The sequence below is a fragment of the Panthera onca genome, chromosome A2 (genome assembly GCF_046562875.1).
Source record: "Panthera onca isolate mPanOnc1 chromosome A2, mPanOnc1 haplotype 2, whole genome shotgun sequence".
Classification (NCBI taxonomy): domain Eukaryota; kingdom Metazoa; phylum Chordata; class Mammalia; order Carnivora; family Felidae; genus Panthera; species Panthera onca.
Genome location: NC_138340.1, coordinates 167,526,829 through 167,582,196, shown reverse-complemented (window position 1 = coordinate 167,582,196; position 55,368 = coordinate 167,526,829). Strand labels below are relative to the sequence as shown.

Sequence of the window (55,368 nt, the reverse complement as noted above, 5' to 3'; positions counted from 1 at the left end):
GGACTCCGGTGGGCCCCGGGGCGGGCTGGGGGCGCGCAGGCCGGGGAGCGCACGGTGGGAGGCGCCCGCACGCACAGCAGCCCCCGCAGTCTTCCTGGGGAGAATTAGTTGATTGGTCAATGAATTAAAGAAAGGTGGGTCCCTCCCGGGTTGAACCTGAGCTCCGTGACAGCCGTGGGGGGGCTGTGGGGGGGGGGCAAACGCCGTGAGGGAAGGTTCCCCCGCACCGCCGCCCGCAGCGAGGGCGCGCGGCTCCCTGGCAGAGGTCGAGGGGGCCCTGGGGAGAAGCCTGCGCGAAGGCCATCCTTTTGAAAAGTGATTTAAAGTCTTGTGAGGCAGCAAGTGTGGGGGTGCGGACAGGAGTGGAAAAGAAGGTGCCGGAGGGCCTGGCCTGGCGGCCTCGGCTCCGCCAGCGCGGCGCTGGGCCCAGGGGGCGTCCAGGGGCACCTGCGGGGACGCGCCCTCGCGCGACCAGCGAACCCCACGGTGGCAGACCCCACGGTGGCGCCGGGCTCCCCTGCGCGGTGTCCTCACCGTCCTGCTGGGACTAGATGTAAAACAGAGAGAATCACAAATAAACGCTCCGGGTGGCGGAAGGCGCCCACCTACCCGGGAGGGCCGGCCAGGGGACCAGGGGGCGCATTCGGGCCAGATATTAAAGACGGATGAGGAGAGAGTAGTTAAAACCCACATTATATAGTTCTGTCGGGTATAAAATTGCATTGCTGACCCATATATTCTAACTGGAAACGGACTCGAGTCACTTAAAATATTGCAACGTCGATAGGACTAATTAATTGGAAATAAGAAACGAAAGAATACAATTAAACGAGAAGAGAATCATTTTCTAATTTAATAGAGGGACATTTATAAAGATCACAAGCTAAAAGGCATCGAATGATTCTATCGACATTCTATTAAATCAGCCCCCGCGGCCCCTGGCAGCAGGCGAGGGAGCCGGGCGGGCGCGGCGGCTCGGCGGGGTTCGGTGCCCCCGCCGCCCGAGCCCCAAACCCGGCTCGGCTTCCCACCCGACGCCGGCGCTGCCCGCACCCCTGACTCCCTTCTCCCGCCGCGGCCCGGCCCAGCCACTCGCTGCTGCCCCGGCCCGGAGCATCCCGCCCGCTGGCGAGTCCTGGAATCGCCCAGATATTACAACACGATTACTAATTGGAAAATGAAATTGTCAATAAAGCATCCCCCCACTCGCGTACACAATATCCTTAAATATTAAGATATTTTATTAGACCCATTTCCTAACAATAATTTATTGCAATAAAACAGACACCACAGGTCCCCTTAAATTGTCTTTTCATAATGAATAAATTTAAGCGGGCTAATTAATATATAAACTAGCCCAATTTGTCAAGTTGATTTGTATTTTAGTTAATTGTGAAAGTAATTACCACACGGTCAAATTAACAGCTTTCTGGAAATGACCAAGCCTGAGGTTTTATTTCCTTCCTGGGTGAAGAAAATTCATTTTTCCAGGCTCTTGATGTGATGAATAAAAGTCATAAATCTGGGTGATTGGTGCAGGCAGAGACTAAATGGCTTCATATTTCATTTTAGGTTTAATAGAAATATTCATGCTCTGTTTTAATGAAATTAAATTGAGGGGGGATGGGGTCGGGAGGCGACAGTGGCCCAGGGCTTAAAGGGACAGCACACGTTTTCCGCCCCCCCTTCCCCGCCCGCCCAGGCCAGGGCACGGAGGTCACCTCCATCAGACAGGCCGATCTGCTGCTCCCGCCTGCAGGGCAAGGCCAGGCTCACCCGGCCAGCTCACCTGGGGCACAGGTGGGGGCGGAGACACAGATCCCCTACCCAGGTGGACCCCCAGGCAGCCCAGCTCCCTAGCCCACGTGCTTGTGGAGGTAGCCAGGCAAGGTCAGGGTCAGCCTTGGTTGTAGGTGTAAACCCGGCCCACAAATAGTACCCTTGCCCTGTCAGCACTTGGACACCCCCCCCCCCCCAGTCTGACATGCGCACTCTTGTCCCTTCTGTCATCTTGGGGGAATGCGTATGTGGGACATGCAGGCACTCTGAGGCCCCTCCAGGCCCCCCACTTACACTCTCTGCTTCCTCCCCCCTGCAACATCCTGCTGGGCTCAGGACTTGCTGCCTCACCTGGCCTAGAAGGTGACAGGGTCCTCACGGGGACTGTCAGGGCCCAAGACATCCGACCCAAAGCACTGGGCTGCAGGGGCCTCCCTTAACAGAAAGAGGAAATCTTCAGACCCAGCAATTTTGCCATATTCATTTGTGTTGGTGCTTGGAGGTTAGGAGGCCATGCTGTCCGCCGCCCTGGGGGGGGCGTGTGGGGTCAGTGGGGCGTCCCTAGGCCCCCCCTGACGTCCTGGCCCGGCAGCCCCTTAATGGAGCTGGTCTGTGACTTGTTGATTTCCCCTGAGCAAATAAGGCTTTGATGCAGTTCCAGCAAGAGTGGTTAGCTGATGGGTTGACAAAAACTAATCAGCTTTATTGGGAAACAGGTTAAGGGCACGGGCGTGTCAATAATTCTCAGCCTGACCCCCTCATGCATTAACCGAGGCAGGCTGATTAGAGTGAGACCGGCTCGCATTCTGCGCTGAAATTGCTTTCATAAACTCACCATTATTAGCAGTCGATGCGAGCAGCTAATTTAGAGAAGACATCCCAGGCACGTCACATCTATCATCCGGGTTTATGTATCATTATCTCATTTACAGAATGTCGCAGTGTAATATGTGTTTTTGGCAATAGGCTTGGCCCCGCGCCTGGATCGAGCGGCTCTTTTTAGCGGCACCGCGGGCCTCCTTCCCCACGGCCCGGCCTGGAACCCCGCGCGCTCGGGGCCGGGAGCCCGAGGACGCGTCCCGCGCGGGCAGGGAGGCCTGGGGGCCACGCTGCGCCCCCCTCCACCACCACACCCACGTGCGCACACTCAAAACGCGCGTGTACAGGCCCCGCACACACGCGGTCGCACGCGTCACTCGTGCGCACGCGGCCGGCGCGGCCCTGGAGCGCTGCCCGGGATAAGCGTGTGCTCCGGCCTCGGCAGGTGCGAGCTCGCCGCTCTGCCCCGCCGCCCCCTCCCCGGAACTGGCCCGGAAGGCCCCTCTCAGCTGCCGCCACCCCCCCCCCCCAGGCTCCGGGGGCGGCGGGCCTGACCTCCCCTGCCCTCCCGTGGGCGGGCCGCTCCCCTCCCCTGGCGGCGGCGGCTCCCCGACCCAGATGCGCCCCGGCGGCCCGGAGTGGGCCACCTGTTCCGCCGGGTAATTATTTTAATGTAAGGGCCCAGCGTCGTCACCGGGTTCGCGCCTCCCGCGGCGACAGACGGCGGAGGCCGGGGAGGCTCTCAGCCTTTCAGTGGAATTTCCCAGATGGGCCGGGGGGAGGCCGGGGCGGGTCACCAGGGGCCCTTTAACGAGTTCATTAGCCAAATTATCCTGCCGGCCGCGCGGAGCCCGGGGGACTGGGGGAGGGGGCGGGGGCAGGGCAACGGGCTTTCTCCGCCCCCCGCCCTCGGTCGGTCTGGCGGAGCCCGCGGAGAGGGGCCTGGGCGCCCGAGAGGGGACAGCCTCACGGGTGTCAGGGAGGAGGGACCCCAGACCCAGGGCGGCCGCGGCCAACGTTCCGCCTCTGCCACCCTGATGTTCCACAGGCAGGAGCCCAGTCGGTCAAAGGCCAAGTGGGAAAAGCTTATTGGAACCCCTCAGTGAGGAGATTATAACATAATAAGCAGTGTGGCTGACCAGGTTATGGCGCAAGGCCCCCCACGGGACTGGGAGTCAGAGCGGCCTTTTTGCTGTGGGGCTTGGAGCAAAGCGCCTTGGCTTCTCAGAGACTCAGTTTGCCCATCTGTAAGACGGGGACACCGGTACGTTTGCAGGTACCATCCCCGTCGGACGGGACGGTGCCAGAAGGTACACTGAGGCACAGTACATGCTGCCAGTGCTCGGGGCGACCCGGCAGGACAGCGGGCACTGAGGGCCAGGCCCCCGCAGAGGCCACTTCAAATCTGGCCTGGGGGGACACTCACTGAGGGGCCGTTAGCTTCAGATTCCTCTTGGGTAAAACGTCCCACGGGTTCACGGGGAGGGCAGGCGGTGGGTTCTTCCACCTGAGCCGTCGGGCCGTGTGGACGGGGTGTGATGTGAGGCAGAGGCTGCTTGAAGGAAGGCGCCCTGGGAACGATGTCCTGGGCAAGTCGCCACATCCCACTGGCACACCGAACCCCCCTCCCCCGCAAGTCCACCCAAGCCTGAGATCTGCCCTCGGGTCCTGCGTGTGCACCTGGGGGAAGACGCACGTGCAGTGTGGGACGAGGAGAACTTGACCCCAACACCTGGGAACACCCCCTCCGCAGCTCTGGGAAATGAGAAGGAATTCATTCTCCTCCCTCCCTCTCTCTCTCTCTCTCTCTCTCTCTCTCTCTCTGTCTGTCTCAGCAGCTTCTGCTACCTCAGCACTCCTAAAGAGACCAATTAGTGACGACTTCCTGCCATTATCCACCGTGGACGTGGACGCTACCGTGCTGCTATTCGGCCAGAATTGGAGTCCGAACGCACCCAACAGTTCGTGTACCAAGCAGTATCTGTTGTTATCTGTGCACCTCCCTGTACCCCCTCCCCCAGGTCAGTAGTGACAGGCCAGGCTGGGGCGGACACCGGCCCGTGTGGCTGTGATCTTCTCGGTGGCAGATTTGCTGGTGTGAACTCAACCACCCTCTCCTTCAGCGGGGTGGGGGAGGACCTCAGGCAGCACGGTCCCCGACCTGCAGCGGGGGCTCTTTAGAAAGCGAGCCTTCGGTGACTAGACACATGCTGTAAGGGAGCCAGGAAGGCTGGGCTCCTCCAAAGCAGGCGTGCGTTGTGTCCAACCCTAAAATAAGAAGGCCCCTGGGCCCAGACTCACTGCGAAGCGCAGGCCAGCCGGCAGCTTGTCTGGAGAGGGGTCGTGAAGGCGGCAGCGCTCTGGAAAAGCTGACTTCGCGGGGACGCGCGTTCTCTCCCTGGTTCCTGACACAGTGTGAGTGAACCTGCGACACAATGAAATTGAAATCCTCGAGCAAAAATACAGGCTACTTCCCTGGGGAAGACTGTTGTCCCCCCAACCTGATTAGAGGGACTGCGGGAGCTCCCCCTGCTCCCCCACTTCTTGGGGGGGATTGGTTTCTCTTTGTAACGCAGAGCCCCCAACTTGTGCAATAGAGAGGCTGGAGACGCCTCCAGTGTTCCGGTCAGAAGGAAGCCTGCAGGTGGATAAGGCCTGCCTCGGCCCCCCACCCAGGGCCCAGCGCTTAGCCCTGCCCCCCACCCCACCCCTACCCCCAGCACCCCGACAGCCAAGCCCGTGCCTTCTCTTTGGTGTCCATGGATGCTGGGAGACTGCCCAAAGCCTGAGCATAAAGCAGATATTTTTGTATCTGGAGGAAATTTCCAAAAATAGAGGGCCCTTGGGTTGCTGAACTTTCAGGCATTTAAATCCTGCGGCATCCTCCTGACCTCTTAGCGAAACCCCAGCAGTGAGCCCCGCCCTGTTTGGGCCGGGTGTTTGCATCTAGGGCTGGGCCCCGTGGACAGGGTCAGACCTGTAAGGGGCGACTTGAAATCCAGGTGTAGACGGCGAGGCCGACCAGGAGGGGCCTCCAGAAAAGGCACCAAGCGCCTCTGGCAGGCCCCACCTGTGGTTGGAGAGGCCGGTCGGCGGGGTCCCACCCTTTCCAGGCTCCTTTAAAGGCGGAGCGCCCCCGGGTCAGGAAGGCGGTCGGCAGATCAAAGGGCAGCGCTACAACGCGATACCTTTGGCCCTCGGGGCTCTGCTTGGGGGGGGGGGAGGGGCACCTGTGCGGATCCGCCCCCCCCAACCCAGCTCGCCTTCCGGTGACCCCAGCCACACACAACCCCACGCTCGGCCAACCCCGGTGCGGGCCCCCCCTCCCCCACCCCGGACCCCAGGCCTGGCGCACATCCCCGCGGAGGCTCTGCGCACAGGGACTACCGGGGAACTTCGGGCTGCACCCTGTGCTCCAGAGCCCAGTGCCTCCGAAGGCGAGGCGGTCTTCGGGTGGATTATTCTGGACTGGGCCCACTTCACAGGGAAGAAAGCAATATGTAAATGATAATGATGCCTGCCTCCCACCCTCTGAATATGCGGGTATACGGGTTTTATTCCCAACCTCGCATGTGTTTAATTCGGAAAGTGAACAGATGTGCATTAGGAACGCTTTTTTCGTTTGCAATTGTTGATATAAACCACCAATTCTCCTTTCTAAGTAGTGGGAGGAGGGCGGCCCGCAGGCAGGATTCAACGTCTTAGAGGGAGGCTGTGTGGAGGCAGGGACGTCGTGCGGGCAGGGCAGGGGCTGAGAAGGGACACGGCAGAGGACGGTGCACCGGGTAGGCCTTGGCCGATCGGAAAATCGAGGGTCCCCCCAGGTGTCGAGGGCGGCCTGCCACCCCCCGGCCGCTGGAGAGGGGAGTCACCGGGAGACTGGGCTTGGGAGTATGGCCAGACCTTTGATCTCTCGCTAGGGCCCTTCACCAGACGCAAGCCCTGCTCCTGTCTGCCCCAAACCGTCTTCAAAGCCAGCTGGGCTGGGTCCATACAGATGCTGGAGACAGGAAGAACCCCAGCGGGCTCAGCCTCACACCTCATAAACCACACAAAGCCCCCACACTTCCAAGACCTCTCCCCTCTCTCTGTCCCTCTTTCCATACAACTGCACAGGAAACCTCCAATATGTATTAACTTTTCAACATTCACAGAGTATATCATTTTAAAGCCCTTTAGCCCCAGAGAGACCTAACCCTGACTTTTCTAAACAAAGAAACAGAATCTATAAAAATAACAGAGCAGTGACATCCAGAGTCACACTGCAGTGGAGGGGTGGCCCGGACCAGGACCCAGAGCAGGCAGAGCACCACTTGGATGCCTCCCGGGCGGGCGCCCCTGTAGGGGTGTGGGCTCCAGGGTAAACCCTGGTGAACTTTTCCTGAAGGGGGGCGGGTGCCCACCCCCGCATTCCCCGACCAGTCTGCTTTCAGGAAGTGCTCTCAGCTGGTCTCGGGGAGGACGGGCACCAGCCTGGGATTTTGAGGGGCTTAGGAGCGTGGTTACTGTAGAACAAAGAGGGGTGAAATGAATTCCTCTGGGAGTTCTAAACACCAGAATGATTTTGTTGAGGGAAATGGGGAGATTTATTGCGTATAGCCCACACACCTCTCCTCAACTAAAACAGCCCTGGTGGTGGGTGTTTCAGGGAGAAGAGGGGCAGCAGGCTCTCCAAGATCAATCTTGGGGGAGTTTCATTAGTTTCATTCGCTCCCCTCCCCCAGCCTCCTACATCACTGCCCTCCAAGCCCAGGAGTCCTGCCCCAGCACATGGAGGAGGGGAGAGATAGAGAAAGGCGAGTCAGACTTAGAGAGGGCCACAGTCAGAGGTGGGGGCCAAGACTGCTCTCTCCTGGGGAGGCACATCGACAGCCAAGATATTGTTACTGTCCCTCCAAGGGGGAAGGGTTTCCTGCCCAGGACAGATGAGAATCTCGAGTCTCTTTCGCAAACCCTTCTCCCCCGAGGGGAACGGATAGGCACGGAGAAACAGGGCTAGGGACACCGGGAGTGTTGAGGGCGGCCGGTGAGAGCTGTGTGGCCCCTCTGGCAGACTCAGTCCCAAACAAATAACAGCTTGCAGGGGACAGGATTCTCAACTTCTTTGAACCTGTACTGAGTGTTCCCCTCTCTCCCTGTAGAGGCAGGACTGCATTCTCATCACCCAAAGAGATACCATCCAAAGACAAGACAAACACCACGTAAATGCTGTCATTTCTATTTACAAGTTATTATTGGTTTTTGCCGAGCCATGTAACAGTCCCACTGCTGTCCTCCTAATTCCCAGCTAGTCTGTGTGTCTGGGAACTACCCTGTTTTAATGAAGAAGAAACTCGGCTCTTGCCAAGAGAATCACCGCAGTCCACTCTTGCCAAGGCGAGAAGCTTTTTGAAGGGAAACTAAGCGATCCCTATACTTACCTTAAAAAAAAAAAAAAGGCAAAAAAAAAAAAAAAAACCAAAAAAACCCCAACCCTCTTGTAGCAATCTGATCTGCTAATTTTAAAGTTTACTTGCCCTGGTTTTTCCTTCCTCCTCTGCCCTTCCCACAGCCCCCACCCTGTCCCTCACTCCCCTCTCACCTGCTCAGGAAGCTGCCTTCCAGAATGGAACCCCCCTCCTGCGTCCTCTCGCCAGCTGGGGCAAGATAACTAGGTCTAATGGAGCTATTGACCAAGCCTCGTGCTGGTGACCGCTCGACTCCCCGACCTGCATGTTGATTCCTTCGGCTGCAGAAAAGCCCTTGGAAGTGCTTTGACTGTAAATATTTGAAGTGTGTGTATGGGGGACGGAGGGGGTGGGTGGCTGTGAAGTCTGGATTCTCCCTCCGCTACCTTGCTCAGCCAGGGGGGGCGAGGTTTCCGCGCGATTTCCCAGGCTGCAGGTAGCAAGAGGACAGAGGCTGCGTTTTTCGGCCTGGGGACGAAGTGGGGGGTCGGGGGCACTGGCCTCCGGAGGACTCTGCGCGCCCGCGGGCTTTCCAGAGCCGGGGTAGGTGCTGCGTCTCGCACGCCCGAGGGTCGCCTTCCCAGAGAAGAGGAGCGCTGTCGCTGAGGATCCTGTCAAGGGCAAGTGGGCAAGGTCTCCCAGCGGATCCAAGTCCTGGAGGCCGCGGGCTCGCGGATTCCGCCTACTGCGCCTCGACGGGGCAGGCACTCAAGGCGAGGACTTGTGGAAGGCACACTCACGCGCGCACACACAGCACCTGAGACGCACAGAGTAGAGAAAGTTCCACCTGCAGAGGGCTGGCGGCAGGGACACGAACCGCTCCTGTGCACCCTGGAGACCCGGAGCGGGGCTTGGGGACCCGTACGGCCTTCGCTGTGCTGCGGCCATTGTGCAAAGCAGCTAGATCTGCGAGCAACGTGGGCTCCCCGACGCAGGAGTGCACAAACTCAAGTGCGGGCGAGGAGGCGCGAGAAGACGCGCGCCACTGCTCTAGGTGACGCCGAGCCCAGAACGGGACAGCGTGTCTCAGAAGCTGGACTCGGGCAGCGGGGCCCACACCCGGACCCGGGGGTGCCACGCCCGCAGCCCCGCTCAGCGTTCGCGGGAGGGCGAGCGGGGTCCCTAGGCTGAGGCTCCGGGTCTGGCAAGCCCGGTCGCAGTCTCCGCCCCGCCATCGCCGCTCGGCGCCCCGGTTGTTTAGGACCCCGCGGCGCAGGGGCGGGGCGGCAGGCGGCCGGGACGGTGACAGGTGCGCCCCTCGGCCAATGGCGGGGCCCGCGCCCCTCCCCGAGCCCCCGCCGAGCGCGCCAATCGGCGGCCGCGCTGCGCTTCAAGTGCGCGGAGGGGCGCGGGTCCCCACTACGGCGCCAGCGGCCTCGGCGCGGTCGCCCGAGGGTCCAGCGCACAGAGCCGGGCTCCCCGGCCCGGCGCGTCCGGGCACTCGCCTGCGAGTTTGTGCAAAGCGCGTGCGAGCGCGGCCCGGGGCGGGGCCCGCACGGAGGAGGCGCCCGGACCATGGTCACCCTCGGCTGAGTTTCCGGCGGCGACTTTGATTATTGGCAAATAATCACCATAACAATACCGCACCCTGGGGCTCGCCACCACCACGCACGGAGTCCGCGAGCCCGCACGCGGCCGCGCCACCCGCCGCCCGGCCCTGCTCGCCAGCCCCACACAGGCCGATGGAAAAATCAAAAAATTTCCGCATCGATGCGCTGCTGGCCGTGGACCCCCCGCGAGCGGCCTCCGCGCAGACCGCGCCGCTGGCCCTGGTCACGTCGCTCGCGGCCGCCGCGTCTGGCCCCGGGGGCGGCGGCGGCGGCGGCGGCGGCGGCGGGGCGAGCGGCGGCGGGGCGAGCGGCGGGGCCAGCGGCGGCTGCAGCCCCGCGTCCTCGGAGCCGCCCGCGGCGCCCGCCGACCGCCTGCACTCCGAGAGCCCCTCGCCGCCGCGCCTGCTGGCCGCGCACTGCGCGCTGTTGCCCAAGCCCGGCTTCCTGGGCGCGGGCGGCGCGGGCGGCGGCGCGGGCGGCGCGGGCGGCGGCCCCGGGGGGCCCCACCACCACGCGCACCCGGGCGCCGCCGCCGCCGCCGCCGCCGCCGCTGCAGCCGCCGCCGCCGCCGCCGCGGGGGGCCTGGCGCTGGGGCTGCACCCCGGGGGCGCGCAGGGCGGCGCGGGCCTCCCCGCGCAGGCCGCGCTCTACGGCCACCCGGTCTACGGCTACTCGGCGGCGGCGGCGGCGGCCGCGCTGGCTGGCCAGCACCCGGCGCTCTCCTACTCGTACCCGCAGGTGCAGGGCGCGCACCCCGCGCACCCCGCCGACCCCATCAAGCTGGGCGCCGGCACCTTCCAGCTGGACCAGTGGCTGCGCGCGTCCACCGCGGGCATGATCCTGCCCAAGATGCCCGACTTTAACTGTGAGTACCGCGCAGCCCCCGGGCCCGGAAAGGAAGCCAGGGGAAAACGGGGGGAGGGGGAGTCCTGGCACACGGTTTTCCCGCGCAGCCTCGGCCGCCGGCCGCCGCCTGCCTCTCGCTCTCCGCTGGGAGAGCGCGGTGGAAGCGCCGCGAGGCCGCCTCGGCTCCGCCCGGGGCCCGCGAAGACTCGTGCGGACTGCGCGCGGTGGGATCGGCGGCGAGTTACTGAAATGGCCACGCGCGGGCCCTGCTTTCTTTCTCTTCCTCTCCTAACGGGAAGGGGCAGCTGGAGGTGTGAGACTCGAATCTAATGATTAACCGGCAGGCTAGAGAAGGAAGTGGTGAGGGAAGGCGAGCCGAGGAGCACCCGAGTTAGGCTGGCCTGGGGATTGAGGCCCCCCGGAGCCAGGGGCTTCTCTCCAGGGAAACGGACTTGACTTAGGTACCGCGTTCTGGGTTCTGGAGGGACCCCCGGTCCCTCCCAAGAGGAGAGATTCAGGAGCACAGAACAAGAAATGGGCTTCAAGAGGCCAGGGCCGCAAGGCCAGGTCCCTGGCGACGCTCCGGCCGTCTGCGGGGTTGAGCCTGCCTCTGTGAGGGCGCCTGGGCCGCCGTGTGATGCCCAGGAAGCAGATGGCCTGACCCCAACCGAGCGTCGACGGTGCGCTCCTGCGGAAGGGGAGATACGTCTCTTTCAGCACCCCTATCTCGGGAACTCTGGGTAGCAGGTGCCCGCCCAGAATTGGAGGTCCCCAATACAGAGCGAACCCCTCCCCAAGGTAGGAGCAAGGGAGGGCTGGCCACCCCCACCCGGAGGAGAGCGGCGAGACTGTGGGCAGGTGGTACACCTCCAGGAGGCCTGGGCCCCCTCGTCTTTCCTGGCCCGAGGGCAGGCACACTGGGCTGGCGCTCCGGGGAGTCTGCGTCTCCTGTCGGCTCGCCCCACCGGGGCAGCATGCGCAGGCTGATGCATAAGACTTTACGCTTTCAGCTGCAGAAGACCCAAACAAAGAGACCCCATTGTTTCCTTCTGGGTGGATGTGTTTAGACTGGGGAGATGCAGGCATAGGAGGGGAAAAAAGCAAAAAAGAAAACAAAAATAAGCACTTGGCAGAATTGAGATCCCTCTGCTAGAAGCCGTGGTTGTGACTAAACAGAGAAAAGCCAGGACCCTGAGGCTGGAGAAGTCACAGCCAGGTGAGAAAATCCCTGCGTGTGCACTGTTGGCCCACAGCCCACCCCAGGCGTTTCCCAGCTCAGCTCCCACAAGACCCTCATGGCCACCGAACGGCCGGCCGGCGGGAAGTCAGCCCATCCTGATCCCTACAGGGAAACCTCCAGCTCAACTCTTGTCTCATCTCATGTCTGAACCTGCTGATCCCGGGTCAGCCAAACCCAGGGCACTCTTCCCGGGCCTGGTCGCCAAAGCCTCCAAACCCCTGCTCACGGAAAGCCACCCCATGGATTTCCCCTTATGATCTGCATCTCCCTCGGAGGGGGCTGCTGGCCTGCACACAGGCCTCCCCTGGGCACTGGGTCCCCTGACCACGGCCGGGGGTGGGGGGCAGGGGTTGTTCTCCTGGGCCTGCGTGGAACTCAAGGTCGCTCAGAAAACCGGTGAAAGCCACATCCCTTTGCCAACACACTTCACCCATCCCTGATTCCTAATCTTGACCCAGAGGTAGCAGAGTGAAAACCCAGGCAGCTTTAAGTTTAGAACAGAAATCTGAACGCCGAGTCCTAAAGGGCAATAATAAGCCAGCCAGGATGCCGGCGTCTGTCCTGAGGGTTCCTCTTCTGGTCGCTGGAAAACCTGTTTGGTTTCCTTAATAGGTTGTCTCTGCTGTTGGATGGCATGTCCCAAATGGTCCCTTTGGAGCCAGTGTTTTAATTAAAGTTGTAATGTATTGTCAAGTTGGGAATTGGGGCCTCATTTAACTAAAGCTGGGGGCGTGGGCCTTCCCGTAAAGCAAATTGCCCACCCCGGGGGCCTGAGCTCAGCCGCTGGACTGGCCTCTTTTCTTCCCTTCCCTTTATTGTCTAACACTTGTCAGGCTCCTGGGACATCAAGGCAGGTCGCATTTTGAGGTCACAAAATTCTCTGTGATGTAACCGTGTGAAATTATGTAAATACAGCCAAGGGACCTCCTTGAACACTGGAAAGCCGGATCCCCCCCGCCCCTTTGCCTAGGCCTTCCATTTGCAAAATGAGACTTGTTCTGAAAAGGCTTCCAGTCTCCCTGGGCTCTGCCCCTCTGCGACCTGGGTACGGGGCTGTCGGGAAGAATTTTCAGTGGGGGAGTCTGGTGAATTCACATGTTCGGGCTCAGGATTTGGTCCTTCTCCGGCCTTCCTCCTTTTTCCTTTCCCCCTTCTCCTACGTACTTAAGGAGGTGGCAGTGGGAATCCCACACCAGTCCTTTGCTGGCTGGGAAGAAACGGGACTGGTGATTCCTGGGACCTGTCTCTTTGAGCCTGGGCTGGGGGAGGACTCGGTGAGGAGTGGGAGGAGGAGTGCCCCTCTGGCCTCTGCTTCTGGCCTGTCCACCTTCTTCTACGCCGCCCGCCGGGTGCACAGGGCTGCTGTGTGTGAGGAACTCTCTTTAATCAGAACGCCCAGGCCCTGGGTTAAAAAAATTTGGTCCCGTTAAACCCGAACTTGCGTGGCTCCACCTGGCATCCAGAGCCTGGGCTCCAGGGCCCCCTCCAGGCACCCCCGCGTCCCTGGGGAGAGGGCGTCCACACTGAAGGCAGAGCGGTGAGGCCCTGGGCTGGTGGGCCAGGCGGCAGCCTCGCACGAGTGGCACAGGGCGCATTGGGTGGCAGTGGGGGCGGGAGGCCTGAGCCAGACTTCCAGTGTCATGCCCCTCTCTGTCCCCAGCCCAGGCGCAGTCCAACCTCCTGGGAAAGTGCCGTCGGCCCCGCACAGCCTTCACCAGCCAGCAGCTACTGGAGCTGGAACACCAGTTCAAGCTCAACAAGTACCTGTCACGGCCCAAGCGCTTCGAGGTGGCCACCTCGCTAATGCTCACGGAGACCCAGGTACACAGCCCCCCCCCCCCCCCCGACAGCTCACCCCCTGCCTTGTCACCTGTGCACCCCTGGCCCTCTGCTGGCCTGAGCACCTGGAGGCCGGTGGGGGGGGGGGCGGCTTTTGGACCCTTAGGGGGCGGGTTCCTGTCCCGGGAGAGTTAGCATCCGCCCTGCCAGGGCTCACTTACCAAGCCCAGAGGTCCGATTCGGTAGGTTGGGCTGAGACCCAGAAATCTGCATTTGAAGGACACTTCACCCCCTCTTCCATTCCGAAGCAGTGGTCCCCAGGCCACATTTGAGAAATTTTATTCCAAAAAGAGAGCAGGGGATGTGTACAGGTTTACAGATATGTCCTCTAGGTGCTCCGGCCCTATCTGGACAGTGCCAGAGCACCCCCAGAAAAAGTCTTCTTGGAGCCCCCCAGCCCCACTCTGGGGGGCGCTGGTGCCTGGGGGGGGCACCCCTTCCCCTGAAGCCCACTCCTGGGCCTTGTGAGGACCGGCGAGGTGCAGGTGCAGACAGGACTCCAGAGAGAGGACCCGTAGGGATGGAGCGGCCAGTTTCTCACGCCGTCTTGTGCCCTCAGGTGAAGATCTGGTTCCAGAACAGGCGGATGAAGTGGAAACGCAGCAAAAAGGCCAAGGAGCAGGCGGCGCAGGAGGCTGAGAAGCAGAAGGGGGGTGGGGGCGCCAGCAAAGGTGGCCTCGCGGAGGACAAGGGGGACGACGAGCTGCTGGGGCCGACGGCTGCCGGGGACAAAAGCGGCGGACGCCGCCTGCGGGACTTGAGGGACAGTGACCCTGAGGATGACGAGGACGACGACGACGAGGACCCCTTTCCCTACAGCAACGGCACGGGAGCGCACGCCGTCTCCTCCGACTGCTCGTCTGAGGCCGATTCCCCACCCCCGCGGCCCAACGCACCCGGGCACCAGCCCCCGCCCCAGTAGGGGCCCCATGCCCCAGGGCAGCCCCGCGGCCCCCAGGCACCAGCCTCCGCCCCAGGAGGGGCCCTGCGCCCCAGGGCAGCCCCGCGGGCCCCCGCCTCGAGGCCGCGCGTCCTGGGGCAGGTTCGGGCGCCGTGCCTGTCTGCTCTCCCAGGGACCGAGAGAGAGGGAGGTCCGACGGGTGCACCCTTGAACTCCTGTCCTTTTTAATTTAATTTTGGTTAGTGTTGGGGGTGCTGTTTGTCAGATGACCTGAGCGCCACCAGGGGAAGGCCCCCACTCCTCCCCACTCCTCCCCACTTCCTGAATGGAGAAGGCCGGGACCTACAGTGTTGGACGACCTGGAAAACTTGAGTATTGAAAAAGGGAAACTGTTTTGTGCTTACCTATCTGGGGGGAACTTTATGTCACGAGCTTTCAAACTGCTGGAAATCTCAAAACTGTACTGTCTTTATTTTTGTACATTGTATTTATATATATATATATATAAAGAAACGACTACTTATGCATGCTAAATTATTATTTAGCTTCTCCCATCGCCCACGATGGAATGTAAAATAAATTGGTTTTTTACTGGATGAGAGCGCAGATCTTTGGGGGGGTGAGTTAGGAAAGCGGACTTTACTATTTTTGTTTTTGAAATGAGGGGTTGGGTGTTATTCCACCGACCGAAGGTGCAAGTCAGACTTGCCAGCCGGTGGGAGGATCACCTCCCTCTGCAGGCGGGGCGGGGCACGGCCCCGGGGCTGGGGAGTCGCAGGTGCGACAGGTTGGTGAAAATACCTGCGACCGGGCGTCCGCCTGTCCGGATGCGGGGATCCCAGGAGGGTAACGGGACTCGGTGGGTTTACTTTCCTATCTGCTCGCGGATCTCGCGGCACCGTGGAGACGCACCATTCGATCGTTTCGGCAAATAAGCCTTACCACGACTGGACGATTTCACCGGCAGGCCTTTGGGGTCCGTGTGGCCTCGCGTAACCCCGGGCTCGTTCCGGGGCCTGCCTCCCGCAGAACCTTCTGGGTCCGGCCGGAAACGTTTTTCTGGGATCCGCGCAGACGTCCGCGGCGACAGCGGCGGCGACAGGATCGCTTGGCGCCGGGTCTGCGACGGCTCCGGGTCAGTAAACCTTGCGGCGTGCGCCCTCGGTCACCGGCCGGGCCCGCCGCCATGTGCCGCACACATGCCCCCTGCACCTGCGCCCGCCGCGCCGGCACGGTGGCCCCTCCTGGGCCCGGAGGAAACAGGCGACACGGCCCGCCCCGCGTGCCCTCCCCCGTCCTCCTGTGGCTCGCGCGGCCTCACTCGCCGCCGGGCGCGCGGGGAGCGCCCCTCCCCCTCCCGCTGATAAATGAGTTCAGGAGGGCCTGGCGTTTCATTTGGGTGATTACCGCGGGCCAGCGGGGCCACTCCTCTGCCTCAGGGCCGGGTGAGATTAATATCCTCTCTGGCAGCTCATTATCACCCCGGGCTCGTTCCATAAAATGCAACGTCAGCCGAGGCCGGGCGCGGCGCTGCCAGAGCCGGGAGGGAGCAGCTGCGGGCAGGGCGCGGGCCTCGGCCGCCTCGGGGTCCAAAGGTGCTTCTGGGGACCGGGGACTGGGTTTGCAAGCGGTGGGGAAGCCAGAGGGCCCCGAGGAAAGGGGGTGGGGAAATTGGACAGGGGTGGAGGAGGGAGAGGAGAGAAAGAAATGCCTTTGGGGGTTAAAAAAGCCCCCACAAAACCTCCGCAATCTGTGGATCTGGCGTCTCCATTCCTAACACGCTGGTGAGGTTCAGCCCGCAGCGATCTCTTCCCGGGCTGGCGGGCTTCGGCCTGGGGGTCGGGGGGGGGGGGGGGGGCATCCGCGCGCGGGGCTGAGCCCCCCGCGCCCGGGGTCGGGTCCGCTCCCCCCATCCGACCCGGGCAGGAGGGGCGCTGGAGGCGGGCGCGCCCCGTGACCCCGCCCTTGCCCCCCGGCGGAGCGGCCCGGCCCGGGCGCGGGGACTCGGCGGCGGGGAGGCCCGGCCGCGGCCCCGGCGTCTCCAGCCAGCTGCCTAATCGCGGCGGAATTTATCTCGCTAATAAATTTAATGATCAATTCGTTCTTGTCAGCTCTTCCCCAAATCAATTATAGCAAATTTAAATATAATCACTGGCTCATCCTCACCCACTCGGGGCACCGCGAACAATTCGTTCCGCCTGATCAACGGCCGGCGGGCCCTGCTCCGCCCGCCTCGCGGGGCGCGCCCCCCACCCCGCTGACCCCGCGAGGCGGAGAGACTCGGCAGCCCCCCCCCCCCCCAGGACCCCGTTTCCAGGACCCGCAGCCCAGGGGGAGACGAAAGCATTGGCTTCAGACAAGCCGGGCTTATGGCGCCGGCCTCCCGGCTTTCCACGGGGGCGAGGGCGCGCCGCGCAGGTCCTGGAACCCCGGGGCCAGGCCCCCCGCGAGGCCCCCACCCAAAGCGGATCCCGCTCCTCCGGGAACCCCAGCCCGACCCCCTGCGGGCCGAGGGCCCATCGTGCGCGCGCTTCTCTCCACCCTGGTGGAGAAAAGGGGCATCTGCCCTGGCCAGCGTCTCCAGCCTGCACGACGGGATGTGGATAACCTCCTTTTTTGTGACAAAGAAACCGACGTACGCGTATCCTCCCGGGATGGCCCACGGGTCTTTTGTCCACAGCAGAGCTCTGGCCCAGGGTCCCAGGCCCCTACAGAAGCTTTCACAGCAGGAGCCTGAGAAGTGCAGAACGTACTAGAACTACCTAGACGAACTAGGCCTGCTCCTTCGGAGGGGCGCCTTCCGCAGCCCATCCCTGGACGGGGGTCAGCTCGGCAGGAGCAGCTTCAAAGACTTTGTAGGACACCAAAAGCACCCACAACAAAAGCAAAAATAGACAAATGGGAGTACGTCAAACTTTAAAACTTTTGCACAGCAGAGGAAACGGCCCACAGAATGAAAAGACAACCTAGGGACGGGAGAAGATGCTTGTAAATCACGTGTCTGATAGGGGTTAATATTCCAAGATGTAAAAGAACTCACACAACTCCACGACAACACAAATATGAACCCACTTAAAAACAGGCAAAGGACTCTAATAGAGATTTCTCTGACATAGACGGACAAGTGGTCCGCAGCACACGGAAAGGTGCTCAACGCCACTCGTCACTGGGGAAGCACACATCAAGACCACGGTGAGCTACTCCCTCACACCCACTGGGATGACAGGTATAAAAACAAACCCAGAAAATAACAAGTGTTGGCGATGGTGTGGAGAAATCGGAACCTGAGCACACTGTTAAATAGCACAGCCACCCTGGAAAACAGCTTCCTCAAAGACAAACAAAACGAAAACAACAGAACACAACGACCCTGGAATTACCATCCGACCCAGCAGCAACCTTATTCCTGGTTGTGTGGCCAAGAGACTGAGAACTGCGTGTGGAAGAGAGAATTTGCACACTCGTGATCATTGCAGAGCTACTCACGATAACCAAGACGTGGAAGACGGACAGAGGAAGGAAACGGAACACACGCACACACACACTAGAATATCATTCAGCCTCTAAAAAGAAGCAAAGCCTGTCACCTGCCACATGGCTGAACCTTGACGACGTTCTGTGCATGCGATAAGCCACTCACAAATTCTCCCTGTATGTGGAATCTAAATCAAACTCTTAGAGTGGTGGGGCGTGGGGGTGCTAGGAGGAAGGGGGAAGTGAGTTTTTCAGTGGGTACAGGCTTTCAGTTTTGCAAGATGGAGAGATTCTAGGGATCTTTCGCCCAACCACAGGTAACAGTAGGGAGCTGACGCCGGCGATGGTTAAAACGAAGACAGGCCCGCCTTCCCCCCTTGCCCTCCGTCCCCTCTAAAGACAGGGCTCACTTGCTGTGGAAAATCCAAGGCACAGAGAGGGCGAGCCCCTGGGCCAAAGCAAGAGGGTGTCGGGATGCCCGCCCCCCACCCCACCCCCGCGCTGTGCGCCCCAGGCCCGGGAGCTCCAAGCGGCTTCCACGGAGCACCTCCGGGTTTGCGGGTTAACTCAGCCCTGCCGCCGCCCCTGCGCCCCCTGCCCCCAGGCCGGGGCGGAGACTGCACCCCCGGGGGGGGGGGGCCCGCAGGGAGGGGGCAGTGCGGGCAGCCGGCGAGGTGGGGGCGTGCTCCCCGCAAAGGCGCGCGCCCCCCCACCCCGTATCAAAGTCCCGCGGTGCATTGTGTCTCCCTCAATAAAACTAATCCCTCGGGAGGTGTGACCTGCAGCGGGGACCTGCACCGGTCCAGACTACAAGGGCAAATATGTTTTTCAGATTTGGTTTTTATGGTCGGATTAAAGTTTATTTTCCGTAATAGGGCACCTAATAAAACCCATAAAGCCGGGTCGGGCCTCCAGCTGGTGGCCTCGTTTAACACTTTCACTTCGTAAATCACCTTACTACGCGCCAGGTGTGTCCCAAACTGGACGCCGACGAGAAACGCCCCCTCCCCCCACAAATGCCAGCGACAGGGCAGGGGGGCCGGGCGGGGGCGGGGGGCGTCGAGGGGCGGGGCGGGGGCGGGCGGGGGCAGGGACCGGGCGTCGTGGGGAGGGGGTCGAGGAGTAGGGGGGCCGGAGGGGCGGGGCCGGTGGAGCGAAGCCGGTCTCCCCCCCCCCCCCCTCCCGCCGCCCCCGCGCCGACCCCGCGCACCTGCCGCCCCCCAGGTGTGCACACGGTGCCGGACAATGTGCGGCTGCTCCGGGCCATTGTCCGGCCACGCTCGGGCGGGACAAAGGGTGCCCCCTCCCCGGGCGGCCTCGGCCGTGGGGCGGGGCGGCGGGCGCGGTTTACCCAGCTGGGGGGAGGAACAAAGGCCCGCCGCCTTATCTCGGCGGGGCGCGGGGTCAGGCCTGGGGCGCGGGGGGCGGGCGGCCCAGGTGGGGTCGCTGCCGCCCGGGGCTGGGAGAGGGGCGCCGGGGGTGGGGGCGGGGGTGGGGGGCCGGAGGCGGCGGGCGCTGGGAACCGGGACGCTCCCAGCGCACGAAGCGCCTGCGCTTAGGGCGCCAAGTCGGGCGGTTTTCACTGCGAGGCCTCTGGTCTTCCCGTGGTTCCTGTGCTATTCCCGGTCGCCCTAACCCTCCCTCTCCTTCCGTCCGGCCCTGAAGTCTCCTGTTCTGCTGAGAAGTTAGACCCAGAAAAAGGGAAAACTAGAATAAGGGTCGTCTGGGGGAGGGGGCCAGAGAGGGCAGAGGGGCGGCCCCTGTCCTCCGAAGCCGGTCCTGCGCCCCCGGCAGGTGGCGGGGCTCTCGGGCGGGGCGTCCTCGGCAGCCCGGGGCGGGGGACGGGGGGGGGGGGGGGGGGCTCAGCTGCCTCCTGCAAACCCGCGTCCGGCCAGAGGCCCCCACCAGCTGGTGGCTCTGCTCGGTGCAGCAGAGGCCAGCGCCGCGACAGGAAACTTGAGGTTTACTTTTTAAAATAGACAAATCTGTGAAGGAAACGCGGATTGGTTTTCTTCCCGGGTCTGCAACACGTTCTTCGCACCTTTCATCGCCCCGGTGGATTTACCTGCTGATGACTTTTTTCCAAGGGGTGTCACCAGAGCCCCCGGATTAGATGCCTGTGTGACACTGCGGCCTTTCTGCCCACAAACTCGGTAACAATAGCCACCTCGGTGCTTCATGCAACCAGACTTTCCAGAAACCTCCGAGCCGCCAGACGCTGCTCCAGGCACGGAGGTGCCCTGGCGCATAAGCCAGCCCCGAACCTCCATCCGCCTGGAGTGACGCTGTAGCGGGAAGAGAAGGACCAGTAGGAAACGTGGGAACACACACCGCGCAGCCGAAAGGGGCGTGAAGACATGAGGTCATACCCGAGCTGGTACATCATTGTAAAGTAAGGCCAAGGCAGGTCTAGAGCAAGCATGGAGCACAGTCCTCGGAGGGTGGCCGTCCCTTGGGACGTCATCCCAGATGGGGACTGTGCCGGCGCTGATGGGGCCGTGAGGGAGCGGGCTGTCTCCCTTTCAGAGGCTAGGAAGGAAGGACCAGAGGCCTCCAGGAATCGTGCAGGACACCGACCCATCACATGCTCACCTTCTGACGCACAGTCTTCTTAGCCCTTCTGCTCGAGTAAAGACCGCAGAACACAGAACAGAGAGGCGTGTGGGTGGTGCAGACAGGACTTTGGGGAGAGAAATAGATAACGTGGGGTTTCTTTCTGTTCTTCTATGGAGATATGATTGACAGAATACTGTATGAGCTTCAGGTACATAATGTCTTAATTTTAATAATTCGCATATTTAATTTTTTTAACACTTATTTATTTTTGAGAGACAGGGAGAGACAGAATCCGAAGCAGGCTCCAGGCTCCGAGCTGTCAGCACAGAGTCCGATGCAGGGCTCGAACCCACGAACCAAGAGATCATGGCCCGAGCCGAAGTCAGACGCTTCACCGACGGAGCCCCCCGGGCGCCCCTAATTCACACATTTAATACCACTCCAGAAAATAGAAGAGAAAAACAAAATTTCCACATGAAAGATTCGTGGTCAGTTTTAGAGGTGCGGGGAGATCTCCGGAGGAGGGAGCTCTGGAGCAGCGACCCTATGCCAGGCCTGGGCTCATGTGCCACTGAGAGTGGGGCCCTGGGACGCCACCCTCACCACACAGTCAGTGACCACGGGCCCCCTCTGCACCTGCCAGGCACCGCGCAGCATCCCCTTCCCGCGGTGTGTCTGCGTCCACGCGTCTGTACACGCTGTCGTCCCAGCTAGACTCACGTCACCGGCACTTTCCTTACCACCCATTCTCCTGGATGGGAGGCAAGCCCATCCCCCCACGGGGAGTCGCTGAGCCCAGAGCAGCGGGGCCACGGAGAAGGGTGGGGATCCCAGAGCCCCGCCACCGGGGCCTGTGTCCCGCCTCACCTAGAGTATGGCTGGGGCGAGTTCCTCCCGGCCTGGGCCGAAGCGTCCCCCGCTGTAAAGTAAGGGCCCTCTCAGTTCCCGTCTCACAGGGCACTTGCGGTTGGACGACAACATTTATAGCATGCCAGGCACCACATGCCGGCTCTGGGATCATTAAACCAAGAAGAATACCCCCTGCCCCCCATGCGCACCTCTCTGCCCCGAGGTCTCCAGCGCCCTGTGGCACACAGGACACACTCACAGGGCCTGCTGGAGCAGCTGTAGGTCAGGCGAGTCTGGGGAGGGGTGTTGTGGAGGAGGGGGGGGAGGAGGGGGAGGAGGAGGGGGAGGAGGGGGAGGAGGGAGGGAGTTGGGGGGAGGGGGCGCACGTGGCAGAGAGGGGGCTCTCTGCAGACAGGGCTGGCGTTGGAGGTGTGGGTGAAATCCTGGTCCCGGCACACAGGCACACACCGACTGGGTGGCCCCGGGCAAGTGACGTAACCTCTCTGAGCCCCCAGGTCCTCCTTTGGCAAGCGGGATAGCGGTGGCCGCGTCACACAGTGGCCATGAGGAACGGCACCACGGCAGCGCAGATGAGTGGCTGGTCACCAAGGAAGCAGCCCCCCCACACCAGCCTGCCCGCGTCTCCCGCGGGGGTCTTGCGGTCTCCCTGCGCCACTCGCTGCCCTCCCGGGCTTGCCCGTCGGGGGACATATGTGCCTGGCGTCACCCCGCCCCGACTCCGGCCTCCGCTGGGGGCCCCCCCGCCATCACCGCCGACCTGGGCCTGTTACCCCGCGGCTCATCCTAATCCGGTGGCCTTTCCTCCAACGTTTGAGATGGCACTTGGGCTCCACAACCCAGCGAACGGGGCCAAGGGCACAGGGCAAATGAGCGTGTATCCTTCCGAGGAGGTCAGAACACGGCACTTTCACTTCTGCTCACCTGGCAAGCGCTCCGCACACGGCCACGGCGAGCCTCACTGACAACGGGGAAATCCGCATTTCCAGGTGGCTTTGGGCCTAGCTGAAGATCCGGCTTCTACCCCGGAGGACAAGGCGGGCGAGCGAGCACTGGGAAACGACTCGGCCGCAGGTGTGTGTTTGGGTTATTTGTATTGTGGCAAAACGTTCATAGCCAGATGCGTCATTGTAGGCATTCGCAGTGAGCGCTTCAGGACATGAAATCCACTCACCCGTCAGCACTGTCCGCCCCAGACTCTTCCATCAACCCCCAAGCTCTGTCCCCACCAAACAATAACCCTCCATCAGCCCTTGGGTGCCTCTACTCTACCTCTATGAATTTGGGTTCTCTTTAGAATTTTTTTTAACGTTTATTTATTTTTGAGAGACAGATACAGAGCATGAGCATGAGCAGGGGAGGGGCAGAGAGAGGCAGGCACAGAATCCAAAGCGGGCTCCAGGCTCCGAGCTGTCTGCACAGAGCCGGACGCGGGGCTCGAAGCCACAAACCCTGAGATCGTGACCTGAGCCGAAGTCGGACGCTCAGCCGACTGAGCCACCCAGGCGCCCCGTAATTTGGGTTCTTTTCAAACCCCTACAGTACCCAGCGGAGATGTGAACACATGAAAAGGGCCCGTAAGTTGAGTTGGTTTTTCCCCCCATTCAGCAAAATTAACACCACCCACCAACCCTCCGTCCCACGTGCGATGCGGCACCCACGTCCAGGGTCCACGTTTCCCTTAGAGGCGTTAGCATGTCTGCGTGGAGCTCAAGTAAGTGATTCCCGACTAGGATGTCCCCCAAGAGCCCAAGGGTTGGGGGGCATGGTTCACAGAGTCAGGAGCGACTGGAAAATCATCATCCCTGGCCAAACATTTCACCTGAAAACAGGGCCAGTGCACCAAAAAACACAAGTCTTCTGCTAAATTTGAAACCAGAGATATAGGCTGATTTTGTAGCTCTCAGAAATCCTTTCCTCGATTTCACAGGTAAAGAAAACCCCGGAAATGCCCCATGGTTCACTCTTGGCAGCTTTCAAAACTGCTGGAAAAATCCAGAGAGTTTCCAAGAAGCCGCCAGGGGAGCTCACAACCTGCCCGGATCTCTGGCGGCCGCCTGTGAGCTTTTCTCTCCGACCCCCCCTTTGCAGGTGGACTGGAGGGTCCCTGTGTGTCCGTCCAGGCGCCCATGGAAAGGCCCCACCTGCGAGGCCCTGGAGGCCTTCTATCTTCAAAAAACAAAGTAATTCACTTTTAATGACCGCCAGTGTTTTCCTTCCCAGTTCTCTTTGAGCAGATAATGCGTCTGAGGCCTTCCCGACAGGGTTAAACCACCGTGACCTTCATAATCAGAGAACAGAAATAAATTATATTTACTCATAAATGTTACTCACTCTGCAGTGCCAGCTGCCCCCTAATCACAGGCGGTGTGACACGATTTTGCTTGTACCAGGCCCCACACTCACAGGTGACAAAGTGCTGTATTTTCCCGCCCAGCAGGCTGGGAGCCCTCGGGCTGGCCAGGCGTTTCCCGAGGACAGTCCCCGGCCTGGCGGGCACACGTGGTGCCCCTGAGACCCCGGAGCCTTCCGACTGGCCGAAGGGAGGGTGAGCGGGGGCCAGAGGCCCCGCAGGGCCCCCTAGGATCCAGGCACCACGTGGGGACCGGAGACCCTCTGACCACCATCAGATCTGTCAATGGCCTCGCTCCCGACACGGTCCCTCCAGGCCCCCGTCCTCTGGTGGGGCAGTGGGGGGATGACCCACCACGGACTCTCACCCGAGATCGCCGCCAAACACACACGTCTCCTCACGACGAGTGGCCGCTGCTATTCGGCTAGAGGGTTCCCAGGCGCGCGGTCGGGCGGCCCTGGCACCGCGGTGACTCGGCCGGGCAGGGGCAGGGGCAGGGACCGGGCTCACTCAGGGGGGGTGTCGTGAATCGCACCCCAGCGGAGCAGCTCTGGGGCTCCCCCTCCCGCGGCGGGGCTCACAGACTCCCCCGCGGGAACACAGAGCTGGGGCCACAGGACCGAAGCGCACGGATCCACTCGCACACGCGGGAGAGGAAACGGCAAGCCCGCCTCCCAACGCCCAGGCTGTCTTCTGGGATTTTCTCTGGCACGGTTCTGGGCGGATTTACAGGGTGTGTGAGGCAGGGCCGCCTCTGGGGACAGTGGGGCCGGGGCAGGCCCGGTGTCCCCAGCCCTCCCCAGGCCTGGCCTCCGCCGCAGGGGGAGGGCTCCGCAGCCTGGTCTCTCAGCGGCGGCCCCACAGGTGCCCAAGTAGAAAAGCAGACTCTGTCGGCCCTATTAGACCTGATCTAGAAAACAGGGCGCTTTAGCAAGCTCATTGTCTACGTGAGTCAAAAGTGCGAGGGTGCTAATGAGCATTCGATGGATTCCACCTGCTGGTCCGGGGCCGGATTGAAAGGCACTTCCTCCACTAATCCCAAGGTTGAGGGTGAGGCTAAAATAAATCTCAAATAATCACGTCGTATTTTTGAGGCGTTAAATAAGCGGGCTCTATGCCCTGAACACAGGAACCTGCTTTCCCGCACGCGGTAAGCACAGGGCGCGCTCCGCAGGAAGTCCGCGCTGCTCGCGCACTGCTGCTGCAGCTCGTCTGACAGTGACGCCCTCGGGCACATCTGCTCAGGGCCGGGTGTCTCTAGGCAATCAGGGGTTTGGCCGAGCCTGGGCGAATCCAGTAATGACGAGAAGAGAAATAACCTCAGCCCTCGGGGTTGAGGCGTGTGGTGGCCGGGCGGGGCGGGGGAGGGGTGCCGGGATGGCTTTCAGCACCTGCCGTCATCTTGTACTTTTCTGCGAGCCTTACTTTGCTTTCATTAAGGATGATTTTCCCAGAGACAGCAAAAACGTCCCGAGCTGTCCATCGGCTTTTAAGAAGCATGATAGTGATACAGACCTTCGGGGTAGCGTTCATGGGACACTGGGGACTGAGAAAGAAGAATGACTCTAGAGCCCATCCTCTTTGTACTGAGAAGCAGTACCGCTCAGTCAACAGGCCCCTCCTGGGTCTAGATAAGAGCCTTCCTGGAGACGAACAGTGCTGGGTGCTCCGAAGGACACAAAACTCGTGACAGGTTGTAAAATCGGACTCCAGGAGTCAGAAGTGCCCTTACTCCTGCCCGTGTCAGGCTGTCAGCAAAACTGACACGCACACTTTCTATCTCAGGAGTCACTGCCAGAAAGAAACCCTCCAGGGCTCAGGTATGGCTGTGGGTACCACAGGTGAAGCCACCAGAGAGCTAGGGAGTCCCGCTCACTCAGCTGCACTCCCGGACCTGACCCCCGTCTTGCCCTGGAGATTTTACCCGAGGTCTTGTCTGCTGCTGCACTTAGGGTGACTGTCCCCATCACGGTTTTCTGGGACTTTCCCGGTCTTAGCACCAAAAATGTTCCATCCTAGAAGTCACAATAATATAAAAACAGGGAGGGGGACAAAACATAAGAGGCTCTTAAATATGGAGAACAGGGGCGCCTGGGTGGCGCAGTCGGTTAAGCGTCCGACTTCAGCCAGGTCACGATCTCGCGGTCCGTGAGTTCGAGCCCCGCGTCAGGCTCTGGGCTGATGGCTCGGAGCCTGGAGCCTGTTTCCGATTCTGTGTCTCCCTCTCTCTCTGCCCCTCCCCCGTTCATGCTCTGTCTCTCTCTCTGTCCCAAAAATAAATAAAAAAAAAAAAAAAAAAAAAAAAACGTTAAATATGGAGAACAAACAGAGGGTCACTGGAGGGGCTGTGGGAGGGGGGGATGGGCTAAACGGGGAAGGAGCACTAAGGAATCGACTCCGGAAATCATTGTCGCACTATATGCTAACTAATTTGGATGTAAATTTAAAAAATAAATTGGGGCGCCTGGGTGGCTCAGTCGGTTGGGCGGCCGACTTCGGCTCAGGTCACGATCTCGCGGTCCGTGAGTTCGAGCCCCGCGTCGGACTCTGTGCTGACAGCTCAGAGCCTGGAGCCTGTTTCAGATTCTGTGTCTCCCTCTCTCTGACCCTCCCCCGCTCATGCTCGGTCTCTCTCTGTCTCAAAAATAAATAAAAACGTTAAAAAAAAAAAGTTTCCATCCTGAGAACCCCCCGGATTCCTGGACAAACTGGGATAGCCGGTCACCTTGCCTGCTCTACTCAGCGGACAGCGTGAGGCAGACGTGAGAAGAGTGTGACTTAAGGAGCTGCCGGTGAATCCATCCCGAGTCCCAGAGACCTCGCCGATGTCATCACAGGTGTTCACAAACCCACCTGAACATCAGAGAAACACAAATAGCAAACTGAGTTCATAAGCAAAGCAGTTCCAAGACGGTCAGTGGAGGAGGCTGGCATTGAGTCGGGCTGGTGGCCGTGCTGGCCGGGCCTGACGCACCTGGTCCCTTCTACACCTTAGGACCGACCAGGCGGCATGTCCACAGAGGGTCATCATTGCCTCGTTAGAAGGGGATTGCATACTGTGATGCCCAATGTTTTCTTTTTTAGTTTTTTAAAAAGTTTACTTATTTTTGAGAGAGACAGAGACAGAGCATGAGCAGGGGCAGGGAGAAGGAGACACGGAATCTGAGCAGACTCCAGGCTCTGAGCTGTCAGCACAGAGCCCGACGCGGGGCTCGAACTCATGAGCGGTGAGATCGTGACCCGAGCTGAAGTTGACCACCCAACCGACTGAGCCACCCAGGCCGCCCGATGTTTGTTTCCAATAGCACACAATGTGACAAAACTGTGCTCCAGGCCTAGACCCTGGACCGCGAACGGTAATCATACTGGAGACTCAAGGCCACGCAGCTGGGAGTTCTGGAAGCTTGGCAGTGCACCCAGGGCTTCCCTCCACCTGGTGGGACTTCACTCACGACAGGTCTCTGCCACCAAGCTGGGGAGGCTGCAGGACCATGCTCCTCGGACCCCACTCCCCAGCCTGATGACCTTGGCGGGTCTTGCACCGGCCACGGCCAGTAATGATGTGTTCAGATGCACAAGTCAGGGAATCGCTTGTTACTACGTCAGCAGACTAAAAACGGGTAGAGTTTCATCCTTGCAGGGAAAGGGGAGAGGACTGTACGAAGACTCGTGTTTTGTGCCTTTAAGTTTATTTTTATTTATTTAAGTAATCTCTACATTCAACGTGGGGCTTGAACTCCCAACCCCGAGATCAAGAGTCGCGTGCTCTACTGGCTGAGCCGGCCAGGGGCCCCACTGGGAAGACTCATTTCAAAATAAGAAAGCCAGCTGATAACGTAGGAGGAACGGCAGAATTAGAAGCTTACCATTTTGCAAGCCCGGTGGCCTTGACCTTAATGGAGCGATGGAACTTAGCACTGGCGGTCACAAGCAGCGGGCTGCCCCCAAAGGGTTTACCCCCGGCTCGCAGGCACATCCAGGATTCCGCGGAACACTTGGCCGGGCCTGTTCAAAAGCCCAGCGTCGGGGACTTTTTTAAGAAACAGAGAGGAGGGGAGAACCCCTCCTACCTTAAACGAGAAGTGACAAGGAGGAGTGTTCGGGCCTTGGCTGTGCTCCTGGGGTAGGAAACAACAGCTCTGGAAGATTCGCTTCAGCACCGGAGGCTCGAACACTGGCTGGAGTGTTGGGGAGTCTGGAGCTGCGGTAGCGTCCCTGCGCTCGGGGCGCTCACGGCACCGCGGCCGCTGGTGGAGGTACAGGCTGATGCTTTAGGTGTTGGGTGCCCTGATGTGTGTGTTTTCAAATGACGCCAGCACAACACGGGGTGAGTATAAACGCACGTGGACGTATATATAAAGAAGAGAAAGGGCAAAGACGGCAAACGTTAACTGGCAAACCCAACACACAAGTGGAAGAATTTGCCCTCTTTTTTGGAAACACTTGTGACAAAGCAGAACGAGGGGAGTGGTCCGCTACAAATGACTTTCTAGAGAGAAGAAAATGCCAAGCCCTGGCCTGGTTTTGTACCTCCTGCTGCCCACGAGGGGCGCTCTCGAGCGCAGGTGCAGGTGGCTACCTGGCTGGGCTGCAGGCTGGGGAGGGCCCTGCGGGAGCAGAGGGCGCGTGGGAGAAAGAGAGCACGTGGGGCGGGGGGGGGGGGCAAGCTTCGGGGGAAGGGGTGGGAAAGCGTTGCCTTGATAAGCCTCGAAGGTCAGTGGCCCATACATCCTTGTTTGGACACACTCAAGGTCAAAACCGCTCGGCCCCGGTGGCCCATGGGCACACACACGGCATTGTTTCCCGAGCCCGCTCAGCCCTCCCTGCTCCTGACTCCACCTCTGCACCCTTGGAGCACTGGACACTGGGCCCGATTTCCCTTTCATCATCTTATCGCGCAAACATAACTTTTCATCATTTATCCTGCTGTGCTCAAGATAAATGTCACCTTCTTGTGACCTCGACCTCACAGTGGCCAGCCCCCTCCCGCCAGCGTCCTCAGTGTGGCACAGGATACAAAACCTCACCGGTGGGAAAAAGGAAAGCAAAGATCTCTGCGCCTGGATGACTTTTCTGGGAAAACCCAAGTCCCCCCGACCTCTGGTGTCCCTGTCTGTCACGATGCACACGAGCACTACACATGCACCTGTTCGCGCGTCCTCAACCCTTCATGCTCGGGGATGTGTCAGGAGGGTCTCAGGGGGCTCTTGGCTGCCTGTGGTCTCTGCTCAGAGCGCCAGAATTCCGTGCTCGGGTCACCAGACTCCCTGCCACGGCTCCCGCCTCCAGGTGGCGTGTCTGAGCCCCTGACCCTGACCTCTGTGGGATCCAGGGCCCCAAAGGTCAAACCCCCCTCTCTCGCAAGTGTCTGTAGAAGGGCCCCCGCTGCTGCTGCCCTGACCCTGGTGCGGCACGCCCGGCTGGGCAGGTCACAGGAACCGGCCCCCTGGGCTGTGACCAGTACACCCCCCTGCCCGTCCAGAGCCCTGATTCGTCAAGGCCTTTGAAACCAGCTTCAGCGACTCAATCTTGCCAATAATCCTTCCATAGTTTGCTATCAGTGACCGAACCCCCACCTCCTCAGTGTGGACACAGGGACTCAGGATCAGGCCCCAAGCACACCTGTGGCACTGCTGCCGTGTCCTTGGCCAGGCCACAGCAGGGATCTGGGCTCAGGGACCCGTGCCTGGCGGCCCCGAGTGTCCCCAGAGTGCCCTTCTCAGCTGCTCCCTGTAGAAAGCGCTGGATCCCTGTCCCTCTGGGCATCGCTGGCTGCCCCCCCCCCCCCCCACAGGTCCAGAGCACTTCCGCTATCGGGCCATTGGGTCACACTTCAAGGTCCGGCACTCAGACTACAGCCCGAAGGGGGGCCCCGGGCAGGCCCCCCCGGAAGTGCTTCACGGAATCGACAATTCCGGTGTCCCTCAGGACCTCCTCAGAAGGGGCTTTGAGCAGACGCAGGTCAGAGACAGCACAGCCACACGAACAAACACATCCACGCACACAACACCGAGCGGGAGGCGGGCCACGGAGGGGGTGAGATCCGAGAGGAACCCCCCCTGCTGCTGGGTCCCACACCAGGTCGCGCCTGAAGCACACCACAGCCATCCCGTCGCTAGGACCCTGCGATAGGGATGCTATTTGTGCTCACGGGACTCGATGACAAGAGGCGTGCTCTGGGTCCAGGGACGGGGCAGCCGGACGAGGGACAAGGCCAAGGAAAGGACTGCAGAGGCCCCGCGGAGAGCTTGAGGGTCAGGCAGGTATCCTGTGACGCCCAGCATCTCAGCCTTCGGTGCAGGAAAGAGAAGCCACTCTTGCTATTTCCAGCGAGAGGTGTGCCGCGAGCGGACCGGACGCCGGCGGGAGCCCCGGAGGGCCGGCAGGGCACGTGGCGGGAAGCTCCTCTCGCTTGACCCGGAACCGGCCCAGCTGCTCGTGAACGTGACCCAGAGAACCCCAGACACCACGTGACTGCTGCCTCACCCAGGCGGTGGGGTGACTGTGGATGCAACGCTAGGTTAGCACGGTTCCCCCGCCCTGCTCACAGACCGGTCAGCTGGCCGGTGTGGACCCCAGCCGACATGGCCTCCATCAGCCCCAGCTGTCATCGGTAGGACAGACTGATGTCACGTTCTCCTGACGGGACGCGCGGAGAAGGGAACGAGAGTGTAGCTTGGGTCATCGGGGAACAGCAGAAAGGCCCACGCAGACGGCCGTCCTAGCCTCCCGTCGATGTTCACTCCGACTCTGGCAACTGGAAGGCGCTCACAGGAAATACAGAGTCGCTTAGCGAAACAGGACGTGACGATGCAGCTTTCTCTCAAGCGGTTCGGGAAAGGACCCTGGGCCTCGCTACCCGGCCAGCCACGCAGAGGAAGCACGAACCGCCCGCTCCCGTGTGGCAGGGTGGGAAGGGTGCTCAACTCTCTGGACTGTGCCCACTGCCACCCGGCCCACGTGCAGGCTCCGAGCACGGCTCACCGTGATCAGCGAGTGAACCGGGCCTCCCCGCCAGCCCCCCCGGGCTCCTCCTAACCCAGGCGCCAAGACCGAGGGAACCCACACACACGCCATCACTGTTTTACCCAGTAAGGCCTAATCAGTTTACAAAGGAGGCAAAGGTGATTTGTTAGCTTAATTTTGTGAAAAAAAAACACCAGGGTATTTTAGAACTTTGAAGGATGAGATCTGCATTATGAACGCCGTATCAAAATTCTGTTTTAAAACAATTTAAACCTTACGGAGCAGTTGCAAGAATGTAATAGTTGGTCTGTATAAACTTCACCCAGATCCACTAATGGTTAACATCTTGCCTCATTTGCCTTATCTCGGTCTTTGGGCTCAGAGGGAGGGAGACACATGTTTTTTTCAGGCGGAGTCTAAACCATATGCTAAGTAGATTTCGTAAAAATGGAAAGATAAGGTGCAGACCTTAGTATACCAACAGACCTCTTCTTTCAAAGTAAACCTTCACAAGCAGTCTAAATACAAAAAATATTTTTATTTACACATTTTAATACGTTAAAAAGTTTGTTCCTTATGTCTCTACTTTGAAGATGAAATCCTGTGCAGGCGCCTGGCCGACTCCGTGGGTGGAACAGGCAACCAACCCTTGATTGCGGGGTTGTGAGTTCAAGCCTCAGGCTGGATGTAGAGATCGTTTACAAAGAAAAAAAAAAAAAAAGAGACAAAACTCCCTAAAGACAGCTTCTTTTCATAAATTCCATCAATACAATAGCAGTTCTCAAACTGCATCACCAGAAGTCCAAGAATTCAGACACCCAGCACTGGCTGCATTCTTTTCAAAGGCAGATTGTTGTACTACATTTAAAAGACCTATACATTTAAAGCAAATTTGAATTCACAGCTTTTGGTCAAGATAAAATCATTTACTTAAAGCATACTGACACGTGACAACCCATATTTTGTTAAAAAAGGCGTTTATACTTAAAAAGGACAGATTTATGGATAATCTGCCATAGTACAAATTCAACAACTCAGACATCGGGGATTAAGTCATAAATATATTCCATGGAAAAGAGACATTCTTACTGTTTTAACAATAAAAGACAATATAAAAGTGGGATTCAACCTGCACAAGTTCATCTTTACGCAACATCAGCTTGGGCTCATCCACACCTCCGAGGTCTGGGGCGCGTGTCATGGATGAGGGGGGACCGTTCTGTTGCAGAGAAGCTTCTCTCAATCTTGGCAGCTGCCCCCACGGAGAATGGCCTCAGGTCAGTTACGGGCTCCTCGGGGAGGCAGGAGCGGGCACCGAACGCAGATCGACCGTGCGTTAAGCACACAGTTTAGTTCGACGGACACATTTCTCTTCGGAGCAAGACCTCTGGACGCGGGTCGCTGTGCGCAGACAGGTGGCGTGAGCGGAACAGACCTTGTCCAGCCTGGCCACCGCCCAGCAGACGTTCTGTGAAAAAGCCCCTCGGTAGAGTGGAGGCTCTCAGCGCGCTCCTAACACAGGCTTCTTTGTCCTGCAGGTTCAGAACCGGCTGCGAGACACGGGGCTGCGGGGCGGCTGCTGACTGTGGGGCTGACAAGCACGAGAGAGGCCAGAGCACCAAGTCTCCCGTGTTCCCTGCTCATCTCAAAACTGAAACCGTTAGTTTAGGCACGCGCACGGAGACACACAGAGACACGTGGGACTTCGCGCGGTGACTTCCAGACACGAACCGCTGTCGGGTCACGTGGAGACGCTGTGTGAAAGTCTGTGACAAAAGGGGGGTTTGTACAGGAGTGGCCTCGCTCGGCCGGTTTAGCCTCCCACGGGGACCACGCTGAAGGACAGCGCACTGCTGGGGTACGTGGGTTTATGGCACATAAAACACTAGTCTATACACACGTTTTGGTGACTTTTCAACAACTGAAGGTGACGTGTAAGTCAAGTTTGCAGCATTTGAGACAGTGGAGCAGATCCTAGGAGCTGGAGAAACGACAGACACTTGCCCTCCGAGGACACTCACTTCTTCAGAGGATTGGCTGGAGTTTGCCGTGTGAGCGGGGGTGTCTTTTCTGCAGAAATGTTCACTCATCACACAGCGTCCCTCCTAGAACCAGGCTCGAAAGCCACACCCCTTAGGTGTCCACTATCTGGTGACGTCAAGGCTGTTTAGCAAAGTGCTTTGCCATCTGGAGTTGATGAGTAGAAGTGACAGACACAAACAGGAAGAGCGTCCTTCACCACGTCACAATTTTAGGCAAGTGCTGGCGGGAAGCTCCACACACATCATCTCATGCAGATATTTGCAAGGCTTACGTCACCTGCTGCTTTTCCAAAACATCTGCATTCCCAACACTTGATACAGATATCAGGTACCACACTTAACTGATGGTTTTCGAACTTTTAACCAATGTGTAAAGAAGATAAAAACACGCATCAACTTCTTTGTAACTGCACCCCCTAGTGGCCTACTTTGTCTATTAAAAGAGACCATCACCCCCGTGCCTGCACACCCATACCCGACCCAGTCTCGCCGCTCGGAGAACAAGTCCGGGGTCTGTCTGTTCTTCCCTCCGTCTTCTCCCAACTCCACTGTATATACAGATACATGAAAATGGGTGAAAACGTAAGTACAATATAACCTTAAGTTAAAAAATTAGCTAAAATGCAGTATACTAAATACGACAGACCGTGGCATATCTCCACCAGGCTTTTTACACACGGTCAGTGGAGTAACGAGCCTTTTGGGTTTAAAAGGGACATTTCAGACAAATGACCACTCACTCGCCGTCCTCTGGCAGGCTACATCCTCAGGGAAGCCTGGCCTTGCAAACTCTTTGTGGAGAGGTCGGCCCTCTCTCTCAGCACGCTGGCTTCCTCCGCACTTGCGTGCGTCTGCACGCTCTTCACCAGGAAGTGACTGATGAAGAGTTTCAGACCTTCTCTCAACGTGCCCAGCTTCGGGCTGTCAGCCACTCTGGAAAGGAGTCGGAGAAACGTGTGTCAGCGATGAGCTGGCCGCTCCCAGACCACAGCTCCGGGATCTCCCGTCGGGAGACACAACCCAACTGCTTTTAAAGAACAGAACTCTCAGGTAAGAGCTTAACAACCTATTCTACATGTCAGAGGTTATTAGTTTGCCTCTGGCAGGTATCGTGTTCCCCAAATCTAACGTGTAAGATGTGAGCTGAAGGCTAAAACGGAAAATAATTTATTACGCAGTGTGTTGGAACAGAACAAGCTGGCACACACCTTGCAAAAATTGAAGCCAGGTCTTCAACTTCAGTTTCCATTAACAGCATATATAACACTTTTCGTAAAAAGTGGACTCTGGGTTTATCCAATTCGCTGAATTCAACTACCTAACAGGAGTCAGGACAGAGAGAAAAAACTGCATTTAGTCCATTTCTTTCAATGACGTCCAAACATAATTAGAGTAAAAAATTACCTGCCGCCTGTAAGTAACCTACTTCCAGTTTTATAAGACGAAGAGCTGTTAGCAAGGGTGGGGTCGCGGGCCTGTTACGTACTGAGGGCAGGAGCCTGCACGCCCTTGTCGAGTGCAACATGCCGCTGGGGGTTTATATGGGCGCAAAAGTTATGAATCAGGAATTCGAGAACTGAAGCATACTTATCTCCCTGCCTTAAAGAAACCACACCCAAATTAAAACCATACATACAAAGTTTAGGTCTGGGGAGAATCGCTCACATATACGTATACATACTCCCTGAGAAATAGACATAACTTTCGCTACACTTACACGACAGAAAACTGCGCAGAAGGAAATCAGAGAACAGAATTACAGGTATAAACGTGTATGAAACGTGAGTTTCAAACTCATGCTGACTTAACCACAAAGAACTGTAAAAGGATACTCAGCACGGGGACAGGACAGTACTGTTCACGTGCAGGACTCGGTACGTGAGATGACATTACGTGACACCCGCAGATACACAGGCCCAGTGAGAGTTCAACAGCACACCTGAGAACCGGAGAGGTCCCAGCGAACGGGGCTAGGGGAGGACCCCGGGACAAGCTTCAAGGACATCTCTAGGTTCCACTGAATCCAGGGAAACATCGTACCCTATTCCATTCTGAGCTCAAAACTCGAGCAAACCGAAAGCAAGGTCTATCCAGCAACGAGAAGGCACGTCCTCGCCACACTTCACAGTATTCCCATTTTCGGAATATGGTAGAAGGCTCCGTGCCTGGTTTTCAGTACGGTGGCCTAAACCTAATTCCACACCCGAAAGAGACACAGTCGACCTGCCTCGGTGCCCTGGTGTATGGACACGTAAGCACAACCAGGAAACCGCAGCGGCCGTCTGTCTGCGGGTCAGGGAGCAGGAGGCACGAGTCCAGGCCACGAACACCCTCTCTGGCCCTCAGGCTCCCTCACTGTCCACGTTTCTAGGATGCCCAGGCCCGGGAGCCACCTCAAACTCCACGTCCTCTCTCGGTTCCCCTGTCCACTCTAGACATCGGGGACCTGCACGTCACTGGCTCGGACGTGACCCGGAAGCAGGGCAGGGCTGGGGCGCCCTCCGCTTTAAGAGACGCCGTCTGTCCGTCGCAAAGGGAGAAGAAGCGGAAGCCCCGCACGGCAGCCCGCCAGCTCCCTGCCGCCCCGTCCTCCTCCTGACTCGACAGCAGCCAGTGCGGCTGTATCTTTAGGGCCTGTGTGGGAACCCAAACTCCAGACAAGATTCTCTGAGATGAGCAAAACCGTAACAGTGCCTTCCTCTACCGAGCGCACTCACACCGCGAGCGACTCCGGCTACTCCTCACAGCGCTATGGTGTTATAAACACACTTCTCAGGGCTGCCGGGGGCGGGGACTGAGTCGGGTGAACGTCCAACTCCTGATTTTAGCTCAGGTCTTGATCTCACAGTTTGTGACTCTGAGCTCCGCATCTGGCTCCGTGCTGCTGGTGTGGAACCTGCTTGGGATTCTCTCCCTCTCTTTCTGGCCCTCCCCTGCTCATGCTCTCTCTCCCCAGAATAAACATTAAAAAAAAAACGGAACAAACTGGGGCGCCTCGGTGGCTCAGCTGGTTAAGCACCCGACTCTTGATTTTGGCTCAGGTCATGATCTCACGGTTGTGGGACTGGGCCCTGCATTGGGCTCTGTGCTGACGGCGTGGAGCCTGCTTGGGATTCTCCATCTCTCTCTCTCCCTCTCTCTCTGCCCCTCCCCAGCTTGCACACATGTACTCTCAAAATAAATGAAACTAAACATGTTTCAGCTAAGTCAGAATCTAAGGAGACACATTTTCTTGAGGTACCAAACAAAAGCAATTGTTATTACTTTCACTGCTTTCAGCAATTCCGCACGTGATACAAACCTTTAAAATGGAAAGTGGAAGTGACTTTGTCTTCAACAAGTGGGCTACCAGGTGAACCAAATTAGAGACATTAGTGGCTGGCAAGTTTTCTAGGTCCCGGAATTTATCCCATATGCTGAACTGGAAAGTCATCTGATTGAGTGAAAAAAAAAAAAAAAGAACAAAGTCAAATGCAAGAAACTGTTAGTATAAGTCGCTAGAATGGACTCGAAGGCACTCTACCACTCATGTGTCTGCAGTATCTTACAAGGTGAGTCGGGACAAGCCAGGAGTGACACGCCCTCCTGTCCCACACATGGTTTGCACAGCGTTTTCCCTCAAATCGGCAGAAACGTTAGAAGGAGGAAAAAAGGCCAGTGCAGTGCAGCATCCAGGAGGCCCTCCCCAGAGACGTGGGCCGCCAGAGGCCCTCATCTGCGGCAGGAAAAGGCAGCACGGCAATCGTTTCCCCATCACTCTGCCTCAGCCATGTCCCCTGGCTCTGCCCCAGAGGGGCCTGGCCGTGGGACCGGTTCCCTGCATACCCTGTGGCCCCAGCTGGGCCCTGACTCAGGGCACTTGTGCCCACTGGGCTGAGCCACACAGAAGGTCCAGGTCCAGGAAGACAGAGCGGAGCAGAGGTTACGGGCGGCCTGCTGACGGAGTTACCTGGAACCTTCTCTCGTGTTCACAGAACTTGCCGGCCAGGAACGCATAGAAGGGGTTGTAGCTTTTCTCCTGAAGGCAGCAATCCATGAGAACGTGAACGATCTCCCTCTCCTGTTGGTCCTTGAGCCCAAGCCTGCGAACAGACACGGTGATGAGTAAGAAAGCGGAGAGGAGCGCAGCCTGCCGGGCAGTTTGGGTAAAGGAGAGCTGAGGAGAGGAGGCGCGAGTCACAGGACAGGTGCCACGGACAGGCCTGTCCTTGCACCCGGGAGTTCCATTCCGTGTGAAGCAAATAAAGGAAAGTTAACTCCTATCACGTCTCCTGAGAAGGGTTTTGTAAGGGTTCACAGACACTTGAAGAGTCTTACCACAACCAATTATAGAAACTACACCAGGATGTTTTTAATTTAGAAAAAAATCAGAAAGACAACCTCGATAGGAAGATTCTAAGCGATTTACGACAACCAACAGTCACTGAGAATAATCAGTCACCCGACACTTTTAATCAAAATATATCGGACATGTTCCACTCTGGAACCACTGGCGGCCAGCGACCCCTGGAGCCAGGCAGGGGAGGAACGGGACGGCCCGGCTGCCCCGAGCGCATCTGTTCTGACCCCTCAACCCCGTGACGTAGACCTCAAGTGTGCGGCTTCCTTCCACAGCATCTCAGCAAACCGTACGTCCAAGTGTCCACACACACACTCACTTCAGAAGCTTTTCAAACGCGTCCAAAAAATCTTCACTTGTCATTATTGTGCAGAATATGTTTCTCCTGACATCGGTGTTCATTCTCTGCTTCCTGGCGAGTTCCAGTATCTTCCCGCTCACCTGAAAGAGGGGTAATTGAGACACAGACCACACATGTTTTAAGCAAAAGCGAATTTCATTCACTGTCTTTACTAAGTTTCTAAAAGATAACATGTACATCTTTGTGACTTTACAGAGGATTAACTGTGAGTTATACGTAAGTATGTATGTGTGAGTGCCAAATCTTTATCCCTGGGTGAGCCCCACAAAGAGAGAACGGCAGCAGGAGACATAGAGGGCCACAGGAGGAGAAAAACTGCCTGATTTGGGGGACTTCTCAGAGCACCCCCATCTGTCAGTCTAGACAATAACGACATAAATTAGACAGAAGTGGCCGCAGCCAGAAGAGCCAGGACAATGAAGGAGGACATGGGATCCTGGGACAAAAAAGGGTGTTAGGGGAAAGTGAAGGAAATCTGAGTAACACGTGAACTTTAGTTAATGATAAAATACAAAGAAAATGGAGATTTCCGACCCTCTGAAATGCAAGCTTAACGGACCGGTAGCCACCTCTCCCGGGAAACCCCTGCCTGCATCTCAAGTCTGGTATCTGCAACGTGAACGTTCGGCCTTTGTGCTTCCCTCATTCAACTTTTGAGTCCTTAACGTAACGTATTCAGGGACTTGAGAAACAACAGAAACGGAGTTAAATTCTATCAGCAAACGGTAACAGTTTCTGTAAGGTTTCTGAACGAACCCAGGGGTCTCGTACCGTCCCCGTGGGCCGCTTCTCTGTGACCTTCTGCTGGCTGTTGTCAATCATAGGGGCCCCGCTCCACGCGGACCCCACAATCCACCAGCGCCCGGTCTGCTCTGCGTTCAGGACGCCGTCCCAGGAGACGCGGAGCTGGGTTTCCGTGCCTGAGCCGGTGCCGCGCACCTGAGTGAAGAGAAGGTGAAACACTTCAGCTGGTTCACAGTCTGTACTTCCATCACCCTTGGCTTTTCCTGTTGTTGATAAGGGGATTTCTGATTTGTATTGTTTTTTTTATGTTTGTCTATTTCTGATAGAGATAGTGTGAGCGGGGGAGGGACAGAGAGAAAGGGAGACACAGGATCCAAAGCAGGCTCCAGGCTCCGAGCTGTCAGCACAGAGCCCGACGCGGGGCTCGAACTCACAGACCGCGAGATCATGACCTGAGCCGAAGTCAGACAGTTAACCGACTGAGCCACCCAGGCGCCCAATTCTCTCTCTTTTTTTTTTAATGTTTGTTTATTCTTGGCGGGGGGGGGGGAGAGACAGGCAGAGAGAGAGGGAGACACAGATTCTGAAACGGGCTCCAGGCTCTGAGCTGTCAGCAGTGAGCCTGACATGGGGCTCAAACTCAGGGACCGTGAGATCGTGACCTGAACCGAAGTCAGACGTTCAACTGACTAAGCCACCAGGTGCCCCTGGTTCGTGAATATTGTGATGGGTCACCGACCAATAGGATAGTTGACCAGTCTGGAATGATGCCAAAGTGAGACGTGAACTCTCACACTGCCCTGTTTGGAGAGTTATCACGCCAGGAAGACGCTCGCACTCAGGTCCCAAGGACAGCTGCACGGAGCTGGCGGTGAGAACCGCTCTGTGCCTAGGGTCTGCAAGTCAGTGATTCTGGACCTGCCCAGAGTTGGGGCCGAAGCACCCCCTGGCTGGGGGGGGGAGGTCAGTGGGTCTCAGCTGTGGCCCCACGTCTGGAAAACTTAGGGAGCTTCAACAGCCAACTCCCACCCCCATGGTGTGACCTCACTGGTCTGGGTGGGACCGTGGCCCGAGCCCTCTTTCAAAGCGATCGGAGAATTCTATCGCGCAGCCGAGTCGAGCACCACAGGCTAAGTGTCTGGGACGCTGAAGTCACAGGGACGCCTCGGCACACAGACCACTCAGAGGGTCTCACCACAGAAACACGAAGCTTCCTTCCAGGATCCTGAACTCTTACTAACCGGATGTGGCACCTAAACAGCCCCAACTACCGCCCAGGTTCCACGAGGAGTTCAGGCAGGCACAGGAGCTCTGAACAAGCAAGAAGTCAAAGGGCCTCACCAGAGCTCGTTGTAATTTCCTCAGCTTCTCCACAGGCTCAGGATCGTAGCCGGGGATCTTGCGCAGGTCATTGTTCTTCAGCGCCAGCATGGTCTCCAGCATAAACCGAACCTTTAAGGAAAAAAACGAAAACAATAGCGTCGTTTCGTACAGTGCAAACCCGAGATGGAAAGTACTAACCCAGCCGTGCACACCGCGGACGGTGAACCAGCCTGGTCCTCGGGTAGACGGTCTCCACTAACCTGACCCTCCTGCTCAGGACTACAAGTTTTTTTCTTGTTGTTTTCCTTTTTTTTTTTTAAATGTTTATTTTTGAAGGAGAGAGAAAGAGAGCGCGCGCAAAACGGCGGGGGGGAGGAGAAGAGAGAGAAGGAGACACAGAATCTAAGGCAGGCTCCAGGCTCTGAGCTGTTAGCACAGAGCCCAACATGGGGCTCGAACCCACCAACCGTGAGATCATGACCCAAGGCAAAGTCAGACGCTTAACCGACTGAGCCACCCAGGCGTCCCAGGACTATGTGTTTTAATACCCGATGTCCTCTGGGACCCGACCACCCCCCTAAGGTCTCACGTTCTCTCCTCCACCCCCACCGCCTCTGACCTGCCCCCTGCACCTCCCAACCCCACAGTCTTAGCTATTCTCTCTCCATTACATTTTAACGTCTTCCCCATTCCTGGTCTTTTTCTTTTTCTAACTTTTAAATCGGAAATGTCATAATTAGAGAAAAGTTGCAAGAGTAAAAAAGTTTCTCACGTAACTTTCTCTGAGATTTCCCCCGATACTACCTTTTGATTGAGAGAGTAACTCACACACCATAAAACTCATCCCCATAAAACCGTATGAGCACATTCAGGGGAGTGCAGCTATCCTGATCAATTTCAGGACATATTTATCACCCCCAGAAAGAAGCTCCAAACCCATATGAGCACTCCCCATCCCCCGCCAGCCCCAGGCCCCAGAGCCTACTTCCCGCCTGCAGCGACTTTTGTCTTAAACTTGACCTCTGAGCGTTCAACCCAGGGACAAGCGCTTCCTGGGGACACTGGGACCCGGCCGATGAGATTCCTCACGCTCCTCCCCCAACAGCCCCGCTGGATGCTGGTCGTCTGAAACCATCAGGCTCTGTCTGCTGCCCAGCAGATGCCAGCACCTCTTCGTAGCTGACCCAGCACTTTCATTCAGGACTCCCAAAGTGGGCCAGCCTTCCCTCCTGCGCCTGTCTCCTCTCCTACTGTCCTGCTGTCCACTGGCGGTGACCCCGGCCCTTCCTTTCCTTCACACTCGCCTTCCCCCTCCAACCCACTTCTAACCCCTAAACCCACATCTGCTGTGACCGTGCTGCCGCTCCCCACCGGACCCTGCAGTGGTGTCTCCCTGCCCTGACCACCTCCCCCTTTTCTTTACATTTTGTTATTTTTGAGAGACCGAGCACAAGCAGGGGAGGGGCAGAGAGAGAGGAAGACACAGAATCTGAAGCAGACGCCAGGCTGAGGTGTCAGCACAGAGCCCGACACGGGGCTCAAGCTCACAGACCAGCAGATTGTGACCTCAGCCGAAGTCGGACGCTCAACCGACTGAGCCCCCCAGGCGCCCCACCTCCCCCTTTTCTACGGGGTAGTGAAAGCGGCATTAGCACACTCGGAACCCTTCAGGTGCCTCTAGGATAAAATCCCAAGTCCCTGAAAGGTTTACAAGCCTCCCGAGGCCAGCCTCAGCCCTTTCCTCCTGCCCCGCCCTCAGGAATGCTCCCCTCGATCCCTTCTCTCTACCCAAGTCCACAAGGGCTGACACCTGAGCCCCAGCCACATGGCCTTCCTCAGGAAACGTTTTCTCAGTGGGTAAATGTTAAATAAGCCGATTCTGAAATTCACAAAATACCTGAGTTCTTACCAGGAAAAAAGTCCATTCACCTACTGAAGATAAACCACAAAACCCGACGGGGCAGAAGACAACGGGGATTGCGAAGAAATTAAAAGCAATTTTACCCAAAATACTTGATTTTAAACTCTGGTCAGTGTGAGCAGTTAGGCACTTAGGAAGCAGGCCAGGTGACGCACTCGTACCCTCGTCTGGTCCCGGAACTTGCCACCTGCCTCGCTGGCTTTGGCCTGGGCCTCCAGGATTAGTTCCTTAAGCGACAAAGCATCATCTTTTCTCAATGAAAAGCCCACGTTTTTCAGCATTAACAGGATCAGTTCAATATCTTTTTCTGTGAAAGTTCCAATAAGTTTTTTCAAAATGTCAAAGACAAGGAGAGACTGCACCACGTGGAAGTTATACAAGTGGGCGATGACAGTGAACAGGTTCTCACACTCTCTGTCTTCGCCTCCGTTCTTGTAGATGGTGTCAAACCTCCTCACCACGGCCTCCAAAAAGTGAGCACCGACCTGGACAAGGCAGAAAAAATATCACTGCAAACATGCAAAAATCAATGTTGGCAAGCTCTTCCCAGGGATCCTTCCTCTTGCAACGAACTTAAACGTCTAGTGCTTTTTAAATTAACACAGAAAATATACAGCTACTAAGTTACAGACTCTAATGCAGCTTGAGCTCGGCTCCAGCTAAGGCTGGAGGGGGCAAGAGAAGCAGGGACACAGAGCCCGTGGGGAGGTGTGTCCACACAGCAGCCGAGGGAGGACAGCCTGGGACGGTGACGGTGACCCCGAAGGGCACCCCGTGGTGAATGCTACATCACGTTCAAATATAACCCAAGACAGAAAATAGAATTCTGCAGACATCAAGAAAAACTCAGGCATAAAACATATTTAAGTATGTCTTCAATCACACGAACAGAATAATACCAACGTTTGTCAAAATTTTAGATTCCAGTTAGTATCTTCAGAATAAAATATAACTTTACTATAATGAGTAACATTCATGTGACTAAAGTTACTTAAGAATATGCCTTAATTCTGACTTAGAGATGTAAAAAAAATTTTTTTAATGTTTATTTATTTTTGAGAGAGCAAGAGCAGGGGAGGGCCAGAGAGAGAGGGAGACATAGATTCCGAAGCAGGCTCCAGGCTCCGAGCTGTCCACACAGAGCCCGATGTGAGGCTCGAACTCATGAACCATAAGATCACGACTTCGGATGCTCAACCGACTGAGCCACCCAGGCGCTCCTGATTTGGAGATTTTAAAGCAAATCTGCACAGGCCTGACTTTTATTTTCAGTAACTGGCAGCAGGGGGTCTGTGACAGACTCTTCTCCCACGAATTCCTGCGAGGAGGTCCTTCTCAAGAACTGAAAGAAAAGCTAACGGCCCCAGTCCGGACAGCTGGTCAACCTCTGGCAGAAGCGGACACTGTCCACTAAGCCTCGTGACGACTCCCCGGGGACGAGCCATTCCAGGTGTCCTCCATACCGTGCGTGGGGGTCTCAATGACACGTGGGACCCATCGCCTCATGTCGTCCGACCCAGGGGGTCCTACATGCTGTGGCTGCTCGGGGTCTACGGCTGTTACCGCAACTCCACTTACCGTCTGCGTTAAATCCTTCCGGTTACGAAGGGCACCGGTGTGACCCCGGGAGGCCTGGGGCACACTAGAAAAGCCCCGGGGGCACCGCGTCGCGGCACACACAGGGCACTCGGGAGTGGCGTCCAGGGAGTCCAGCACACTTCACCGTGAAGAGAAGGGACTCACGGCGTCTTATGTGAGGACGGCCCTTACAACACAAACGATTACTTCTGGTAGGTGATTCTCTAAGTAGGTGGGAAACGGAATGCTGCCTGGGAAGGTTGTGGCTTTACCATAGGGGGTGACCCAAGAGGACTTCTCAGAACGGGAGCGGTCACCGCACGGCCTCCCTGAGGCTAAGGCAGAGGGCCAGGGGCAAGGACGCGCCTGCGGGCTGCCCGCAGGTGGCCCCGGGGGCTCCGAGCCTGGCCCCGTCCCGTGTCTCCTCACGTCATCAAACCCGCCGTCACTCCCAGTCTGGTGGCCTCGCGCCCAGTACGAACACCTGAGCAGATAGACCACACGGACCGCCGTGCTCCGAGCTTCTGGGGCAAGTCTCTGTTAGAGCGGGGAGCACGATGGAGGCAAGTCCGAGACGCCAGGCCCGAGCAAACTAACGGCGACGGGGGCCATCAGAACGGACCCGACACGAAACCAAGTATTTGGGAACGCGGTTCGGACGACGCAGTGGCGACAAAGCAGCACCTGCCTTCCGGAGCCGCCTGCGGACACGGCCATCACGCAGGGAGAGGGACCCTACCTCCACGCCGACCGTGTGGTGAAGGACGCTGAGCAGGAGCACGTGCTCCATCACCAGCCTGCCTGGCATGGCCGCGCCCGGGGCACAGGCGCTCAGGAGGACGGCCGTCAGAGTGTCGTTCATGTCCTTCCTGCTGTGGGCCATGTACAGTTCCTCCAGCTGCCCGCTTATGGAGGCCACGCTCGGCTCGCTCAACCTGCAGGCAGTTGTGAAGGCAGAGCGGCAATGACGCTTCTCGTCAGGAATTACTTTCTAGGTCCATTTAAACAAATTAGAGTCATCAGTACCACTCCACACCCTATCCACGTGCCCGTGTGACCCACAAACAGCTTTTGGGTGGCCCCGGTAACGCGTGTATCCGTACACGGCACACGATCCTCTGGGAGCCCGCAATGACCTAACCACTGTCTTCCTGCCTGCAGGAAGCATACAAGGGACTCGAAGACCCCGGACACTATGCTGAGGGAGCTTCACTGCTGCCCTGATCCAGCGTCCCGGGCACAGGCAGGGAGCTGTCCTTACTTAGCACGTGGGGACGCACTGTTGGGAAGAAGTCCGTTTCCACCTTGGGCCAGAGACCAGCGTAACGATTTCCGCTCCTACACTGAGGAAAGGCTGCTCTGTGTCCTGGGCAGAGGGGAGGGCTGGACAGGTACATGAAGATCATGCACCATTCCTGTGCTGCCCCCCGAGCGTTAAAATGGCACGTATGGTGGAATTCCAGAATTACCATGGAAACCGTGTTTTGTTTTTTTTCATTAAAAACAAAGCAATGAGGGCTCCTGGGTGGCTTAGTCTGTTAAGTGTCCAACCCTTGAGTTCGGGTCAGGTCACGATCTCATGACAGCATGGAGCCTGCTTGGGATTCTGTGTCTCCCTCTCTCTCTGCCCCTCCCCTGCTCAATCTTTCCCTCTCTCTCAAAATAAACTAAGAAACTTAAAAACAAAATAAAACAAAGCAGTGAGTGCAGAGGGAGGACTGGGTGTGACCACAAAGGCTAGCACGAGAGCTGCGGGGTGCCGGGAGGGTCCCGCCTTCACTGTGGGCAGGACCTGGAGCTCCCTGTGTGAGACCCGGCAGAGAACACACACACTCTCCGCCACGAGTAACGAGCAAGGGGACTGAAGCCCGCATTCCGGACCAGGAGTGCCGGGGCAGGGGGAGGCCCAGTCCTGCCAGGCCCGGTCCTGGGACTTCTCAGAACCACCATGTGGCTTTCAGAGTCTGAAGGGTTCAAAGTACCAAACAGAAAAGGCGGACATCCTGCTTTCCAAGGCACAGATCTGGCTGCACTAAGACAGGAACCGAGAGGGGCTGTTGTGGTCGATCAGCTTACGGGTTGTTGCTGGGAAAGTTCCTACATCCTCAGAACACAGACGATCTCTTTTCATGTCACAGGGTGCCAGTGTTGCCAGGTTACCTGTTGATGAGACCTTGGACGTGTCTCTTCAGTCTTTCCAGTCCCTCCTTTTTCTGACCACTCACTGTCTCCTCAGCAGGCCTCACGTGAGGTGGGACGTACTTCCCATCATTTTCGCAAACACTCTGCTTGAAAAGACAGAAGTAAATGACAAAAACTTTACATCGAACAAGTTCCACCTTTCCGTCTTCTATGCTCACGTTTACATATTACAGTCCCACGGAGCGGCAGGGGCTGACCCACTGACCACTGCTGCTTAATCACCATCAGTAACGTACTGCATGCCGTGGGGAGCCCTGAGCCCCCCACTCCCCAGCCTGGTGGTGTCGCCACTGACGTTAAGTGTCGGCACATCTCGTCCCCTTGTTTTTCCCTGTGACTCTTCAGAACCGGCCGTGACCCTCCGGCATCTGCCCGCCAGAGCTCCACAGTCTACATACACCTGCTTGGGCTTAATTTATGGTCCGCACAGCAGGATACAAACACCGAAATTAAATGCACCACCGGTTTTGGAGGGAGACTGTTCTAAAGGAACTTCAAAAAGAAAAGAACTTCAAACTTGTTCAAAACTACTGTCTAAGTGTACAAGACCAAATCAAAATCAATCCATTGCTCACTATTTCCTAGATTCTCAACTGGGAAGGTTACAGATCATCACCATTGACCAACACTCTCTGGGTACCTACGTGAGGGCTTTAGGGGACAAACATTTGTAAGGCATGATTCCTGCAGTCAGGGAGCTCAAACTTAGTTGGAGAAAACACATTTATGTACACAGAAACTGTTACTCTTGAGACACCCGTCGGTTCACAGTGTGTCAATTATACCTCAACAGGCTGTGAAAGAACAGTTAGGGACAGTCCAAAAACCAAGTCCTGACAGAGGAAACGACAGCAGTTAAAGACTGCTCACAGAGCGCCAGGTGCTAAGGTTCCGGGGACAGACACGAGAGAGAGTGTTAGCTCCTACACTTAAGATGGGGAAAGACGCCCAGGGAAGTCTGCGTGGACAGACAGACACGTTGGGAAGATGAAGACAGGCCCTGCAGGCAGGAGGGAGAAATGCATTCGGTTAGGCACAGAACGCTGTGACAGCGACACGTGGGAAGAGTGCAGGCACTCCACTCGTATGCTTGCCTTCAAGGTGCACGCGGAGGTGCCCCCCTCCCCCAAGGCAACTGCCGGGTGCTGGGTTCCGAACTTGATCTTCAACATAGGACTTTGTGGAAGGGGGTGCTGTAGATCAGCTTTATGTTTTAAAGATTCACTCTGGAAGCAGCGGGACAGGAAAAGGACTAGGGAGGGCAGAGGTGAGTCAGGGATGCTAGAGACATCCCCCCCCCCCCACCCCGCCCCGCCAAAACGTCGGAGGCCCACTGGGAACAGAGCACAGGGGGAGGGAACTCAAAGTCAGGTTCAGAGACTGAGGCAGTAAGCTGAAGATATCATCTTAGGACGACCAGTGGGAATGGCCATTAAGCTTCTGATATAAAAAGTCTCCAGAAAAGTTTTCTCCCTTAAACTCTTCATTATGGAAATTAAAAAACATAATAGACATAATAATCCGATTTACCCACACTTGGCTCAGCAACTACCAATAGATCAATATGTCACTTCTGTCCCACTCTGGCCACCACGCGTTATTTCGGGGAAAATTCCGGAGAATTTAGGTTGTCCACACGATACCTGATCTGTTGCGTCTGTGCCCGCGTCCTCAGAGGAATTTTCACTCGTTTCTTCTGCAAAACGGACTCTCTTTTTGTCCCTTTTCCACTTCGCTCTCCCCTCTGCCGCTTTTTTTGGCTTAATGTCTTCCACGTCGTCCTGCTCACTGTGCGCTCCCGCTTCCACCTTGTTCTTTTCTTCTTCTTCCTCCTCCTCCTCCTCCCCCTCCTCCTCCCTTTCGTCCTCGGTGTCGCTCTCTAAGTCACTTTCGGGGACAGTCTGTCCGACATCCTCCTCCTCCTCCTCACTACTGCCTTCGTACGAGCCGCCAGTTCTTCCAGACCCCAGGGCTCCCAGGATGTAGTCGAGCCCATCGCGAGCAAAGCTAAGCGGCACGGAGCCACCGTCGCCCTTCCTTCTGCGCTTGTTCAAGCCGAGGCACCGCTCCAGCTTCCGGATCTCCCGGTCCTCCTCCTCGTTGGCTGCCAGAAGGGCCCGTTTCCGGGCGGCGGCGGCTGTGGCGGGTCTGGTGCTCCCGGGAAGACCCCTGGTCTCGGGGCGAGCCCGGGCGCCCTTGGCCGGGGGAGGTCGCGGCTCGTCCGGGGGCGCCGGGACCCGACGAGGGGACCGCCGGCCGCCCTCCCCCTCCGCCCCCTCCGCCCGAAGGCCGCTCGTTCCCCCGGCTCCGCCGCCGCCTGGGCCCGGGCCCTGCGCCGGGCCCGCAGTCCTCTGCAGCCGGCGCGCCTTCTTCAGGTGCCGCTTCTCCTTCCTCAGCTCCCTGCGGCTTTTCCTCCCGCCCCGGCGCAAGCGCCCCTCCGCCCGGGACCCGGCCGGGCCGCCGGGGGTCTCACCCTCGGAGGTCGCCTGCACGAACTCCTCCACCGCTAGCTTCAGCCGCTTCAGGGCCCCCTCCGTGCCGCCCCCCGGCCGGCGGCGCCCCCCGCGTCCGTGCTGCCCGCGCCCCCTTCGCCCACGCCGGCCCGTCACGCCCGCACTTGCGGACGCCGCCATTTTCCTGGATGCTCCTACTCCAACTTCCGGCCGGGGCGGGACTTCCGGGCAGAGCAGGCACTGAGCCGGACGGGGCGGTGTCCCCTGCTGGCGGGAGGGCGGCAGCGCAGGGAACGTCGCTTGCTCGGCAAATGCTGGAAAATCTGTGTGCTGAGCACGCAAGTACATTCTCATTTAATGAATGAAACCCTACGGCCTATGTCACAGGAGTTAAGTGTGGTTGTCTGGATGGCGCGACTCTTCAGACGTGCTTGCCTTTCATAGATCCGTAGGGAAAATGTTAATGTCGTTTCCGGTGGGCATTTTACAGGGGAAACGTATCCAAGCTTATGATTCTGACACTCGCTTATTTCACTCAAGCTCAGGACTCCCATCCCTCCACTACAGTGGAATGGCTCACCTCCGTATTTATTAGGGTTGCCTGGTATTTCATGGGGCGATGTTCCATTATTTCTCTCTCAATAGCGGTGTCCTGGGATGAAAGTATTCGTGTCTACCAGAGACTGGGAAGGTGAGCTTATTTGGAAATAGGGTCTTTGCAGCTGTGATCAAGAGGAGGTTACGCCTGAAACTAATATAGCACTGATTGGTAGTCATACTTCAGCCGAAGGAAAGGTAAGAGGAGGTCTTCCCGGATTTCCCAGCTGGTTCTGGGCTCACACACAGGGAGAGGGCCATGAGCTCCTCCTGGCCGGCCACCGCCAGCAGCTGGGAGAGGTCTGGAACAGATTCTCTCTGGGAGCCCAGAAGGAAGTAACCCCACCCACACCACCATTTCCGACTTCCAGCTTTAGGAATGAGCCTATCTGTTTCTGTTGTTTTCAGCTGCCCAGTTTGTGGTACTTTGTTACTAGGTGGTTTATAGTAGGGAACAGTGCAGTAGAGGGGAAGAACAGTACTCATGGCTTAAAGGTGAAGAGAAAAAAACTTCAGGAAGGACCAGGGACAAGCAAATAAAAGTTCAAAACTCAGAGTGTTCAACAGCCGGGGCTCCGGGGCTTGGGTTCAGATCCTGACCTCACGCTTCCTAGCTACGTGACCTTGCTCAGCCTCACTGAGCTCAGCTTCTCTGAGTGAGTCTCAGTTTCTCTATCTGCAGAATGGGATGATGATCATGCCTATCCCATGGGGCTATTATAAAAATAATGAGGTTTAAGCAAACACCTGCTTTCTTTGGTTTTGTAGCAGAATGTATGCTGTTCCTCTCTTGTTCTCCCTCAGTGGCCCTGCCGGGCGGCTCTAGGCTCTTGGTCCGTCACACCCTCACCCTGTGACCCATGCTGCTAGTTGTCCCCTTTCTCATCTGTATTTGGGGCTGCGGCGAGGGCTTGTTTGCCGGGACTACGAACGCTCTGGGAATGAGTAGTTCGGAAGCTGAAGGTCGGGGCCGTGTCTGACGAACTAGTTCCAGTGTGGAGAGATCCAGGCGCTGTCCGCCTGTCCACATCACTAAGTGCCGGGAGAGAAGCATCGGGGGAGGACGGGCCCCCCGGGGGCAGTCCCCCTGGTCCTGGGGCTCCGGGGCTTTGGAGCAGGTGCTGGGGTGCCGGCCTAGCTCTGCCTTCCAGGGCGCCTCCCCTCCCGGGCCCTGGCCGTGTGCGAGGCCGTGAGAGGGAGATGAGAGAAAGCTTGTCTCCACCTGTCCTCCCCTCCTGTCTCTGCAGGGCTCTCGCTTCTGCTGTTATGCCCTGGGGTCCACGCATCTCTCTCGTTCAGGCATTTCTCTGCTGCTAATTGTTTCTAATCCGTTTTGACAGAAACCGGATGAATTAAATTCATTCACTCATGCAGAGTCTTTAGCAGGGGTGTGGCACATCGTAAGTGCTCAGTAAATGTCAGCGACCTCCCTAATCGGCTGGCATTCACGGATCACTCTGAGCCCTGGGCTGGCAGCATCCAGGCCACCTGGCTGGCTCTGCCTTCCTGTTGGTGGAGGCGGCTTTGCTCCGAGGCCACGGCTTCTAAGACTCCGTGAGGGATGGATGTAGGCAAATCTTGGGGGTAGTTTTCAACCCTAAAATCCTAAAGCGAGGGAGGCCTTCCGCACTTATTCCGACGACTTCTCACTTGGAGGAGCTCGGTGTCTCCAAACCCGCAAACCGCCATCGCCCCACTGGCCAGGCGTTTGGGCAGTTGGTGGAGAGGGAGTTGTTTGCCTCGTGAAAGCAGCCGGGGGTGGGAGAAAAGCGCCTTTACCATCTCGTTGCCAAGACAAGCGACGCGGATGTAAAACAGTCCATTCATGACACAGGGGCTGGGGCAACAGAGGGCACCCGGCCAGTAGCAGAACCAGAGTGCGGGTGTGTGCACGTGGGGGTGCGTGTGCAAACTACAAGCCGGCCACGTGGGCAGGGGCCAGGCGGGCAAGGTGTGGCAACTTGCGCCGCATTTCACTTTAATTCTGGGCGCACAAGGAAACCAGGGAAATGCTTCCGGTGGAGGGGTGGGCAAGACTGTTCGGGTGTGACCCAGACAGATTTGCACTGTGAGAGACTCACCCCACTGCTGGCAGGACTGACCCAGGCTGGTCGCCTTGAAGGGCAGACAGAAGCCTGTTGCCTCAGACACTTGTCCCCCAGCCTGGAAAAAAATTGCGGGTTGGGGCTTTGCCTGACAGCTTTTTAAAAATAATAGCATGAATGATCTATCACGAGGAACATGATATACAATTTAAAGCATAGCCTTTAGCTCTGTGTCTTAGTGCGAGTATAACAGAACACCACAGACAGGGGTGGGAGTGGGGGTGGGGTGCTTAAACAGCAGAGATTTATTTCTCAGAGTTCTGGGGGCTGCAAGTCCAAGGTCAGGGTGCCGGCACATTTGGTGTCTTGTGACACGCCCCCACACCCCCCAACCTGTTTCACGGATGGCCTCTTCTCGCTGTGTCCTCACTTGGTGGGAAGGTGAGAGAGCTCTCTGGGGTCCCCTCTGTAAAAGCACTCAGCCCACCACGGGGCTCCACCCTTCTGATCTGGTCACCTCCCCAAGGCCCCATCTCCGGACACCATCACACTGGGGGTGAGGACTTGAACACAAGGATTTGGGGGAACGAAAACATTCTGTCCATAACACTTAGGCTTACAAACTTTTTTGTTTCAGTGCATCGATTTATGGATTCCTTTTTTCTCTGATGCAAAATAATTCACACTCACCGTAAAAAAAGGAATCATTATAGTTATACATGTGATGTAGAAGGTGGGGGGGTCCACCCTATGCTTTACTTTCCAGAAATACATTTCCTTCTGGATATTCAGTTTATATACCAACTTGCATTATGATGATGATGATGATGATGATGATGATGATGATGTTTTTTTGTTTTTGTTTTTTTTTACCAAAATGGGATCTATTGGGGCGCCTGGGTGGCACAGTCGGTTAAGCGTCCGACTTCAGCCAGGTCACGATCTCGCGGTCCGTGAGTTCGAGCCCCGTGTCAGGCTCTGGGCTGATGGCTCGGAGCCTGGAGCCTGTTTCCGATTCTGTGTCTCCCTCTCTCTCTGCCCCTCCCCCGTTCATGCTCTGTCTCTCTCTGTCCCCAAAAAAATAAATAAAAAACATTGGAAAAAAAAAATTAAAAAAAAAAAAATGGGATCTATTGTTCCGCAATAGATGATTCAGCTGAGGCTTCTCTCCACATCGGTGACCTGGAGCCTGGCAGCATCACTGGAGGGTTAGGAATGTAGTAACATCCACAGCCCTTCCCAGACCCACTGAGTCAGAATCTGCATTCAGCAGCCTCCAGGGTGATTCTTGGCATGGTAACATCCGAGTATCGATTCTGGATCCTCCACTCTTTCCAGTGGCTCGATGGGCATAATTTTTGTAACCAATCTGCTAATGAGGAATATTTGATTGCTTCCTGTTAAGGACACATTTTTTGCACTATTAAAAATGCTGTAGTGAACATTGTGTGTGTGTGTGTGTGTGTGTGTGTCTGCAGGACTGTGCACATGTTCCATAGATTGTCATCCTAGAAATTGCTTAGAGAAAGTATACACACGTGTTTTAAAAATTCACAGATAAATGGGTCACCTGGGTGGCTCAGATCATGATCTCGCAGTTCATGAGTTCAAGCCCCGCGTCGGGCTCTGTGCTGACGGCTCAGAGCCTGGAGCCTGCTTCGGATTCTGTGTCTCCCTCTCTCTGCCCCTCCCCTGCTCATGCTCTGTCTCTCTCTGTATGCCAAAAATAAATAAATATGTAAAAAAATTTAAAAATTCACAGTGCCAAATTTGCAACCCCAAAGCTGGGCCAGACTGTGCTGCAGCCGAGAGTGTGAGCACCTGTGCCCCCCCCCCCCTTCACCGACGCCTCTGGGGTTTCCTCTTTGCCATCTGGTAGGTGAAAGGTCAGCATGCAGAGAGGCCCTCGGCTGCAAGGTCAAGGTCAAATGCACCTCCCTTCTTCTGCCTCCTGCTACTAAACGGCAGCCCAGACTTCTCCCCCAGCATCCATGCCGTAGCCCCTGATGGAGAACGTCGGGCCAGACCCAGAGCCTTCTCCCCATCCTTGAAGCCGCTGTGCTGCACAGGCCCCAGCGTCTCCTCCCTCTGACTCTCTCCAGTCCACCGGCTGCCAGAGCGTTCGCTCTAGACCTAAATCTCCCTTTGCCGTTCCCCTGTGTAAGATCTTTTCATGGCTCCCTGAAGAACCAAGTTCAAAGCCTGGCCTTTCAGCCCATTTGGGTCTCCCTGATCCCAGCCCCCCCGGCCTCTCTTCCCCACATGTCCCAGGTTTGGCAGGATGCTCCGTCTTGAGCCTCTCTGTCTACCCTCTGGCTGGAGTGCCCCTTTCTGCTTGATCACCCCCGGCTTTGCCCAGAGACAGCTTCCTGCCTCCCTTTACCACTCCTACTCCACCCCTTACCCTCTTCTGTGCTCACCCCTGTCTCCCAGACTGGAGGGGAGAGCTCAGATTCTGTCTTCTTCAACTTTCTGCAGCCATGTTTCTACCTCCAGGACCTACTTGTAGTCCTGGCCGGCAGCAGGCACTCACTCACTTGCTGGGCAAAATGCACGACCGAGTGGGCTCCCTGGGACGCCCAAGTGCAATCACATGGGGGCAAAAAGGAACTTTGAGAGCCAGCGTCCTCAGTCTTTTCCTTCTGCTATATTAATTCGCGATGGAACGGCCGAGCCAAGAGCCACGGGTCCAGCTTTCCTCTTGACAGAGCTCAGACAGCACCGGGCTGCAGCAGCCGGGTCAGATTGGATGTGGAAGAGGGCACCTCCACGGGAGAGGCTTCCGGTGCACCGTGGCTCTGAGCTGCGGGGTGTCCACAGGGCCTTGAGTGTCGCTTTCGTTAGCGGTTAGCCGCAGGGTAAGCGGCCATCTGACACCACTCATCAGATGACGAAGGAGCTGTCCCGAGTCACGGACCTGCGCTGACATCTCTCGTGCAGCAAAGAAAAGGAACAAAAGCCACGGTTCTATGTTGCGGTTTTCAGTATTTTTAGTTTACAAGCCAACTGTTTATCACATTAAGACACTGATCTATAAATAAATTTGAAAGCAGTGATACATCTGGGCCTTTGCCGGCTTCAAGTTGAGGCAATGATCTGTAGATATATTTGTCTGTGTCATCGATCCCTTTATTATTAACGCCGTGGCTTTCGTCCTGGTTATCAATCACATTCCTGATTACCAAAGTCCTTATCAAACCTCCGTTCCCGGGGGCGGGCCCTGGAGGTCAGCTCTTGCGTTTGAGTAACGTGAAGCCACCTCTGCTTGTGGCTGTATTTCGGAGGCGTCATTGGTTTTCATTAGCAAAGCGTGTTCTTTCTGAGGCTCTCCCCGGGTTCAGGGTTCTCCTGGGTCAGGAGATGCTTCCCGGTCTGCAGCATGTGGCACCTGCACGCTCTGGGATTAGAGCACTCACGGCTTCCGTGGGCGCTTTCCCCTCTCCGCAGAAGCTACGCCGAGTTCGCTAGTTGTGTAGGGTTTCTCACTGCCGTCTTTGGTTTGCTGTTTATCATCATTCTCGAGTCCCTGCGGGGGCCACCACACCCGTGTTTGTTTCCGTTCAGCGTTCCCGCACGAGCCCCAGGATCCCGACGCGCTGTTTGCCGTTTGCCATGCTTCCAGCCCGCAGTATGACCCAGGACGTCTGTCTCCACGTGTCCTGGTGAAACTCTCAGCTTCCCACACGGCTGCTTGATCTTGTTCACGCTGCATCTTGCTTACGCCAGAGCAAACGAATACAAGTTGAATTTTTTTTTTTTGAAACATTTACTTCTTTTTGAGAGAGAGAGACAGAGCGTGAGCCGGGGAGGAACAGAGAGAGAGAGAGAGGGAGACACAGAATCCAAAGCAGGCTCCAGGCTCCGAGCTGGCAGCCCAGAGCCCGACACGGGGCTCGAACTCACGAACCGTGAGATCGTGACCTGAGCCGAAGTCTGATGCTTAACTGAGCCACCCAGGCGCCCCTACACTTTGGATTTTGAAGTAAAAATGTTCAATTAGCATAAAATTCTACTTAGTGTCATCACTGGCTAAGGTGACCAACCCTTTAATATCGCTCAGATCACAGGCTAAATTTAAACATGGTCTTCTCCATTCAGAAACTCTGGCAACGTAACGGGCATGTATATTTTGCTGTTTTCTGAGTGGATACAGTTTTTCTTACAAGAAGTTCAATGTACAAATTTCAGAAAATATCAAAAAGTTAGAAATGTAAGAAGAGGTTCTTGTCGGTGCCCCTGTGTCCCCCGCACGGCACCTGCCGAAGATCTCCTGGAACAAGTGTCTTTCTCTGGTCCGGCCAGGGGCAGGGAGGAGAACCACGGGCGGAGAGCTGGTACTCCTGGGAGCATTAAAATCCTTGACTCAAGGTTTGCTTCTGGAAGAATTCAACGTAACACAGCAGTTAAAAAATAAATAAATAAAAATCCTAGGAAGAATAACAGAGCAATTATTTAGAAGTAACCAGTATAGAAAACTCTTCCTCTTTCTAAACCCAAATTTGGTTGTCTCCTTGTTCAGCACAGAACTCTTTCTTACGCGCACACACAGACACACACACACACACACACACACACACACACACATTTTTTGGGGAAAATGGGGGGATCACATTCCACTGTTTAGTTTCCCTGAAGTCCTTGCTGTGCCGGGAGGGCTGTGAAGGTGACAGCTTGTGAGGATGGCAGAAGCAGAGGACAGTGTCCCCGGAGACCAGCAGGTCGCAGGCAGGTGGCTTCGCTCTATGGTTCTGGGGCTGCTTCTTGCCCTGCCATCCCCCAAACCGGCACCCCATCTTGCTACTCACCCTCCCCTCGGCCCTTTCTCCTGGGCACGCCTTTCCACGCAGCTAGCCCCAGCCACACACGACCTCTGTGTTCTGACACGGACCTTCCTCCTCTCAGTCAGGATTCCCTGGCACCCTCTCCAGGCGCCTTCCTCCTGGTGGTCGAGCCTCCATGGTGGCCCGTGCCTGGTGTTTATGGTTTTATCCGAAGAAGAGGACCGGGGTCACTTGTTTGATTTCCAGGGCCTGGCATAAAGGTCTTTAGAAAACAGCTATCTGTCGGTTGCTTAGTATATGTGCGGCCAAAGCGAGCACTCTGTCGGTGGCTTAAAGTGGAGGTTT

At 57.2% G+C, this 55,368-nt stretch overlaps 2 protein-coding genes and 2 long non-coding RNA genes across 7 annotated transcripts; 2 read left to right on the top strand and 2 right to left on the bottom strand.

The window, feature by feature from the left end:
• The first annotated feature begins 9,396 nt into the window (after window positions 1-9,396).
• MNX1 (motor neuron and pancreas homeobox 1) lies at window positions 9,397-15,206 on the top strand. Its single transcript, XM_060633502.3, has 3 exons — window positions 9,397-10,460; window positions 13,342-13,502; window positions 14,080-15,206. The coding sequence occupies exons 1-3, from the start codon at window positions 9,728-9,730 to the stop codon at window positions 14,440-14,442; spliced, it is 1,257 nt and encodes a 418-aa protein (XP_060489485.3). The 5' UTR covers window positions 9,397-9,727; the 3' UTR covers window positions 14,443-15,206.
• Window positions 13,916-20,151, bottom strand: LOC132679722 (uncharacterized). Its single transcript, XR_009610298.2, has 3 exons — window positions 20,054-20,151; window positions 15,223-15,566; window positions 13,916-14,155 (listed from the first exon to the last, which is right to left on the bottom strand). It is a non-coding gene; the product is annotated as an uncharacterized LOC132679722 (long non-coding RNA).
• Window positions 20,152-21,679: 1,528 nt separating this feature from the next.
• LOC132675401 (uncharacterized) lies at window positions 21,680-23,631 on the top strand. The gene is made up of 3 exons (XR_009608768.2): window positions 21,680-22,392; window positions 22,927-23,032; window positions 23,249-23,631. It is a non-coding gene; the product is annotated as an uncharacterized LOC132675401 (long non-coding RNA).
• A 7,525-nt stretch (window positions 23,632-31,156) lies between these two features.
• Window positions 31,157-47,818, bottom strand: NOM1 (nucleolar protein with MIF4G domain 1). Of its 4 annotated transcripts, none has more exons than XM_078436980.2 (12): window positions 46,791-47,818; window positions 45,106-45,233; window positions 43,685-43,880; window positions 41,529-41,852; window positions 39,465-39,575; window positions 38,151-38,318; window positions 37,338-37,459; window positions 36,629-36,761; window positions 35,981-36,112; window positions 33,888-33,997; window positions 33,420-33,612; window positions 31,157-33,227 (listed from the first exon to the last, which is right to left on the bottom strand). In XM_078436980.2, exons 1-11 carry the CDS (start codon window positions 47,778-47,780, stop codon window positions 33,438-33,440), a joined length of 2,589 nt encoding a protein of 862 aa, XP_078293106.2. In that variant the 5' UTR covers window positions 47,781-47,818; the 3' UTR covers window positions 31,157-33,227; window positions 33,420-33,437. The 4 variants fall into 4 exon arrangements, with proteins under 4 accessions (XP_078293106.2, XP_078293107.2, XP_078293105.2 ...); XM_078436981.2 differs by having other exon boundaries at window positions 31,157-33,035; XM_078436979.2 differs by having other exon boundaries at window positions 31,157-33,612.
• Window positions 47,819-55,368: the final 7,550 nt, after the last annotated feature.

Coding starts and splice junctions, on each gene's coding strand:
- MNX1 (XM_060633502.3), top strand. CDS start 9,728: ATGGAAAAATCAAAAAATTTCCGCATCGATGCGCTGCTGGCCGTGGAC. Junction 10,461..13,341: donor CAAGATGCCCGACTTTAACT/GTGAGTACCGCG, acceptor CTCTGTCCCCAG/CCCAGGCGCAGTCCAACCTC. Junction 13,503..14,079: donor TAATGCTCACGGAGACCCAG/GTACACAGCCCC, acceptor TTGTGCCCTCAG/GTGAAGATCTGGTTCCAGAA.
- NOM1 (XM_078436979.2), bottom strand. CDS start 47,780: ATGGCGGCGTCCGCAAGTGCGGGCGTGACGGGCCGGCGTGGGCGAAGG. Junction 39,576..41,528: donor AGTTCCGGGACCAGACGAGG/GTACGAGTGCGT, acceptor TTTTCCTTAAAG/GTTCGGTTTATGCTGGAGAC. Junction 33,613..33,887: donor CTGGCTTCAATTTTTGCAAG/GTGTGTGCCAGC, acceptor ACTCCTTTCCAG/AGTGGCTGACAGCCCGAAGC.